The 72,089-nt window shown below is 35.0% G+C and overlaps 3 protein-coding genes and 2 pseudogenes across 6 annotated transcripts in view; all 5 read right to left on the reverse strand.

Moving 5' to 3' along the window:
- The window catches only part of LOC145029799 (receptor-like protein 15), an 8,150-nt gene extending 5,003 nt beyond the window's left edge, over positions 1-3,147 (reverse strand). Inside the window, exons 1-4 of one of the 2 annotated variants that reach the window (XM_078978261.1) lie at positions 2,855-3,147; positions 1,235-2,043; positions 743-901; positions 573-647 (exon numbers count right to left, since the gene is read on the reverse strand). In XM_078978261.1, the coding sequence (XP_078834387.1) occupies positions 573-647; positions 743-901; positions 1,235-1,826 (826 nt within the window). In that variant the 5' untranslated portion in view covers positions 1,827-2,043; positions 2,855-3,147. Of the gene's footprint in view, positions 1-572; positions 648-742; positions 902-1,234; positions 2,044-2,774 lie in introns of both variants that reach the window. The other variant, XM_078978259.1, reaches the window with a different exon arrangement.
- Positions 3,148-8,422: 5,275 nt separating this feature from the next.
- LOC145029805 (receptor-like protein 15) lies at positions 8,423-14,074 on the reverse strand (annotated as a pseudogene). The gene is made up of 7 exons (XR_013676580.1): positions 12,806-14,074; positions 12,326-12,484; positions 12,157-12,222; positions 11,507-11,581; positions 11,081-11,431; positions 10,816-10,962; positions 8,423-10,661 (listed from the first exon to the last, which is right to left on the reverse strand). The product of XR_013676580.1 is annotated as a receptor-like protein 15 (transcript).
- Positions 14,075-20,064: 5,990 nt separating this feature from the next.
- Positions 20,065-29,176, reverse strand: LOC145029807 (receptor-like protein 1). Its single transcript, XM_078978265.1, has 12 exons — positions 28,773-29,176; positions 27,277-28,041; positions 26,786-26,944; positions 26,617-26,691; positions 25,709-25,864; positions 24,228-24,302; positions 23,825-23,980; positions 23,457-23,531; positions 23,133-23,291; positions 22,954-23,028; positions 22,583-22,729; positions 20,065-22,381 (listed from the first exon to the last, which is right to left on the reverse strand). The coding sequence occupies exons 2-12, from the start codon at positions 27,857-27,859 to the stop codon at positions 20,160-20,162; spliced, it is 3,882 nt and encodes a 1,293-aa protein (XP_078834391.1). The 5' UTR covers positions 27,860-28,041; positions 28,773-29,176; the 3' UTR covers positions 20,065-20,159.
- A 6,912-nt stretch (positions 29,177-36,088) lies between these two features.
- On the reverse strand, positions 36,089-42,347 carry LOC145003983 (receptor-like protein 15; annotated as a pseudogene). Its single transcript, XR_013662228.1, has 6 exons — positions 41,871-42,347; positions 41,452-41,610; positions 39,316-39,390; positions 38,839-39,204; positions 38,484-38,630; positions 36,089-38,319 (listed from the first exon to the last, which is right to left on the reverse strand). The product of XR_013662228.1 is annotated as a receptor-like protein 15 (transcript).
- A 7,911-nt stretch (positions 42,348-50,258) lies between these two features.
- On the reverse strand, positions 50,259-56,457 carry LOC145029810 (receptor like protein 21-like). Its single transcript, XM_078978269.1, has 8 exons — positions 55,351-56,457; positions 54,867-55,025; positions 54,699-54,773; positions 54,114-54,269; positions 53,207-53,365; positions 53,031-53,105; positions 52,812-52,958; positions 50,259-52,652 (listed from the first exon to the last, which is right to left on the reverse strand). The coding sequence occupies exons 1-8, from the start codon at positions 55,865-55,867 to the stop codon at positions 50,431-50,433; spliced, it is 3,510 nt and encodes a 1,169-aa protein (XP_078834395.1). The 5' UTR covers positions 55,868-56,457; the 3' UTR covers positions 50,259-50,430.
- Between the last annotated feature and the right edge of the window lie 15,632 nt (positions 56,458-72,089).

Consider the following 72,089-nt stretch of genomic DNA (forward strand, 5'->3'; position numbering starts at 1 on the left):
TGGTTGTTTGTTATGTTGGGAGCACTAACTTTGTCCCAGGTCTGTTTTAGGGGACCACTCCCCTGAGTCATGTCTAGTTTAAACTTTAAATATATACCCCTGCAGGTTTTTGTTTAGGTAGCTAAGAATTAATTTGTAAAATGAACTTTGTTCTTCTTCGAGAGTCCATTCCTCTCAAATGAATGGGAAAACCCTAATCTATCTTATCAATTCATAGTTTCATTATCAGATTGTATGCAAGAATGAATAAGGGTCTATCAATCTCTTTTGGAGAACGTATACAAGTACATATCTATATCCGTTTTAAGCATTGTAAGGCTTCCATTAAAAGAATTGTTTATTATATCAGACCAAGTGACTTGATTGTAGTGTATTGCAGTAGTAATATCTCTACCACAGATAATCAAGTCCTTATTGCGATTTTTCTGTCCCAAGTAAAGAAAGGTCATATTTTAAATTTCACACATGGATGAGTCATTCTGTTATGGTCTTGTAATGTTGCAAAAGAGGGATTTGTGTACAAGTCCAAGGTGACTTTATTGGCATGATGTTTTTATGATGATATTGCTTACCTTGAACCTCAAAGGTACCATTGAAGCGACAATAGCTTAGATCCAACACCTCCAAGTTCTCTAAAGCACCAAATTCTGCAATTCATGTGAGAAGGATGTAAGTATCTTTAAAACAGGCATTTATGCATGTTAACCATAAAAAAGAAGAAACGAAAAAGACACAAACCTACCATTGGTAGGGAAGTTTCCATTCAAGCTAGTGTCGCTAAGATCCAAGACTTTGAGTGAAGTGAGTGTCTTTAATGATGGAAGGATGTCGTTATCGATATCACGATTCCCACTAAGGTCTAGTACCTCCAACTTCTTCAAACTCGACAGCCTTTCAAGCCCTGCAAAAGAAAGAGAATTTTTTAACACAGGCATCCTAGCCTTTTGATATTGAAAGGGCAACTTTCTAAGCACAATTGGTAAATACTAAAAAGCTGTAGCATGATTTGCAGGATCTGAAGTACACATAAAGTCTTGTGTTTGGTCTTTTATATATAGAAAAACATTATCCAACCATTAGGGTTCCTAAGAAGCGTCTTTGAGTGCATAAATTAGTTGGATGTTATGTTCACGAATTTGAATAGAGTCGACTTACTGGAATGTTTTGCTCAAAAAAATATGATGTTGGAACAAGGTGAAAGAAATACTAATTAAAGCAATTAATCATGTTGTACCTGACTTCATGAACTCTTTATCAAGAGAATTCTGTGACAAATTGAGACTTGTCAACTCTTTAAAATGAAGAAACAAGGAAACATTCAATGGCCACAGCTTGCTTTCATCCTTATACCAGTAAGCATCGAACCCTATCACCCCTCTTAAATTGTACAAAGAGAGGTCTGTCACATGCACTGTTGTTGTGCTGCAGTTGATCCTCTCCCAATCACAGCAGTTGCTGCCACCATCCCCAGGGGTACCACCACCATAATCAACCCAGGTAGGGAGAAAATTATCAATTTCAGAACCATATGACTTCATATAGGAGGTTTTGATTTCCAGTAGTGCCTTTCTCTCCTCTTCTACACAATCCCCTTGTGTATGCCCAGCCATTATTAGAATATGTATCATCATTAACATCAACAGCCAACATAGCAATGATTTATGCTTACTACAAGCCCAACACTCCATTTTAGCAGCTAATGGTGGCTTTGTAGAGACACTCACAACATTAAACTTCCTGTTAGGTTTGGTTTGCTTAGCTTTGCTTGGAAAACATTTGATATATGATGAAATGAATATGTATGAATAATAATAATTTCCACACATAAGTCATCAAGTCAATGCTCAAAATTTCCACACATAAGTCATCAAGTCAATGCTCAAAATTTCCATACATAACTCTATTCCATCTATTCCATTGTCACTTTGTCAGTGACTCCTTCAACTTCACCCTTTCCCTTTTGGAGTATGATACACTCCCAAACATTTATGACACGGCATTTGTTGACTCTTCAATTAATGAACTTCTAAGTCTCCAATTGCCCTATTAAATTTTTGGAATTACTTACAAAATCAAAAATATTTACTAACTACACACTAATATCAATTACATCATTTCCATTTAATTTTACTGAAGTAAATAAACAAACCTAAGAACAATTTGACAAAGAGAATGACTGCTGTAATTGATAGATATTTTTATTTACACGTTTAATTCAAAACAGAGATCAATACAATTTTTTTTATACATTTTGCTCTTGCTTTATGTACTTCTCATACTCCATTCTGCATTTCATGTTTATTTTTCTCAAAAAGGCTACTTAAAACTTGAGCTCTTATATTGGTACCCAACAATATTTATAAGGCCGCTACATCCTACTTCTGAGTAAAAACTGAATAACTAAGTATCATTCATTTAAAGGTAAATTATATTTTGATCCTCAAGTTTAACTTCTTTTTTAGGTTTTGATTCAAAAAAGTTGTCTTACAGATATTTTATTATTTATGTAATGTAATTTAAACCATATTAAATTCAGTTGACCCCACCTCCCCCATCCACGTCCCCTCGTTTTTGAAACACTTATGCAGATTCATGATGGTGAAATCAGATGTGAAACTGAAGAGTGAGGGTTGATCTCAATTAAATGAGCCTTTTATTGTGTTTGGCAAAAAAAAACTTATGTATTACTTATTAGCTTATAGCTTATTGGCTTATAAGCTAATAAGTTAGAGGGAGTTAACTTTTGTATACTCGTAATGACCAGACTCGCTAACCTCCTTGTGATTTCCAGGGACGGGTTCTATAAATTCCTGGTAAACAGCCAGATAAGAGCCATTGCTAGAGATCACCGTACCCGGAAATGAAACCGGCTTCGATTTTGAAATTGTAACAACCCTAACCCGATGAGTAGGCCCTTTCGCCTCCCTTCCTTTCCTCCTCGTCTTCTCTAACCAAATGATCATTTTCACCACCATTGGCCGACGACGGCGATGAAACAGCGTCTAAGCCCTCAATTTAGAGGGTTTTGTATCAGTGGTTAGAGGTTGCAGACAGGGGCGAGAATGGGTGGGAGTCATAGTAGGTTCGATAAGCAGTACACCGTCGACGCTGGACGGAAAGGGAGCGGAGGATTAACGGAAAGGTGGAAAGGGTTTTAACGGGAAAGGGAAATGGTAGAATTAGGTTTGGTGGGGTTGAAGGGCGGGGGGTAAAAATCAGGGGAATTAGGGCTTAGCTTTTCAAAACCAAAAGTCCTTTTTGGAAAAGAAAAAAAAGCAAAAGATGTTTAGCAAACTGGTTTTAAAAGTAACTTTTGAAGTTTTTACATAAGGAAAAACAACTTTTTGGAAAAGTCAGGAAATCCTGACTTTTTGTAACTTTTTCAAAAAGTACTTTTGGGGTTTGAAAAGCTAAGCCAAACACCCCTAAAGATTTTTTATCACTTAACTTTTGTGCATATTTAGTCACTTAACTATTTTTAAGTTTTGAAATAACATCAAACTTTTGCCTTTGTGCTCATTTAGTCACTTAACTTTTAGTTTGGTCACATTTAGTCACATAACTTTTAAAATTATGCTCATTTAGTCACTAAACTTTTAAATTTCTTTACAAGTTTGGTGACTAAATGAACAAAAATTTAAAAGTTAGGTGACCAAATGAGCACAAATCTAAAAGTTAAGTGGCTAAATATGACCAAACCAAAAGTTAAGTGACTAAATGAGCACAAAGTCAAAAATTTGATGACCTTTTGAAACTTAAAAATAGTTAAGTGACCAAATAAACACAAAACCAAAAGTTAAGTGATCAAAAATGACCTAAACCCTTCATTAAAACTCATAAAAAAAATTGAAGCTTTTAAATTAGACAAAATTACATAAATGGTCCTCATGGTTGACAAAATCGACCAATTATGATCCTTATGACGAATTCTTTACACAGATGGTCCCTGTGGTTTCAAAATCTTTCAAAGACGGTCCTTTTGACTAACGACGTTAACTTTTTCAGTTAAGTCCTATGTGAAATGACATATTTGCCCTTCATGCATAAGGACGCTTTATGTAATATGTTTCTACCACAAGGACCATTTATGTCATTTCACATATGACTTAACTGAAAAAGTTAACGCCGTTAATCAAAATGACCGTCTTTGCAAGATTTTGAAACCACAGGGACCATCTGTGTAAAGAATTTGTCATGAGGACCATAATTGATCGATTTTATCAACCATGAGGACCATTTATGTAATTTTGTCTTTAAATTATATTAAATTCAATAAAAATTACTTACTTTTGGTCGATGAAATCAAAAAAATTAGAGGTTTTTTAAATTCTACTAAATTTTGTGTCCAGGTGAATTTCTTTGGCCAAAAACAAAAAACAAATATTTTAGATTTTGTTTTTTATGTTTTATTATAAAGACAATGAAGTGTTTGAGACTTTTTATTTAAATTGATAAATATTTTTTAACTTATTAATTTATTAATTTATAACGGTACGAAAATAACTTATGTGGTGTCAAAACGCTATAAGTTGATTAACACTTTCTAGCGTTTGGTAAAATGACCAAAAAAATGTTTCATAAAGGTATGAGACGACTATACATTATAAGGAGTTTTGATAAGTTAAATGGAGTAACTTATTAAAAATAGTTTATCCCTGGTTTCATACCACTATAAGGAGTTTTGATAAGTTAAATGGAGTAACTTATCAAAAATAGTTTATCCCTGGTTTCATACCACTATAAGTTGTTTCTAAAAAACTCTTTATCAAATTATTCATTTTAACTTATACCGATATGAAATCTGTAATAAATTAAAAAAAAAAAAAAATCATTTTTAAGCTTAGCCAAACACCATCGATATATCTTCTCCTAGCACCTATTCATCCTAACCATTATTCATTAAATCAAAATATATTATCATCATCTCTCCCACACCCCGCCCGTCCATGTATCCACAACACACTAGGGATGAAACTGGGTTCAAACCCAGACCAAATGGACCTAGACCTGGAAAACCCAGAATCGATTAATGGAATTTTGTAGAACCGGAAATTGGACTGGTATATAGGAACCAGTTCCGGGTACGGTACCGGGTAAAATGTGTCTAGAACCGGAAAACCCAAAAACATCAAAGTGAGTAGGTTGGAACCGAATAAAGTGAGTTTAAAACCAAAAACCTAAAAAAAACCGAAATTTTTTTGGCAGTTACTTACTACTTAATGGGTTGAACTCTGAAAATTTTCATATTGATATCTCAAATTCGAGGGACTGTAAGTCATTGAATATGAAACTAAAATTGACAAAATTATAGTCTAAAATCATGTACAAACTCTAAACTACACTCCGGGAAAACCCGCATGTCAATCCGACTTGAAACGAATGAGATATGCATGTGTTAATGTTTTCACATAATACAAAGTACTAAAACAAATAGCTGAAAAGTTGAAAATTTTCAGCTTTGATATCCCGACTTCGGAGGATTGTAAGTCATTGAATATTAAACAAAAAATAATAAAATTATATTCTAAAATCATGTACAAACTCTAAACTAAAAGTTGGAAAAACTTCATGTTAATCCGGCTTCAAACAAATTAGATATGTATGTTTTAAAACTTTCACAGAACACAAAAAGTTGAAAAACAAAAAACTTATAGCTTTGATAACTCGACTTTAGGTGACTATAAATCAATGAATATAAAACTAAAAATGACAAATTTATAGTCTAAAATCATGTATAAACTCTAAACTACACATTGGAAAAAATATGTATGTCAATCCGACTTAAAACGAAGGAGATATGCGTGTTTTAAACGTTTCACAGAAACCAGATCCGACCTCTAAAAGTGGTTCTAGTTCCGGTTCTAGGACCCGACGGACCCAAACCCGGGCTACCCAAAACCCGGATAAAGCTAATTTTTAAGTCCTTAACCGAAACCGATTCTAAATATTTCGGTTCTAAGGATTCTGGTTCCGGTCCGATTCTGGTTCCGGTTTTAAATCTCATCCCTACAACACGCCCCACTGTAACACCCACACATGTACACACACCCTCTTGCCCAACCCCAAATGTTATTTAGAGGGGTGTGTCTTCAAGTTACAAACAGGGGAAATTGAGTAATCTAATTATTTGAAAAAAAAAACAATTTTTAGCAAAAATAACCATTTTGTCCGAAATAGACATTCCAGAATAAGAAAAAACACGTTTTTTGACTAATTCTGGACTACGGTTCACATTTCGGACTAAAAATTCGAATTTTAGGGGAAAACTATTATAATTTCAAGAACAAGTCTGAAAATCCGAAGAACAATTTCGGAATTTCGAGAAAAAACCGTTTTTTACTTAAATTTAACAAAATGTTAAACAAATACAGTAAATATGGCTATATATTCAACAATTATAATGGCGCTATTTTTTTTTCTTTCAAAAAAGTGACTCATAATTTTAAACGGTTTTAGAAAAAAAAAACAATTCATATTTAAATAACTATTTAAAAAAATAAGATTTTTAACTTTTTTCTTCAGAGTATTAACGTAATTTTTTACCATGAAACACAATTTCTTAATAGCTATGGGAGTGAATGACTTATTTTTTTTGTTAAAACTAAATAAGATTGGAAATTTTGATTTTTTATTTTGGAAAATACCAAACCAATTGTTTTTTATTTTGATTTTGGTTTTTCAATATTTTTTTAATATTTTATTTGGGGTTTTGTTTTGTTTTGTTTTTTTTTTATTTTTTTTTATTTATTAATTTAGTAAAACATAATACAAGAGGAAGTTTGTTCACATTTAGTCATTGAATTTTCTTTAAAGGGAAACGAACTTTCAATTTTGTTCATATTTAATCACTAAAATTTTTTACATTCTTTATTTATCACTGAACTATTGAAATTGTTCACATTTTACTCTTATGAACAAAGTCATTATCCTTATTGAAAAACAATGATATTAAACCCTTATAAATAGACATTTCAGACATAATTGATGATATTAAAAAAAAAAATGGGAAAAAACCAAAAAACAATTCCGAAATTTGAAGATCAAACTCGGATGGAGCATTTCGGAATAGATCATTCTTTGAAAAAATTGAAAAGTAGTTTGGAATGTGAACAATATTTGTAAACCAGGCGTATTTTAGGTGCAATAGAAAAACCTTAAAAAATGGTTAGATTACTCAATTTCCCTATTTTAGGTTCACTAAAGTTCTTATGGCTTTTGTAAAATGTTGATGCCGTGAAAGTATCCGTTGAGAAAGGACATGCACTTTTTGGTATCATAGACTCCTAATTAATATGGAATTTTACTAGAGGTGTTGATAACGGTGCATATATTGCTCATATCTCTAAGGAATCAGGAACCATGTGTATTAACTATAAAAGACTTAATTTGGTTAGATCAACATTGGGAACCTTTATGATTCATAAAGACATTCTACCAAAAAAAAAAATTTGTAAGAAATTCCAAGGTTATTGGTCAACTAGGAAAAGGATGGATGATTACTGGAATCCCGATTTCAAGATGGTTAGGTGATCAACATGCATCAATGTTAGCTTAACCTTTATAGGAAAGGACTGAGAAAAGGCACTTAAGGAGCAACTGTTTATATACTTTTTAACATAGGTTGGGATGTGCTTGATTTGAAACATGGTTTGTTGACCACTTCAACTTCAAAGTTTGGGAAGATGTGCCTACAAACTGTGCTCTAGAGGACCCAAATGCTATTGCTGGAGCAGTTGTTCAACTACTCAACCGTTGGTGTTTACTTGTGAGGAATGACATGACAAATAAATAATTTTCCATCCTTTTTGTACCATAAATCAATGTAAGTTTATTAAAGCGGAGAAATAGGTGTAAGTTCTAGTAACTTGTTCAATTTTGCAACCTACCATAAATCAAATTATTTTGCGTCATAAAAGAGATGTAGAAACACTTAAATCACTAGAATCTTCTAATGCATCATCTGACGTATATAATTATACTAGTTGTAAGACTCATGTATTACATGAGTTAATTTAAAGAAGAAAAAGTTAAATATAAAAGTCAAAATATTTGAGAACTTTGAATTTATAATAAAATAAAAAAAATAATGAATTATCATAATTGAAATATTTTTATATTTTAAATTTAAACAAATAATTTATATAAACAAACAAAAGAAACTAATAACCTTTAATTTGAAATTTTTGAAATTAAAAGGTAAGTTCCTTAATGAATTGATATCCATTTATTGCAATTATTACATTAAAATATTATATGAAAATTAATAAAATTAAAAAACTCATAAAATGACATGTGAAAAAAAATAATTCAAAATAACTATAAAGTGACATTTGGCAAATTGAATGAGAGCGTGACATGTGGAAAAAAAAACTTTATTTATTAGAGTAGATACAAAAACATAGAAATATGAATACATATGGAAACAAGTTTGCATTTATTCTATCACAAATTCTTAAAGAGGTCCTACCTACAGAAGATCATAGAAGGCTTCCATACTAAATCATAAAGGAAGTAATAACATGTATATATACAATCTTCAACCCAGTCTAGCCACCTTCTACGCCACCGAGGATTGGTATAAAGTATTGCAACAAATCCCAATAAGAACACAAAACATGTCGAACTAGAACTTCCATAGAAATATGTCATATCAATATCATACCATTTCTCATGGTCTTCTTCGGCTGATGGATTGGTCACTTGTGGATTTGTGGTGCATTTCTTCTCCAATGGTGGTCCACAAAGAAGTGGATTACCTTCATAACTCTCCTCCGTGAAGGTACCAAACTGTGACTTCATTTCTGGGAGTCTGCCTGAGAGACTGTTGTGAGAAACATTGAAAATAGACAAGGAGGTAAGCTTAATGAGTTCTGATGGAATTGTGTTGGTCAAACCATTTGAAGAAAGGTCCAAGCTCTCTATCTTTGCAAGATTTGAGAAGCTCACTGGAATGAGTCCAATTAGTTGATTGTGAGACAGGTTTAAAGCACGAAGTTGGGTTAAAAACCCGACTTCTTCTGGAATTTCACCTGTAAGTTTGTTATTAGATAAATCCAATCCCGTCATGTAATCAAGGATGCCACCCTTGTAGCGGAGAAAGAGACTTTTCGTTGTATACTGTACTTCGTCTTGTATTCCCAAGGCTTCACCGCCAAGGAAGATTGTACGCAACCCCCATATAATACTCTCATAATGGTAAGAGGAATCATACGAATACAATGATTTGCTTCTTTTTAAGAAAACAAGGTCACTTGGGCCGGTAATATTATGTAGGCAGCTAGGTATTGAGCCAGAAAATGAGTTAGCGGATAAGTCTATGAAACTCATATTACTTAATTGACACAACTGCCTCGGAATAAAACCGTTAAAGTTATTTTTTCTCAAAAGAAGAATCCTTAAATTGGATAGTTCGCCAAGAAATTTAGGAATCCTGCCTGACAAGTTGTTGCCGATGTCTAAAGTCAAAACATTAGTCAAATTACGAAAGAAATTGGGTATTGATCCAGTGAATCTGTTGGAACCCAAATGAAGATGCTCCATATATTGCAAATTTGAGCAGGATGGGATGGGCCCAGAAAAAGAATTTTGTGAGATATCAAGAAATGAGAAAAAAGCTGCTCCGCAAGGAAACCTGCCTTCCAAACTATTATTTCTCACCACAAGTTCAGACAAGCTACTCATGTTGGTAAGCCAATCCGGGATCAAACCTGTAAAAAAGTTATTGCTTATATCCAGAAGAGTCAGAGATTCAAATTTTTGTTTGCTTTTAATTCCAATTTGCCCTGTGAAATGGTTGCTATCTAAATAAACCCATTGGAGAGTACTCCAACTTAAATTTCCTGCGAGTATCTGGCCATGCAACTTGTTGTTTGATAGTTTTAAGAAACCCAATTTGGAGGTGTTTGTAAACAATCCCTTTGGCACTTCACCAGATAACGCATTCTCAGATAAATCTAGTACCCATAATTTACTCAATTCACCAACTGAGGAAGGGATAACACCACTTAAAGCATTCATAGACAAATTCAAAATACTTATGTTGGGAAAAAACTTTGGTATGTCATATGGAATAGTACCTATCATGTGATTTTGAGACACATCCAACCACTTCATATTAGCATTCATATGCAGTGGCATACCACCAAACAAGTTATCACGTAGAATAAGAACTTCCAGATTCGAATTGTTCCTAATTAACCAATTTGGTAATTGTCCCTCCAAGGAGTTGTGAGACATGTCTACTTGTCGTAAATTGTGTTGGTGAAGTAGAAACCCAGGAATAATACGTCCTTTAGGCATTTTCATATTACAATTAGATAGCTCAAGAATTTTCAACTGGAACATTGGAATCCAATCTATAGGCTCCTCTGTTTCCACCTCAAATATGTCATTGTCACTTCTGAATCGAACTACCTCAAGCTTTTTATGATTGGAGAATGAGCTGAAAGAGAATGAACCTTCAAAATTGTTATGACTAAAATCAATGTACTCAACAGATGTGAGATTAGCAATGAGTGATGGTGGAAGTATCCCTGAGAATTGGTTTGAAGAAATATCCAACAACTTAAGAGATGTTAGACTGTCAAAACACTGAGGCAGACTTCCATGGAGCATGTTGTTACTAAGATCCAACTCCTGGAGATTCTGTGACTCACAGAATCCTGCCAAAAAAAAAGTGGTTCACCCATTTAGGCATCTGAAAGAGTAACTATTGGAGAAAGGCCAATTTAGCCATACCGTAACAGCATTTCATTTATGCATTTGTCCGAAAAAATCCTAGACTTCTAATCGTGCAATATTCTTCAGATAACTTACCATCATCAGATAATGAGCCATTAAGACTATTTTCAGCGAATGAGAGAACTCTTAGGGAAGATAATCCCTGTATTGTTGATGGGATGCTCCCAACAAAACTGTTTTCACTCAAATCCAAGATCTCAAGATGATGGAAAGATGCAAAAGCTAGATGAAAACAAGAGAAGAGAAGGTTACTAATTAATAAAAACCCTGAAAAAGGATTTGTTATAAGTGATGATTATTGATGAATGAAGCTGGTTAAGCTGTGGGGAAAAACCGCTACCTTCCATTGGAAGTGTTCCACTGAAACCATTACGTCTCAAGAGGACTTCCAAATCACGCAAATCATTAAACTCTGAATTACATAGAAGGACGTGTTAAACAATTAGCAAGAAAGAGAAATTAATAAATAATAATGAAGATGAAATATAGTATTTTAGTTTTTTAACGATGACTCCTTTTGAGGTAAACATGCCTTGGACAGGAAAGGAAGTTCCCAGTGAAGTTGAATAGGATAGATCAAGAATCTTGAGGGATGGGAGGGCAGTTAAGCATGATATGATGCTCTTGTTGAAACTGTTACCAGAAAGATTTATACTCTCCAGCCTTTTCATTCTTGATAAGCTCTTACAGTCTGCAAAAGGGAAGGCAATTCTTAAAGAAACCATGCATGGTCTTATCAAGCATGTAACTATAAATCTTCATTTACCTTGGATATTGGGTGTGCCAAGGTACCAGGTATTACTTAAATCCAACTTCTTTAAGTTAATCAGATGAGCTAATTCTGTCATATGAAAGAAAAACATATATCACACATCATGCTTGCTATTTTCATATGTACATTTTGAAGCTAGTTTGGTGCATTATATGTTCGCTGGTATTTTTACATGATTGTAACTAGGTACCCTTATTTAACGTGCAATACCAGTTCACCACAATAGGCATTATATTTTGATAAATGTTTTTCAAGGGATGCTTATATAAGTAATTAAAAGATTATAGGTGTTTCGGTTGCGTTAATCTAATTAACAATTAGATATATGTTCACAAACACTGTATAGATATGCGTTCTCATGTATCACCGTAAATTGGAAACAATGGAAAAGCTCTTTCTGGAGAACATATATGAAGTATAAAAATACATCCACTTTTACTTCTGTTATGCATTAGTCAAAAGAATTAAGACTCCATTACATTTTTCTTTTGTCCAATAAAAGAAACAGGCCATATTTCAAATTTCAAAACCTGGAAGAGTCATTCTGTTAGGGTCGACTTGTAATGTCGCAAAAGGTAAATTTGTGTATGAATCCAATGTGATTATATATTAGCATGATGGGTTTAAGATGACAAATTGATTACCTTGAATCTCAAAGGTAATATTAAAGTAACAAAAGCTTAGAGACAACACCTCCAAGTTCTCTAAAGCTGCAAATTTTGCAATTCATGTAAAAAAGGTGTAATTAGTACCTTTAAAATATGCATTTCTGCATGATAAAAAAAGGGAATGAAAGATATGACAAGAACATGCCACTGATAGGGTAGTTTCCATTCAAGCCTGTGTGGCTTAGATCCAAGATTTTGAGTGAAGTGAGTGTACTCAATGATGGAAGAATGTCGTTATCAATATCATAATTCAAACTGAGGTCTAGTATCTCCAACTTTTTCAAACTCGACAACCTTTCAAGTCCTGCAAAAGAAAAAAAAAAGTTTTTTATCAAAGGCATCCTAGTCTTTTGATATTTTAGGGACTACTTTCCGGGCACAGATAGTAGTTATATACAGATAAGATTCGGCATGAATTGCAGCTTCTGAAGTAAAGACTTGTGTTTGGTCTATTTTTACTTAGAGCAACCGTAATTTTATTAAAATAGCTAAAGGCCAGAAAAAGAGGGAAGAAAATTACATCCCATATATTAATTGGATGTTGAGTCTATGAATTTGAAAAAAAGATGATGTTGGAACCGGATGAAAAAAAATAACTAAAGCAATTAATCACATTGTACTATACCTGTCTTCATAATCTCTAATTTATCAAGAAAATCATATGATAGATTGAGACTTGTCAACTCTCTAAAATGAAGAAACAAGGAAACATTCAATGGCCACAACTGGATCCCAAGCTCCATGTTTTCATCTACCATTCCTCTCAAATTGTACAAAGAAAGCTCTATGACATGCCCGGTGGTTGTGTTGCAGTTGACCCTCTCCCAATCACAACAATCGCTGCCACCATCCCCAGGGGTACTACTGCCATAATCAACCCAAGTAGGGAGAAAATCGTCAATTTCAGAATCATATGACTTCATATGGGAGGCCTTGATTTCGAGTAGCGCCTTTCTCTCCTCTACTATACAATCTCCTTGTGTTTGCCCGACCATTAGAATATTTATCATCATCAACATCAAGGACCGATATACCCATGATTTACTCTGACTCACAACCCAACACTCCATTTTAGTAGCTAACGATGACTTTATAGAGACACAAACTTCCGGTTTAGTTTGGTTTGGTTTTATTTGCTTGGTATATGAACAGATATGTAATGAGGCATGGAAAACAATTTATATGTGATAAAGTGAATATGTTTGAATATTAATTGCATAATTCTCCGCCATTCATCAAGTCAATGGTCGATCTCCACACATAACTCTATTCCATCTATTCCATTGTCAACCATTCCTTCAACTTGTCCCTTTTGGAGTATCAAGTATGATACAGTTACACTCCCCAAAACTTATGATTCGACATTTGTTGACTTTTCAACGAACTTACAAGTCTCCATTCACATAGCATATTTTTCAATTGCTTATATAAACAAAAATATTTATTAGCTAAACATTAATATTATCACAATCATTTCTTTTACATAATTTTCATTCAAGATTTCTAAAGTATATAAATAATCCTAAGAAGAATTTGACAAAGAGAATGACTAGTGTAATTAATAGATATTTTTATTTAAGCATTGAATTCCTGTACTCCTTTCTGCATTTCAAGCTTATTGTTACTCAAAATAACCACTTAAAACTTGAGCTCTTACACAGGTACCCAACAATATTTATAAGCTAATGGCTGGTTAATAGGTAAGCTGATTTACACCATGAATCTCATAGCAGCATGGGTCGGTTTGGGTCGGTTTTGACCTAAAACCGAACCCAACCCAATAAAATCGGTTTTCAAAAAAATAAAAACCGAACCAAGAACCCAAACCGTCGGTTCGGTTTCTCGGTTTTTAATTTCTACATGGGTCGGTTCCGGGTTTAAACCCGAACCCAATATTAACTCAAGTAAACTAATATGGGGTAGGATAGAGGTATTGATTTCTTATATTAAGGGTGAAACATGTGTAACTTTCATACATTCGTCGATGTGGGATAGACCAAGTTCCAAATTAAAATAGAAAATTTTGACAAGGAGGAAGATTCGAACCCTTCACATCAGGTTCAAGGGGAAGATTCTCAACCGCTGGGCTAAGAGGACGTTTGCATATCTAATTCGCACCTTAGCTTATATATATTCATATTATTATATATACAAAAACATGACACTAAACCGTTGAGTCGGTTTCTCGGGTTGGATGGGTCGGTTTCAATGCAAAAACCGAAACCGAACCCGATATTTCGGTTTTTAAAAATTTAAAACCCAAACCGTCGGTTTTGCTTCGGTTTCGGTTTTTTCGGTTTCGGTTTCGTCGGTTTTGGTCGGTTTTCCGGTTTCTTGGTTCGGGTTTGCTCACCCCTACTCATAGGTAATAATTTTTGAAGAACAAACAAAAGCATAAAGGGTCCGATATTAAGAGAGTTTTGTATCAATAGACACATTTGTAATAATTTACTTCGATATATTAGAAGTTATTTTCAAAGATAAAGATTGTAATTTCAAATATTATATTAGAAGGCCACAGCATCCTACTTATGAATTTAAAACGGAAGTACTGATTATCATTCATTTAGAACTATATTATATTTTGATTTTCAAGTTTAACATATTTTTTCAGTTTTGGTCCAAAAAAGTTGTCTTACAAATTTAGTCCTTAATTTGACGTTTTTATAACGATTTTGGCCATCATCTCATATATACCTTTATCTACTCTTTTTATGATATTTTACTATTATGTAAATTATTGTATACCATATTATATTAAGTTGGCCCCACCTCCCCCATTCATATCCCCTCATTTTCTAAAGCAGATTCCTGAACCCTGATGTAAAAAGTTATGTGGATCTTTACAGATGACGCACAAACACATATATGCCCACACATAACAAGAAAATAAAATCCACCTACCATACCTTTGTAGACTCGCACAGCTCCTTGCGGTTCTCATGGATCGATCATATCAATTCCTGGTAAACAGCGAATTGAGAGCCATTGCTAGAGAGCACGATAACCCGACAATGAAACCGGCGTCAGCGAATTTGAAATTGCAACAACCCTAACCCGATGAGTATGCTTAACCTTTCACCTCCTTTCCTTTCCTCCTCGTCTTCCCTAACCACATAACCATTTTCACCACAATTCACCGACGACGGCGAGGGTACAGAGTCTCGGACCTCGATTTAGAGGGGTGGTAGAGGGTGAAGGCAGCGGCGAGATGGTGTGTGTGTGTGGGTGGGTGGGGGGTGTTCATAGTGGATTCTATAAGCGTGACACCGTCGAGTCGACGGAAGAGGAAGCGGAGAACAAACGGAGGGGTGGGAAGGGTTTTAACTGGAAAGGGAAATGGAGGAGTGCGGTAAAAAACAAAGGGAAATGCATTTTCTAGGGTTTACCCGAGTCCCTTAACTAGATGATTCTTTTAGTTCATATCAACCTATACTATAATAGTCGGTTTAGTGACATTTTAGATTAAAAAAACTCATAGAGGATTCTTATAAAGCCAAAAAAATAAGTTTGGGGATCAATTCATACAAAAAAAAAAACTCTGGTTTTCTTCTAAAATCAATTCACACTTAATTAGTATTGATCCCCGAACTTATTTTTTTTTAATTTATAGGGTATACTGTGAGTTTTTTTTATCTAAAAGGTCACTGAACGGGCTATTACAGGTTGACAAAGACTAAAAGACCAGGTCATATCCTAGTTTAGGGATCTATAAAGCCCGACAAAAGCTTTAGAGACTGAACGGGTAAACCTTATAAACTTCGTAGGGCATTTGTGTTATTTTCCCAAAACAAAATAGAATAAAGACTAAACTACAAAAATGATCCCTGTATTAGTATGACTTTACAAATTTAGTCCTATTTTTCAAATTTGTCAAAATTGGTCCTTATTTTAGGTTTCGATTACACATTTCGTCCATATCTTTGTTACTTTTTTATTGAATCCGCTAACCACCCTCATGTGCCCCTCATATGAGGGGTATTTGAGTCATTTTACTACTTTCCAAACCAATGATCATCTTCTTTTATCATCGACATCCTTCACCCATCTTGAGTAATTTCTGGCAATCTTCTTCTCCCACAACCTTCATAATCCTTCACTTTTTCCAACAACCACCCTATCGTTAAATTTTGGCAACCCTCTCCCACTTCTAGTTTTTTTTCCTTGAACAAACCCAATTTAAAGCTAATTTAACGAAAGGAAACATCATCCTAAATGTTCATTTCCTTCCTTTTGTATGTTAATTGTGAAGATCATTCTTCCATTGATTTTCAAGGTAACAAGTTACACATTTTAAGGAAGTTTCTCAATGTAACAAGTTAGTAGGTTATATGCTCAAAATTGTTGTTATAACAAGTTATTCGACCTAAACCATGCAAGTGAGTGACTCTTGGGGCCATTATAACAAGCATATGCAAACTATATTGCACGTTGTAAATTTATGAAACACAATTGCATGCCATCTTTCTTTATGACGAGGGTTAAATACATGTATTTGCATGTCATTTGTCCCCTTTTATGACACGTAATGTATGTCATTAAAGACATATTTTATAGTGGTGTATAACAAACTAAATGTGAATAAATTCAAAGTTGAAGGAGTTATATGTAAAAGAAATATTCAAATATATTTGGTGTTAATGAATATTTTAACAACATATTTGGTTTATGAGAAATTAAATATCCTCCTACATTTTATTCCTACTTATCTTCTTATCCTATAAAATGTTGACATGTGGCATATTTAATGACATATATAATGAAATTGATAATATTTTAATCCACTTATCACCATTTAATATAGATAGAAGAATATTAGGAATAAAATGTAGGAGGATATTTAATTTCTCTTGGTTTATACCATTTATCAATATCATATTTGATGTAAAAAATTATGTTGCATTGATGCAAATTTACACCAAGAAAAAGTGCAAATATAGGATTTACAATTCAATTGAAAATTCCTCAAATCAAGTTATTTTTTACACTTTTTCAAAATAAAATAAAAATAAATGTAATTGATAAATGCTCCAGAAAGAAATTTAAAATATCTAAACATATAAACCTCTAATTTAATAAAGACAAAATTATGTGATGTAGTCTTGTGGTTTGTAACGTCATGATTTTCACAACTAAAATTTTCATTTTTAAATTAAGTAAAATCATTGTTTCTAAGAAAAACCAAGTCATGAAACCATAAGTATTAAAATACAATCATCCCAAAAATCAAAGTATCATAACAATACGAAATCATGAAAGATGTTGATGAGAGTGTACAATCTAGCATTCGTCTTCTCACAATCATATTAAGTACCTAAAACACATTTAAATCCACAAACAACAAGTGTGAAGCTTAGTAAGTTACCCTAAATATCACATACAACACAACATAATAAACAATTATGGGCTATCAGCAACTCGAGGACTATCAGCAGTCCTATGGGCTCTCAACAACCATATGGGTTATCAACAACGACTATCAGTAGTCCTGGAGTTATTAACAACTCAAATAACACACATAACAAAAATCAACAAATAAGACTTAGTTAGTCTAACATGCACCCCATTATGACATAGGTAATATGGTGAGAATACTCACCTTGTATATAGCAGCTTGACATAACACAACATTACTCAAATGGTGAAGACCGACCCTAAGAATCACCTAACTAACAATATAAAAATTTCACTCTTAGTCTACACTCTATAACCCCCAGGTTGACCAAAAGTTAACATGGTCACGAAGTCAATGGTCAAAGTTAGCGGTTAAAGCTAGCCCCGGCCAACCCCTATATCGTAGATACCATTTGGCCACACTATGGCAGCATTAGGATAAAATCAGTCGCAGGAGTGTCCATCACCACATCATGGTGGTCAATCCACCACGTCATAGGAACATCTCTAGACAGCTTAATGCATTAAGCTCTTAATCTTTCAAGCTATACACTCAAACTTTCTAAAAGGCTTTATTCACCCCAAAGCATCATAAAAATCGCTTTATAGACATGCATGTCTTGATCTCAAGTTATATCAATATGGATAAAAAAGAGATCGAGATCTCATGTATGAACCCAAAATTCAACAACTCTCCAGATATGGGAAACTAGACCACGAAGGAACTTTAAGAACCCATAAAACTGCCAACTTTATGGAGTATATACGAGTAACCCACCCCAAACATGGAAGAAATTGGATAAAAACCTAGATCTAGCATTCTTGACACATAAAGGTAGGAGCTTGAGGACTTACAAGAGTCTGAAAACAACACGGGATGTAAAAAAAAATATTATATAACATTATAAGTAACAAATATTATATATAGAAATTTATTATACAAATAATAACCTACATGCGATCCATTTGTAAAAAAAAAAAAATTGGAGCAGATTTACCCAGCAAAATAATGCAAAAAAGAATAATTTAGATTTCGGGTTTGTGACGCCCTTAACAAGTTTTTTTTTTTATTTTTATTATTATTATTATTATTATTATTATTATTATTATTTTACATATTTTTAATAATAAAATAAAGACAAAAATTAAATGATAGAACTATATATCTAAAGAGAATAAACCTTAAATTTAGTTAATATAATAAACATATTTTTAATGTAATAAAAGGTTGTTGGTTTATTGATGGGCCTGAGCCAAATTCTTTTAAGTTTTTTTTCCCTTTTGCTTGGCTCTTGGGTTCTTCACACAAAGAAATCGATTTTGGTTTTGTAAAAGGACGATTAGGCAGAAGAAAATCACGAATGAACGATAAAATAAAAAATTACAAGGAGGTCGATTCAGTGCAAAACCTTTTACAAATGTGGTTAGGTTCTTATACTTCTGATTCACTCACAGGGTAGTTTGTAAATTGGATTTGTGAACTTCGTTTATTGGTAAATTTTGAGCAATTTTGTATAGAAGCGTTGCCGAACTGCTAGGGTTGACACCAAATCTAGGGATTTTTCCAAAATCGTTCTAATATTTTGCATATCTTTTCTTAATCATTTAATTGGATACATAAATATTAGTATGTATTTGGAGCAGATGATGTTAAATATTAATAATTTTTTCAATGTTTAGATGTTTTTCCTGTGATTAGCTAGTTTGTTTCATTATTAACATCGATTTAGATCTTTATATGTTTATGTGTAATCTACTGCTGATAATGAGATTGATAATTACCACTCTGTTTTATGTTCTCACAAAATTGAAGTATATGGCTGGAGAACTTAACAACCACTCCAAGTTATTGAATATTCTTTACAGATTTAAGCATTAGGTTCTGGTAGGACTAATTAAGACAAACTGTAAACCATCAGCATTGCATCGACGGTCATTAAATCAGGATTTCTGCTCATTGGTAACATGGAATAATAGTGGTTTGTTTATTTAGAATCGTTGATATTTGTATTAAACAACCATCAAAATATTACATCAACACCAACACCCAATACTGCTTTGTCTTTTATTGGATTTCACAAGTAGTTAATGCATTACATGTGATTACGAAGTTATATCATTAAAATTGTAACGTAACATTTTGAATAAGCAACTTAGTACATTTGGGTTACCTTTTACCTAGTGTTAGTCGATCTTTAAATTCTTTATTTTATCAGGGGATAAACCCATCTTGTAAAATCCTGTGGTTTGCCTACAGACATATTTTAGTTAATTCGGATTTTTACTCATATCTTTAATGCATCAAGAACCATGCTTCTGAGTTTTAAAACACCTGATTGGGAGGAATCAACATTGCAAACATCAGAGATCCCTAAAGCTATTTGAAAGCAAGGCCCAGGTTATTGATCTGGAATCCTGATTTCCGGATGTTTAGGAGATCAACATGTAATGTTGGGTCAACATTGTAGGAAAAGTGATCAGGAGGCGATTCATTTGAAAAAAAAAATTAGTAGAATCTTTTTTTATACATCATCATACATATGAATACACATACAAACAAGTTTGCATTTATTTTATCACGCATTCTAATGGAGGTCCTGCTTATGAATGGTCAGGGAAGGCTTCCTTGCCAGATCAGAAAGGGAGTAATAAAATGTAAACATACAATCTTCAACCCAGTCTAGCCACCTTCTACGCCACCAAGGATTGGTGTAAAGAATTGCAACAAATCCCGATAAGAAGACAAAACATGTGGAACTAGAACTTCCGTAGAAGCATGCCATATCGATATCATACCATTTCTCATTTTCTTCTTCTCCATCTGATGGATTGGTCAGCTGTGAATTAGTAGTTGTGCATTTCTTCACGAGTGGTGGTCCACAAAGAAGTGGATTCCCTTCATAGCTTGCCTCTGTGAAGGTACCAAATTGTGCTTGCATTTCTGGGAGTCTGCCAGAGAGATTGTTACGAGAAACATTGAAAGTAGATAGAGAGGTAAGTTTAGTGAGTTGTGAAGGAACTTTTCCGGTCAAACCATTTGAAGAAAGGTCCAAGCTCTCTATTTTTGCAAGATTTGAGAAGCTCACAGGAATGGGTCCAGTCAGCTGATTGTGAGACAGGTTTAAAGCACGAAGTTGGGTTAATAATCCAAGTTGTTGTGGGATTTCACCTGTTAGCTTGTTACAGGAAAAATCCAATCCCGCCATGTAATCAAGTATGTGTCCCTTGTAGCTGAGAAAGAGCCTTTTTGTTGTATACTCAACTTCATCATCTGTTTTGAATGCATAGAACATGGAGTTGCTAGAAAACGACCACCGTAGAATCCTCCCATAATTGAAATAGTGACCAAAGGAAAACCCTATCATGACAGTTTTTAGGAAAGCAAGGTCGGTTGGGCCGGTAATATTTTGAAGGCAGCTAGGTACTGAACCAGAAAGTGAGTTACCAGATAAGTCTAACAAACTCACTTTACTTAATTGACACAACTGCTTCGGAATAGAGCCACTCAAGTTATTTTTTCTTAAAAGAAGAATCCTTAAAGTGGATAGTTCACCAAGAAATTCCGGAATCCTGCCTGACAAGTAGTTGTTGCCAATGTCCAAAGTCAAAACCTGAGTCAAATTACGAAAGGATTTGGGTATTGATCCAATGAATTTGTTGGAACCCAAAAGAAGATGCTCCATGTCTTGCAAATTCAAACAGGACGGGATGGGTCCGGAGAAAGAATTATGGGAGATATCAAGAAATGAAAATGGAGCTGCTCCACAAGGAAATGGGCCTTGGAAACTATTATTTCTCACAAGAAGTTCAGACAAGCTACTCATGTTGCCTATCCAATCAGGGATGATGCCTGTAAACAAGTTATTGCTAATATCCAGAACTCTCAGATATTCATGAGTTTCCTTGCTGCTATTAATTCCAATCTTCCCTGTGAAATGATTGCTGTCTAAGTAAACAAATTGGAGTCGAGCCCAGCTTAAGCTTCCTGAGAGTACCTCGCCATGCAATTTGTTGTTTGATAGTTTTAAGAAATCCAACCCAGAGACATTTGTAAACAACCCCTTTGGTACTTCTCCAGATAACTCATTATCAGATAGACCCAATATCCATAATTTACTCAATTCACCGACTGAGGATGGGATAACACCACTTAAACTATTCATGGACAAATTCAAATACTGTATGTTAGGAAAGAACTTTGGTATATCGTCAGGAATAGTACCTATCATTCCATTTCCAGACATATCCAACCCCTTCATATTAGCATTCCTATACAAAGGCATGCCGACAAACAAGTTGTTCCTTAGAACAAGACGTTCCAGATACGTGTTGTTTTTAACCAACCAATTTGGGAAGTGTCCCTCCAAGGAGTTCTGTGACATGTCTAGTTGCTGTAACTTGTGCTGGTGAACTAGAAACCCAGGAATGACATGTCCTTTAGGCATTTTCATATTACAATTAGATAGCTCAAGAATTTCCAACTGAAACATTGGAATCCAACCTATAGGCTCTTCTGTTTCCACCTCAAACTTGTCATTGTCGCTTGTGAATCGAACGAATTGAAGCTTTATATGATTGGAGAAGGAGCTGAAGGAGAATGAACCTTCAAATACGTTATGACTAAAATCAATGTACTCTAGAGATGTAAGATTAGCAATGAGTGATGACGCAAGTATTCCCGTGAATCGATTTGAAGAAATATCCAAAAACTTAAGAGATGACAGATTTTTCAAACAATCAGGCAGAGTTCCATGGAGCATGTTGTTGCTAAGATCCAACTCATGGAGGTTCTTCAACTCACACAACCCTGTCAAACGACCAAAAAAAAAAAAAAAAAGGTTATGCGTAAGCCATGAAACTCAAAAGGTAAGTTACAAAATATTAACCTTCAAGAAATATATGACTTGCATTTGCATGGTCATACGGCTTCAAAAAGATTAAACATCGAGGAAAGGTAATGTTACAAAATAATCACAAGACAGACACGTGCATGCTTTAGCTAACCTACCATGATCCGGTAATGAGCCGTTGAGCTTATTGCGAGCAAATGAGAGAGCTCTTAGGGAAGATAATGCCTGTATTGCTGATGGGACGCTCCCAACAAAACTGTTCCAACTCAAATCTAAGACCTCCAGATGGTGAAAAGATGCAAAAGCTGGATGATCGATAAGAAGAGAGGATTGGATAAGTAGGTTACTAAACAAAAACCCTGAAAAAGGATTTGTTACAACTACAAGTCATGTATGATTGATGGTTGAAGCTAGATAATGTGGTGAGCCACCTACCCACCCGCCTCTGTAATCTTTCATCTAAATTTGGCTGAGTTGTTTAGCCAATAATAATAATGTCATTAATTAAGTCGCGACGGATGAACTTTACCTTCAATTGGTATTGTTCCATTGAAACCATTACCGCTCAAGAGGAGGACCTCCAAATCAGACAAATTAAGGAATTCTGATTAAGGCATAGAGTCGTGTCAATCATTTTGATAAAACAATTAGCAAAAATCGAAATGAATAAATAATATTTGTATTATATTTCTTTTAAGATAAACATGCCTTGGACAGGAAAGGAAGTTCCCAGTGAAGTTGAAAAGGATAGATCAAGAATCTTGAGGGATGGGAGGGCAGTTAGGCATGATATGATGCTCTTGTTGAAATTGTTATATGATAGATTTATACTCTTCAGCCTTTTCAATCTCGATAAGGTCTTACAATCTGTAAAAATAAAGGAAGGTAAATCTTAGAGAAACCATGCATGGTCTTGTAAAGTTTGTAATTATGGAAGAATTTAAGATTCATTAGCATTCAGGAACTTCATCACTATTAACAAGTTAACATACCATGGTTCGGTTACGCTCTTATAAAAGAGAATTCATTTACCTTGGATATTTGGTGTGCCATTGAGATGGGTAGAACTTAAATCCAGCTCCTCCAGGTTAGTGAGATGTGATAATTCTGTAATGCGAAAGAAAAACACATATATATCATGTAGTATGCATGTTATTTTCAGATGTACAATTTTGAAGCTAGTTAATTTGGAGCATTATATGTTCATTAATCTTTCTCATCATTATAACCAGGCAGCCTTAGTTAGAGTATAATATCGGCCCAACAAAATATGCCCACTCTCTTATTTAGGTATATCTCTCTTGTTCCTCAAAACCTTAATCAAAACCCTAAATCCCTACACCAGAAATCAAAAAGCAAATCCTGTACTAAATCAAATAATCTATAGTCATAGCACGTACCTTGAGCTGGAAATGGTCCTGACATCGGATTGTCGCTAAGATCCAAGTTTGTAAGCGAAGAGAGGGTACTTAAAGATCTTATGATGCTTTCATTAAATATGTTGGATCCAAGATTTAAAGTTTTCAACTTCCTCAAAATGGAAACCATCTCAGAACCTACATTAAGCAACCTAATTTATAAGCTCTAGTTTTATACAACAACAAAGCCGTTTAGAATATACACAATTACATATTTATATCCAATTTTAATAATGTTTAAGAAAAGAAAAGGGTCATATTTCAAACTTCAACACATGAAAGTCATTCTGCTACATATGGTCCTTTGATGTTGCAAAAGGGAGATTTGTGTATAAATCCAAGGCGACTATATTGGCATGATGTTTTTATGATGATATTGATTTACCTTGAACCTCAAAGGTACCAATGAAGCCACAATAGCTTAGATCCAACCTCTCCAAGTTCTCTAAAGCAGTAAATTCTGCAATTCATTTGAAAAGGGTGCAAGTATCTTTAAAACAAGTATTTGTGCATGAAAAGACGAAAACACGCCACTGCTAGGGAGGGAACTATCATTCAGGCTGGTGTGACTAATTACCAATATCTCCAACTCTTTTACAAATTGTATCTAGTTAGAAATTTACAAATTTACACCAACAATTTACATTTAAATAAGATTAATATACACCAAGTCCAGCATGATATTAGACTAACAACCCCAGATTAACATGTTTCGGACCTTGCAAAAAAGTCCTTTTGGGTCCCAATATTTGGAACCAGTCCAATCCTCAGTGAGATCGGTTTGGGTCTGGACTGGCTCCAACCCCTACTTTAGCACAACCTCTTAGGATTTCTACGTAGCTTACATTTTCATATTTTTCCAATTGCATATATATATATATATATATATATATATATATATATATATATATATATATATATATATATATGTGTGTGTGTGTGTGTGTGTTTATATTTTTCACTTAGATGCGGTTAGAAATAACTATTATATATATATATGAATCTGAATACATTTTCTGTCGTTAAGTTTAAAATGTGACTGAATTTCTAGAACTATGCATTTTCAAGACGTGCCTTCCTTTTGTGATGTCAATTTTGTAATGAATGTGATTTCCACATACCAAATCTTTTTCATGCAACTATTTTTGTGATGCCAAGTTATAAAAAGTAACTGCTTATTTGACATCATAAAGATAAAACATTATATTTTATTTTACAAATTCCATAAAGCATATACAACTGAAAAGCTATAAAGATACATATATGTAATTATTAAAAAAAAAAAAAGGTACAAGTATAAGATGCAGGAATGATTTTACTATCAAGTTGCACATTCAATATGTTTAGTCAACATTCACTTTAGTGTTTTAAATGTAAATTTAATGCATAAAAGAACTAATGAAATCAATATACTATAAATATCTACCCATGACCATGAAAAAATATTTTATATGTATCAAATATTTAAAGATAATATTTCTGTCTTCTGTAGATAATAAATGATAACTACAATTACATAGAAATTCAGACATGTATACCAAGTTTCTTGGACTTTGTGTCCCTCATTCTGCAGGAAATTTCATATCGGCACCACTAGTTTGAAACATAAACAAAAGCCCCCCTCAATGTCACCTATCGCGTCTCTCTATTAACCAAATCAATGCAACCGAAACACTTATACATCTCAATGTGTGAAGATCACACATAGACCATAGACATGACACAACATCCCACAAACACTCTATAAATATAGGTTCTCATGCATCATACCAAATTGAAAACAAGATAAAATCAATCAAGTTCATATGGTCTAAAAATGATACTCAAACAACTATGGAAATAAGTATATACAGTCATAGGAGGTACCTTGAGCTGGAAATGGTCCCGACATTGGATTTCTGCTAAGATCCAAGTTTATAAGTGATGAAAGGATACTTAGAGATGTTATAACGCTTTCATTAAACCAGTTGCCCGCAAGATTTAAACTTTTCAATTTCCTCAATATGGAAACCCTCTCAGAACCTACATTTAGGAATCCAATCGAATTTATAAGCTCTAGCCAGTTTCATACAGCCACAGAGCTCTGATAAGCCCCAACTTAGCATGGATTGCTTTTAGTTGAATTGCTTTATTATAGTTATTTTATTGTCTGTTTTGGGTCCAGGGGTAGTTTGGTCTTTTTTAGTATTATGTCTGTTATTGGCTGTTTGTTATGTTGGGAGCACTAACTTTGTCCCAGGTCTGTTTTAGGGGACCACTCCCCTGAGTCACGTCTAGTTTAAACTTTAAATATATATCCCTGCAGGTTTTTGTTTAGGTAGCTAAGAATTAATTTGTAAAATGAACTTTGTTCTTCTTCGAGAGTCCATTCCTCTCGAATGAATGGGAAAACCCTAATCTATCTTATCAATTCATAGTTTCATTATCAGATTGTATGCAAGAATGAATAAGGGTCTATCAATCTCTTTTGGAGAACATATACAAGTACATATCTATATCCATTTTAAGCATTGTAATATGCTTCCATTAAAAGAATTGTTTATTATATCAGACCAAGTGACTTGATTGTAGTGTATTGCAGTAGTAATATCTCTACCACAGATAATCAAGTCCTTATTGCGATTTTTCTGTCCCAAGTAAAGAAAGGTCATATTTTAAATTTCACACATGGATGAGTCATTCTGTTATGGTCTTGTAATGTTGCAAAAGAGGGATTTGTGTACAAGTCCAAGGTGACTTTATTGGCATGATGCTTTTATGATGATATTGCTTACCTTGAACCTCAAAGGTACCAGTGAAGCCACAATAGCTTAGATCCAACACCTCCAAGTTCTCTAAAGCAGCAAATTCTGCAATTCATGTGAGAAGGATGTAAGTATCTTTAAAACAGGCATTTATGCATGTTAACCTTAAAAAGAAGAAACGAAAAAGACACAAACCTACCATTGGTAGGGAAGTTTCCATTCAAGCTAGTGTCGCTAAGATCCAAGACTTTGAGTGAAGTGAGTGTCTTTAATGATGGAAGGATGCCGTTGTCAATATCATAATTCCAACTGAGGTCTAGTACCTCCAACTTCTTCAAACTCGACAGCCTTTCAAGCCCTGCAAAAGAAAGAATTTTTTAACACAGGCATCCTAGTCTTTTGATATTGAAAGGGCAACTTTCTAAGCACAATTGGTAAATACTAAAAAGCTGTAGCATGATTTGCAGGATCTGAAGTACACATAAAGTCTTGTGTTTGGTCTTTTATATATAGAAAAACATTATCCAACCATTAGGGTTCCTAAGAAGCGTCTTTGAGTGCATAAATTAGTTGGATGTTATGTTCACGAATTTGAATAGAGTTGACTTACTGGAATGTTTTGCTCAAAAAAAATATGATGTTGGAACAAGGTGAAAGAAATACTAATTAAAGCAATTAATCATGTTGTACCTGACTTCATGAACTCTTTATCAAGAGAATTATGTGACAAATTGAGACTTGTCAACTCTTTAAAATGAAGAAACAAGGAAACATTCAATGGCCACAACTTGCTCTCATTATCCATGTAAACATCTTCCACCCCTATTAAATTGTACAAAGAGAGTTCTGTCACATGACCCGTTGTTGTGCTGCAGTTGATCCTCTCCCAATCACAGCAGTTGCTGCCACCATCCCCAGGGGTACCACCGCCATAATCAACCCAGGTAGGGAGAAAATTGTCAATTTCAGAACCATATGACTTCATATAGGAGGTTTTGATTTCCAGTAGTGCCTTTCTCTCCTCTTCTACACAATCCCCTTGTGTATGCTCAGCCATTATTAGAATATGTATCATCATTAACATCAACAGCCAACATAGAAATGATTTATGCTTACTACAAGCCCAACACTCCATTTTAGCAGCTAATGGTGGCTTTGTAGAGACACTCACAACATTAAACTTCCTGTTAGGTTTGGTTTGCTTAGCTTTGCTTGGAAAACATTTGATATATGATGAAATGAATATGTATGAACGCTCAAAATTTCCACACATAAGTCATCAAGTCAATGCTCAAAATTTCCATACATAACTCTATTCCATCTATTCCATTGTCACTTTGTCAGTGACTCCTTCAACTTCACCCTTTCCCTTTTGGAGTATGATACACTCCCAAACATTTATGACACGACATTTGTTGACTCTTCAATTAATGAACTTCCAAGTCTCCAATTGCCCTATTAAATTTTTGGAATTACTTACAAAATCAAAAATATTTACTAACTACACACTAATATCAATTCCATCATTTCCGTTTAATTTTACTGAAGTAAATAAACAAACCTAAGAACAATTTGACAAAGAGAATGACTGCTGTAATTGATAGATATTTTTATTTACACGTTTAATTCAAAACAGAGATCAATACAATTTTTTTTATACATTTTGCTCTTGCTTTATGTACTTCTCATACTCCATTCTGCATTTCATGTTTATTTTTCTCAAAAAAGCCACTTAAAACTTGAGTTCTTATATTGGTACCCAACAATATTTATAAGGCCGCTACATCCTACTTTTGAGTAAAAACTGAATAACTAAGTATCATTCATTTAAAGGTAAATTATATTTTGATCCTCAAGTTTAACTTCTTTTTTAGGTTTTGATTCAAAAAAGTTGTCTTACAGATATTTTATTATTTATGTATTGTAATTTAAACCATATTAAATTCAGTTGACCCCACCTCCCCCATCCACGTCCCCTCGTTTTTGAAACACTTATGCAGATTCATGATGGTGAAATCAGATGTGAAACTGAAGAGTGAGGGTTGATCTCAATTAAATGAGCCTTTTATTGTGTTTGGCAAAAAAAAACTTATGTATTACTTATTAGCTTATAGCTTATTGGCTTATAAGCTAATAAGTTAGAGGGAGTTAACTTTTGTATACTCGTAATGACCAGACTCGCTAACCTCCTTGTGATTTCCAGGGACGGGTTCTATAAATTCCTGGTAAACAGCCAGATGAGAGCCATTGCTAGAGATCACCGTACCCGGAAATGAAACCGGCTTCGATTTTGAAATTGTAACAACCCTAACCCGATGAGTAGGCCCTTTCGCCTCCCTTCCTTTCCTCCTCGTCTTCTCTAACCAAATGATCATTTTCACCACCATTCGCCGACGACGGCGATGAAACAGCGTCTAAGCCCTCAATTTAGAGGGGTTTGTATCAGTGGTTAGAGGTTGCAGACAGGGGCGAGAATGGGTGGGAGTCATAGTAGGTTCGATAAGCAGTACACCGTCGACGCTGGACGGAAAGGGGGCGGAGGATTAACGGAAAGGTGGAAAGGGTTTTAACGGGAAAGGGAAATGGGAGAATTAGGTTTGGTGGGGTTGAAGGGCCGGGGGTAAAAAACAGGGGAATTAGATATTTTTTATCCCTTAACTTTTGGTTTTGTGCTTATTTAGTTACTTAACTCTTTTTAAGTTTTAAAATGTCATCAAACTTTTGCTTTTGTGCTCATTTAATCACTTAACTTTTAGTTTAGTCACATTTAGGTAGTGTTTGTTTTTTGTCTGCAGATCTGCGAGATGTCTTCTGTCTGCGCCGCGCAGACCACGCGCAGACATTAGTCTTCGCAGACTGTTTATTTTTTTGAAGACTGCAGACCTAAAAATGTCTGCGCGCCCTTTTCTTAGTGCAGATGTGGACCAGAGTCTTCTAACATCTTCAGACATATTCTAGCTTAAAAAAACATATATATCTTTATTTTTTTTAAGTTTTTTTTTTAATTTATATTTTTTCCAACTTTATTAATGATAAACAATATGAAAAATAAATTACAAAACTTAAAAAAAAAAACATTTGACGATACAAACATGATATTTTTAACAAATTTATATATATATAAATTTATTATAATAATAGTCGTTGAAGTTGTTTATATAAATATCAAAAAAAAAATCATAATATATTCTTATATTTTTTTGCCAAAATTTTGTAAAACTTTATTTAATAGAGTATCATCAATTTCTCGAGAAAATATTTATCGTACGTTTTTAATAGATTTATTTGAAAAAATCGAAGTTTATTTCCATCTATTTATGTATCAAATTCTTTGATCACTAATTATAATGTTTAGTTATAACTTTGCAATCAAAGTTGTTGGTTTTTATCAAATATGTATATGAATTAATACCATTTTTATTTTTATTTTTTATATAATAATACATAAAAGTTGATCTAGATTCGTTATATATTTATAATAAAGTCGTAAAGATATATAAAAAATTCGCTTTGAAGTTTTAAAAAATCAGTTTATTTAGATTTCAGTTTATTTTAATAGCCCGCAGATGTTAAAAAAACAAACAATCTTCTTTTTTCAGACTGCAGACGTTTAATCCACCTCTTCTACTGCAGAGGTCTACAGATGTGGTCCGCAGACTGCAGACATTTTGCTTTAGAAAAAACAAACAGCACCTTAGTCACATAACTTTTAAAATTGTGTTCATTTAGTCACTAAACTTTTAAATTTCTTTACAAGTTTGGTGACTAAATGAACAAAAATTTAAAAGTTAGGTGACCAAATGAGCACAAATCTAAAAGTTAAGTAACTAAATATGAATAAACCAAAAGTTAAGTGATTAAATGAGCACAAAGCCAAAAATTTGATGACCTTTTGAAACTTAAAAATAGTTAAGTGACCAAATAAGCACAAAACCAAAAGTTAAATGATCAAAAATGACCTAAACCCTTCATTAAAACCCATAAAAAAATTGAAGCTTTTAAATTAGACAAAATTACATAAATGGTCCTCATGGTTGACAAAATCGACCAATTATCATCCTTATGACGAATTCTTTACACAGATGGTCACTGTGGTTTCAAAATCTTTCAAAGACGGTCCTTTTAACTAACGAAGTTAACTTTTTCAGTTAAGTCCTATGTGAAATGACATATTTGCCCTTCATGCATAAGGACGCTTTATGTAATATGTTTCTACCACAGGGACCATTTATGCCATTTCACATAGGACTTAACTGAAAAAGTTAACGCCGTTAATCAAAAGGACCGTCTTCGCAAGATTTTGAAACCACAGGGACCATCTGTGTAAAGAATTTGTCATAAGGACTATAATTGGTCGATTTTGTCAACCATGAGGACCATTTATGTAATTTTGTCTTTAAATTATATTAAATTCAATAAAAATTACTTACTTTTGGTCGATGAAATCAAAAAATTATAGGTTTTTTAAATTCTACTAAATTTTGTGTCCAGGTGAATTTCTTTGGCCAAAAACAAAAAACAAATATTTTAGATTTTGTTTTTTATGTTTTATTATAAAGACAATGAAGTGTTTGAGACTTTTTATTTAAATTGATAAATATTTTTTAACTTATTAATTTATTAATTTATAACGGTACGAAAATAACTTATGTGGTGTCGCTATAAGTTGATTAACACTTTCTAGCGTTTGGTAAAATGACCAAAAAAATGTTTCATAAAGGTATGAGACGACTATACATTATAAGGAGTTTTGATAAGTTAAATGGAGTAACTTATCAAAAATAGTTTATCCCTGGTTTCATACCACTATAAGGAGTTTTGATAAGTTAAATGGAGTAACTTATCAAAAATAGTTTATCCCCGGTTTCATACCACTATAAGTTGTTTCTAAAAAACTCTTTATCAAATTATTCATTTTAACTTATACCGATATGAAATCTATAATAAATTAAAAAAATCATTTTTAAGCTTAGCCAAACACCCTCGATATATCTTCTCCTAGCACCTATTCATCCTAACCATTATTCATTAAATCAAAATATATTATCATCATCTCTCCCACACCCCGCCCGTCCATGTGTCCACAACACACTAGGGATGAAACTGAGTTCAAACCCAGACCAAATGGACCTAGACCTGGAAAACCCAGAATCGATTAATGGAATTTTGTAAAACCGGAAATTAGACTGGTATATAGGAACCAGTTCCGGGTACGGTACGGGGTAAAATGTGTTTAGAACCGGAAAACCCAAAAACATCAAAATGGGTAGGTTGGAACCGAATAAAGTGAGTTTAAAACCAAAAACCTAAAAAAAAAACCGAATTTTTTTTGGCGGTTACTTACTACTTAATGGGTTGAACTCTGAAATTTTTCATATTGATATCTCAAATTCGAGGGACTGTAAGTCATTGAATATGAAACTAAAATTAACAAAATTATAGTCTAAAATCATGTACAAACTCTAAACTACACTCCTGAAAAACCCGCATGTCAATCCGACTTGAAACGAATGAGATATGTATGTGTTAATGTTTTCACATAATACAAAGTACTAAAACAAATAGCTGAAAAGTTGAAAATTTTCAGCTTTGATATCCCGACTTCGGAGGATTGTAAGTCATGGAATATTAAACAAAAAATAACAAAATTATATTCTAAAATCATGTACAAACTCTAAACTAAAAGTTGGAAAAAACTTCATGTTAATCCGGCTTCGAACAAATTAGATATGTATGTTTTAAAACTTTCACAGAACACAAAAAGCTGAAAAACAAAAAACTTATAGCTTTGATATCTCGACTTTAGGTGACTATAAATCAATGAATATAAAACTAAAAATGACAAATTTATAGTCTAAAATCATGTATAAACTCTAAAATACACATTGGAAAAAATATGTATGTCAATTCGACTTAAAACGAAGGAGATATGCGTGTTTTAAACGTTTCACAGAAACCAGATCCGACCTCTAAAAGTGGTTCCGGTTCCGGTTCTAGGACCCGACGGACCCAAACTCGGGATACCCGAAACCCGGATAAAGCTAATTTTTAAGCCCGTAACCGAAACCGATTCTAAATATTTCGGTTCTAAGGATTCTGGTTCCGGTCCGATTATGGTTCCGGTTTTAAATCTCATCCCTACAACACGCCCCACTGTAACACCCACACATGTACACACACCCTCTCGCCCAACCCCAAATGTTATTTAGAAGGGTGTGTCTTCAAGTTACAAACAGGGGAAATTGAGTAATCTAATTATTTGAAAAAAAAAACAATTTTTAGCAAAAATAACCATTTTGTCCGAAATAGACATTCCAGAATAAGAAAAAACACGTTTTTTGACTAATTTTGGACTACCGTTCACATTTCGGACTAAAAATTCGAATTTTAGGGGAAAACTATTATAATTTCAAGAACAAGTCTGAAAATCCGAAGAACAATTTCGGAATTTCGAGAAAAAACCGTTTTTTACTTAAATTTAACAAAATGTTAAACAAATACAGTAAATATGAATTACATACGATATTAATGCATAAAATCATACATTTTATTGAAAAGGGATAATGACTTGAAAGGGTAACAAACTTTCGATTTTGTTCACATTTAGTCACTAATTTTTTTTTCATTCTCTATTTGCCACTGAACTATTGAAATTGTTCACATTTTACCCTTATGACCGGTAACAGCCGGTCATAAGGGTAAAATGTAAGCAGTTTCAATAGTTTAGTGGCAAATAAATAATGAAAAAAAAAAATTAGTGACTAAATGTGAACAAAGTTGAAAGTTCGTTTCCCTCTCAAAAAAGTTCAGTAACTAAATGTGAACAAACTTTCTTATTGTATGATGGTTTAGCAAATTATGTATTTTTGTTAAATTTTAACAACATTTGTTGATGAAGAAATCTTTTAAAAAGAAAAACAAACAAACAAAAACCCAAAAAAGGTATAAAAAATGAAACCAACATTATATGTATAAGTTTTATGTTATAAAACTATGCAATATTATATGTATAAAAATTGTCCAAATATGTATGAATTTTGTGTTATAAAATTATGCAATATATAAATTAACATACATTAAACCATATATATTGTTTATAAAAAATACATATGTACATTGATACATTATATATATTGTTATACTATATGTATTGACATACATCATATTAGTATATTTACTATTAAAAGGATATCGAAAATGAAAGTCAAGATGTTTAGAATTTAGACATTTTTAATTTACCCGGACAACTGATTTATATTTGAGATTGTATTTTTTTTTTAAAGTTTGAATAATTATTGAATTTATAATTATTTAACTAGACATATAGAATTAAGAAAAACCGTTAACATGTTTTATGAAGTGTTGTGCCCAAACCACCTCATCCATATTAACTCTACAAAAATATATATATTTAGAAAAAATAGCTATATATTCAACAATTATAATGGTGCTATTTTTTTTTTCTTTCAAAAAAGTCACTCATAATTTTAAAAGGTTTTAGAAAAAAAAAACAATTCATATTTAAATAACTATTTAAAAAAAAAAAGATTTTTAACTTTTTTCTTCAGAGTATAACGTAATTTTTTACCATGAAACACAATTTCTTAATAGCTATGGGAGTGAATGACTTATTTTTTTGTTAAAACAAAATAAGACTGGAAATTTTGATTTTTGATTTTGGAAAATACCAAACCAATTGTTTTTTATTTTGATTTTGGTTTTTCATTTTTTTTAATATTTTATTTGGGTTTTTTTTTTTTAATATTTATTTCATAGATTTATTCATCAACAAATGTTGCTAGAATTTAACAAAAATAAATAATTTAGTAAAACATAATACAAGAGGAAGTTTGTTCACATTTAGTCATTGAATTTTCTTTAAAGGGAAACGAACTTTTGACTTTGTTCATATTTAGTCACTAAAATTTTTTACATTCTTTATTTATCACTGAACTATTGAAACTGTTCACATTTTACTCTTATGAACAAAGTCATTATCCTTATTGAAAAACAATGATATTAAACCCTTAGAAATAGACATTTCAGACATAATTGATGATATTCAAAAAAAAAATGGGAAAAAACCAAAAAACAATTCCGAAATTTGAAGATCAAACTCGGGATGGAGCATTTCGGAATAGATCATTCTTTGAAAAAATTGAAAAGTAGTTTGGAATGTGAACAATATTTGTAAACCAGGCGTATTTTAGGTGCAATAAAAAAACCTAAAAAAATGGTTAGATTACTCAATTTCCCTATTTTAGGTTCACTAAAGCTCTTATGGCTTTTGTAAAATGTTGATGCCGTGAAAGTATCCGTTGAGAAAGGACATGCACTTTTTGGTACCATAGACTCCTAATTAATATGGAATTTTACTAGAGGTGTTGATAACGGTGCATATATTGCTCATATCTCTAAGGAATCAGGAACCATGTGTATTAACTATAAAAGACTTAATTTGGTTAGATCAACGTTGGAAAGCTTTATGATTCATAAAGCCATTCTACAAAAAAAAAAATTGTAAGAAATTCCAAGGTTATTGGTCAACTAGGAAAAGGATGGATGATTACTGGAATCCCGATTTCAAGATGGTTAGGTGATCAACATGCATCAATGTTAGGTTAACCTTTATAGGAAAGGAGTGACAAAAGGCACTTAAGGAGCAGCTGTATATATACTTTTTAACATAGGTTGGGATGTGATTGATTTGAAACATGGTTTGTTGACTAGTTCAACTTCAAAGTTTGGGAAGATGTGCCTACAAACTGTGCTCTAGAGGGCCCAAATGCTATTGCTGGAGCAGTTGTTCAACTACTCAACCGTTGGTGTTTACTTGTGAGGAATGACATGACAAATAAATAATTTTCCTTTCTTTTTCTACCATAAATCAATGTAAGTTTATTAAAGCGGAGAAATAGGTGTAAGTTCTAGTAGATTGTTCAATTTTGCAACCTACCATAAATCAAATTATTTTGCGTCATAAAAAAGATGTAGAAACACTTAAATTACTAGAATCTTCTAATGCATCATCTGACGTATATAATTATACTAATTGTAAGACTCATGTATTACATTGGTTAATTTAAAGAAGAAAAAGTTAAATATAAAAGTCAAAATATTTGAAAACTTTGAATTTATAATAAAATAAAAAAAATAATGATTTATCATAATTGAAATATTTTTATATTTTAAATTTAAACAAATAATTTATATAAACAAACAAAAGAAACTAATAACCTTTAATTTGAAAATTTTGAAATTAAAAGGTAAGTCCTTAATGAATTGATATCCATTTATTGCAATTATTACATTAAAATATTATATAAAAATTAATAAAATAGAAAAACTCATAAAATGACATGTGAAAAAAAAAAATTCAAAATAACTATAAAGTGACATTTGACAAATTGAATGAGAGCGTGACATGTGGAAAAAAAACCTTTATTTATTAGAGTAGATACAAAAACATAGAAATATGAATACATATGGAAACAAGTTTGCATTTATTCTATCACAAATTCTTAAAGAGGTCCTACCTACAGAAGATCATAGAAGGCTTCCATACTAAATCATAAAGGAAGTAATAACATGTATATATACAATCTTCAACCCAGTCTAGCCACCTTCTACGCCACCGAGGATTGGTATAAAGTATTGCAACAAATCCCAATAAGAACACAAAACATGTCGAACTAGAACTTCCATAGAAATATGTCATATCAATATCATACCATTTCTCATGGTCTTCTTCGGCTGATGGATTGGTCACGTGTGGATTTGTGTTGCATTTCTTCTCCAATGGTGGTCCACAAAGAAGTGGATTACCTTCATAACTCTCCTCCGTGAAGGTACCAAACTGTGACTTCATTTCTGGGAGTCTGCCTGAGAGACTGTTGTGAGAAACATTGAAAATAGACAAGGAGGTAAGCTTAATGAGTTCTGATGGAATTGTGCCGGTCAAACCATTTGAAGAAAGGTCCAAGCTCTCTATCTTTGCAAGATTTGAGAAGCTCACTGGAATGAGTCCAATTAGTTGATTGTGAGACAGGTTTAAAGCACGAAGTTGGGTTAAAAACCCGACTTCTTCTGGAATTTCACCTGTAAGTTTGTTACTAGATAAATCCAATCCCGTCATGTAATCAAGGATGCCACCCTTGTAGCGGAGAAAGAGACTTTTCGTTGTATACTGTACTTCGTCTTGTATTCCCAAGGCTTCACCGCCAAGGAAGATTGAACGCAACCCCCATATAATACTCTCATAATGGTAAGAGGAATCATACGAATACAATGATTTGCTTCTTTTTAAGAAAACAAGGTCACTTGGGCCGGTAATATTATGTAGGCAGCTAGGTATTGAGCCAGAAAATGAGTTAGCGGATAAGTCTATGAAACTCATATTACTTAATTGACACAACTGCCTCGGAATCAAACCGCTAAAGTTATTTTTTCTCAAAAGAAGAATCCTTAAATTGGATAGTTCGCCAAGAAATTTAGGAATCCTGCCTGACAAGTTGTTGTTGCCGATGTCTAAAGTCAAAACATTAGTCAAATTACGAAAGAAATTGGGTATTGATCCAGTGAATCTGTTGGAACCCAAATGAAGATGCTCCATATATTGCAAATTTGAGCAGGATGGGATGGGCCCAGAAAAAGAATTTTGTGAGATATCAAGAAATGAGAAAAAAGCTGCTCCGCAAGGAAACCTGCCTTCCAAACTATTATTTCTCACCACAAGTTCAGACAAGCTACTCATGTTGGTAAGCCAATCCGGGATCAAACCTGTAAAAAAGTTATTGCTTATATCCAGAAGAGTCAGAGATTCAAATTTTTGTTTGCTTTTAATTCCAATTTGCCCTGTGAAATGGTTGCTATCTAAATAAACCCATTGGAGAGTACTCCAACTTAAATTTCCTGAGAGTATCTGGCCATGCAACTTGTTGTTTGATAGTTTTAAGAAACCCAATTTGGAGGTGTTTGTAAACAATCCCTTTGGCACTTCACCAGATAACGCATTCTCAGATAAATCTAGTACCCATAATTTACTCAATTCACCAACTGAGGAAGGGATAACACCACTTAAAGCATTCATAGACAAATTCAAGATACTTATGTTGGGAAAAAACTTTGGTATGTCATATGGAATAGTACCTATCATGTGATTTTGAGACACATCCAACCACTTCATATTAGCATTCATATGCAGTGGCATACCACCAAACAAGTTATCACGTAGAATAAGAACTTCCAGATTCGAATTGTTCCTAATTAACCAATTTGGTAATTGTCCCTCCAAGGAGTTGTGAGACATGTCTACTTGTCGTAAATTGTGTTGGTGAAGTAGAAACCCAGGAATAATACGTCCTTTAGGCATTTTCATATTACAATTAGATAGCTCAAGAATTTTCAACTGGAACATCGGAATCCAATCTATAGGCTCCTCTGTTTCCACCTCAAATATGTCATTGTCACTTCTGAATCGAACTACCTCAAGCTTTTTATGATTGGAGAATGAGCTGAAAGAGAATGAACCTTCAAAATTGTTATGACTAAAATCAATGTACTCAAGAGATGTGAGATTAGCAATGAATGATGGCACACGTTTCCCTGTGAATCGATTTGAAGATATATCAAGTAACCTAAGAGATGATAGACTGTTGAAACATTGAGGCAGAATTCCATCTAGCATGTTGTGACTAAGATCTAATTCATGGAGGTTGTTCAACTCACAGAAACCTGCCAAAAGATAAAAAATGTGGTTCACCTTATAAGAAATAAAATGACTTCATTTGCATGGTTACTCGGAAAGGTAATGTTACAATCTTAGTACAAGGACATTACATTTATATATTTCTTTTAACAATCCCAACACTTACTTGTGCATACTTTAGATAACTTACCATGCTCAGGTAATGAGCCGTTGAGTTCATTGTTAGCGAATGAGAGAGCTCTTAATGAAGATAATGCCTGTATTGATGAAGGGATGCTCCCAACAAAACTGTTGTGACTCAAATCTAAGACCTCCAAACGGTGGAAAGATGCAAAACCTGGATGCCAACAAGAGAGGGTTACATACATAGGTTACTAAACAAAAGCCCTAAGAAAGTATTTGTTACAATTTATGTATTATCGATGGTTGAAGCTTGATAAGTTGTGGGGACTTTCATCTATGTGATGATCAGTTGGTAAGTACTTGGCGATTTTTCTTAAACCAATAATAATGTTGTAAATTAAGGAATGAAGAAAAAATGCTACCTTCCATTGGTAGTGTACCGCTGAAACCATTAAATCTCAAGAGGAGAACTTCCAAATCAAACAAATCATGAAATTCTGTATTAAATAGAGAGATGTGTAGAAAAAATATTTAAAAAATAGTAAAAAATGGAAACAAATAAAAATAATGAAGTTGGAATTTAATGTTTTAGTTTGTTTAATGAAAACTCGTTTTTGAAATGAACATGCCTTGGACAGGAAAGGAACTTCCCAGTGAAGGAGAATTTGAAAGATGAAGAATCTTGAGGGACGGGAGGGCAGTTAGGCATGATATGATGCTCTTGTTGAATTTGTTGCCTGAAAGGTCTATACTCTCCAGCCTCTTCAATCTCGATAAGCTCTTACAAGCTGTAAAAGGAAGGTAATTTTTAAAGACACCATCTGCAAAGTTTGTAACTACTTTGTCTTTATCACTATTCACAAGTTACCATGGCTAGGTGAAGCTAAATCTTCATTTACCTTGGCTATTTGGTGTCTCATTGAGCTCAGTATTCTTTAGTTCCAGCTCCTCGAGGTTAGTCAGATGTGATAATTCTGGCATATGAAAGAAAAACATATCACGTATTATGCATGATATTTTCAGATGTACATTTTGAAGCTACTTTTGGAACATATTTTTACTAGTCTTTATCTATCATTATACCGAGGTAGCCTTATTTAAAGTCTAATATTGGTCCAACACAAAATGGAAATTTGTTACACTTCTTGGTAATGTTGAGGATATATTAGTTCTTTCAGTTGTGGCCATTCTATGGCGTAAGTGGAGATAGTGAGGTGGTAGGGCAATAAGGTCTTTTAGCCAGTTAGGTTAGGTCGGTGCTGTTAGCCTTTAAATAGGAGATGTCCGGGTTGGTTAGCATCTTTGAACAAAATCACTAGAGTAAGGTCTCCCGAATACCCGTTAGTTGTAGTAATCATTCGATTTCCAGTTCAATCTTTCATTTCTAAATACAAGTATACACGTATACAATCGAATGGCATCAGAGAGTGTTCAATCCACCATCTTGAATCAATTTCGGAACAGAACATCAAGAATCGATGAGATGGATGATAGATAATAACTTGTTTTATTATAATGAGGATTTAACCTCATATAAATAGGAATCCAAATTGGGATTTTGGCCTAACATAAACCTTAATGGGTATTAGCCTAACCCGAATCGCTAACATCCACCACGGTTTGAATGGGAGTATACGATTAAACTGGAGAAATAAACAAAGAACAAAACCTAAAAAACATAGATGAAGATAGCGGCATCAGAGGCTCTTATGAAGACGGCTAACAATGACCGTTAGTTGAGAAGAAACGACGAACAAAGGTGGTTCCGTTGTAGAAGAAGAGGGGAGCGGCGACGAAGATGATCATGGAGTCGGTGGCAGAGGAGTCCAAGAAAGGAAAGGAGAAAGAAAGAGGGACTGACCTGTAGCGGACGGAGCCAATTCCGGAGAGAGAGAGAGAGAGAGAGAGAGAGAGAGAGAGAGAGAGAGAGAGAGAGAGAGAGAGAGAGAGAGAGAGAGAGAGAGAGAGAGAGCAGTGGCATCGGAAGAGGTTGACTCGACAAAGGAATTTGGAGAAGAAAAGGTCGGCCGAGGAGGAAGTATAAGCAGACGAAGTAGTAGAAGGAACCGATAATGAGCTCTGGTGTCGGCGGCTATATTATCATTTAAGAGGAGAAAGAAGAAAGGGAACATTATTGAGCACAATGAAGCCACCTTTGACAAATATTAGAGAAGGTTGTCAAAGATAGAGGGTGGCCGTTGTGGGTTGTGGTCAAAAGTAGGATTTTGCTTTGATACCATGATAGATAATAACGTGTTATTATAATGAGAATTTAACATCATATAAATAGAAATACAAAATGGCTTTTCTACTAACCTAAACCTTAATGGGTATTAACCTAACCTTAATCATTAACAATGGAGGAAATCATTAGTTCAAAATGACATGGGAACTGTTCGATCAGATATTGGAGCGTTATAAAAAGATTTTCAAAAAGTTATGAATCAATTGGATGTTATGATCAGCAGATTAAACAAATCTCTATGAAATTAAATAGTCCATCAAAAAGAGAAGAATAAAGAAGATGAATCAAAAGATAAATCAGTGTTCAAAGATGACATGGTTGAGCGAGGTTATAATCGTTTCTATGTGATCAAGAGCAACGAGGATGAAAAAGATGGGAAAGGTTTTGATTTAGAGAATGGGGCAGCAAATCTGGTGTCAAGAGAGGCATGGATAGTAATTAAGTTTTGGAAGCATTTTATTTTATTTTATTAATATATTATCTTGCTGTTTCTTTTTCTTAAAATCGTTGGTCTTTATGTGGCCAATATTCTATTGCCAATTTTATATGTTTACTAGACTATAAGTATTTCTTGAAGCCTACGTTTGAAAGGGGAGATTTTTTTTGATAAAAGTAATATTTGTTTGAGCAGAGTTGCTGTGTATCAAAATTGCATCCTTGAATCGTCTTTTCTTTCCTGTTTGGAATGTGTTGTTAATTGTAGTTGCATCAAAATCAATTAGGAAAAAGAAAAACGAGAAAGATGCATTTATAACCTTAAAAAGAAGAAACGAAAAAGACACAAACCTACCATTGGTAGGGAAGTTTCCATTCAAGCTAGTGTCGCTAAGATCCAAGACTTTGAGTGAAGCGAGTGTCTTTAATGATGGAAGGATGTCGTTATCGATATCACGATTCCCACTAAGGTCTAGTACCTCCAACTTCTTCAAACTCGACAACCTTTCAAGTTCTGCAAAAAAGAAAAGCTTTTAACAAGTTGTGGCATAAATTGCAGGATCTCAAGTAGACATAAAGTCTTGTGTTTGTTCATTTATATATGGAAAAAAACTATCCAACTACTAAGTTATCTAAAAAGCATCTTTTACTGCATAAATCAGTTGGATGTTATGTCCATGAATTTGAAAAAATCAATCTACTTAAATTCCTTGCTCAAAAATATTATGTTGGAACTAGGTGAAAGAAATACTAAAGCAATTAATCATGCTGCACCTGTCTTCATAATCTCTTCATCAAGATAATCATATGACAAATTTAGACTTCTCAACTCTTTAAAATGAAGAAACAAGGAAACATTCAATGGCCACAGCTTGCTCCCAAACTCCATGTTATCACCTATCATCCCTCTCAAATAGTAAAAAGAGAGGTCTGTCACATGCCCAGTGGTTGCGTTGCAATTTACCCTCTCCCACTCACAACAGTCACCGCCACCATCCCCTAGGATACCACTGCCATAATCAACCCAGGTGGGGAGAAAATTGTCCATTTTGGAATTGTATAACTTGATAAAGGAATCTTTGATTTCCAGTAGTGCCTTTCTCTCCTCTTCTATACAATCCCCTTGTATTCTCCAGACCACCATATGCGTATGTATCATCAACAACCAATATAACCATGGTTTGCGCTTACTCAAACACCAACACTCCATTTTAGTAAGCTAATGAAGGCTTTTTTGAAACACTCGCAATATTAAATTTAAACTTCCGGTTTGATTTACTTTGCTTGGTATATGAACATATATGAAATGATCAGGCGAGTAAAACATGTGATATATTGAAACAAATATTTAATTGCATAATTCTCTCGTCAGGTCAATGGTTAAGTTTCAAACGTAAGTGATCAAGTGAATGGTCAAAGCTTCCACACATTTCTATATTCAATCTACCCACTCCTTCCAGCATATCCCTTTGAAATTATGATAATTGCTACACTCACAAAAGCTTATGACAAGACATTTGTTGACTTTTGTACAAACTTCCAGGTTTTCATTTGCATAGAATATATTTTCCCTATTGACTTTTTTTTTTCAGTTAATTGCACAATCATAACAATTGCCTAATTTTCATTCAAATTTACTTTTTTTTTAACTGTAACAATTTCATGGAGACAGACTACTCTCGCAAGAAGCAGAGCAAACACGGAATTCCTAGTAGATATACACTTGAACGAACTGGAAAGCATACTATTGAAGTGGTCCCCAGCTTTGGGTTCAGAAATGCTAAATACACACTTATTCCTAAGAGTCCAAATGGCCCAACAATTTCACAAAGATAATGACCTGTGTAACTAATATAATTTTCTATCTACGCACAGAATTCAAAAAAGTAACCCGTACCAAAAAGATTATACATTTCGCTTTTGCGTTAATTTTCATACTTCATTTCAAGTTTATTTTCTAAAAAATGTCACCTACAGTTTGATCTCTTACATTGGTACCCCAACAATATTTACAAGTTAAAGGCCAATTCATAGGTAAACTGATTTAAACCATAAATCTAATAGGTACTGATATTTTAATTTTTGAAGAATATACAAAAGCAAGTGGTTTAGACTATTTACTTTTAATGGGTGATAATATTTTACTTAAACTACCCTTCATCTAAACAGAATCACCTAAATATACTTCTTAGCATTATCCCCTGTACCACCTGTGTTTGATGCAGAAACTATTACCTGTCTAATAGGTAATGATTACCAAATACATGTCTGTGTAAAAACTGCTCATCAGCCCTTGTTCTTCATCTAACAACACTTTTAATTTCTTTTGAGGACTTTAATCAAACTGTTGGTGTGCAACATGAAACTCCAACCATTTTACATACCGAAACAAATCCAAAACATAGGCAACTCAAATGAGCAAAAAACAAGTTGGACTTGCCTTTAATCACCAGAGTTGAATTTTGATGAAGCCATAGAACCAGTTATGCTTTGATTAAGTGTGGAATGTGGAGGATATCCACATGCCAAATTAGTTTTTCTCTCGCATCTTGCTTCCATTCCATTCGTTTCACAACACATGGAAACCCATCTTTCCCAACCTATTCAATTTTCTTTTTAAAAATAAATACAAAGTAATAAACAAAAATATTGAAAACATACGAAACTAATTCACAAGCTAATTAAAAAAATACAAAACTATTTTGGTACACGTATTTTTTTAAATAAATACAAACTAATGAAAGTCATATTTTCTCCTCATGTCTTCTTACCCAATACACAACGCCCCCTTAATGAAAGATTAAGAATCAGCAGTCAAAAGTGCTGATCAATCAAAAAGAAGGAAAAAGCAGTTCAAACGCAGCCAAAATGGTGGGAGGACTTGAAATTTGGTGTTGGTTTCATCTTTTACACCTTAAACACCAACCAACATACGATTTCAGGTTGACAGAACTTTGATGCAACAGAAAACAGAAAAGAGTCCTGAAATTGAAATATTCTTCGTTATTCAAAGACCATCAGGGTTTTAGTTTTAATGATTTATCTGAAAAAAAGTCCCAGTAATCGTGAACCATTTCTATTTCAGATTAACAGAATTTTATGCTTGCCAAAACACTTTCCAAAATATTCTTCCTAATGTTTCTTTTCCACGGATTAGGAAACTCACACCTACAACCGTATCTTTTCTCCCCAGGGCTAGATGAAGTGTCTGATACAGCTGTGTGTCTTGTCCCCTAAATTGATGTGCTATTATTTATACACGGCTTGAGGTTTTCCAGATATCTGGTCGTGTATATAATGATCATCAGCCACTATTCTTGATCAAAACACACAATTGAGTTCTTTGAGGACTTTAATCAAACACTTGGTCTGCCACAATGATCACTTCACCTCTATACAGAAGCAGTTCGTAGTAAAATGTAGGCAATTTAAAGGAGATTTTTTTTTTTTTTTTTTGACTTGTCTGTAATCGCCCAATTGAATTTCGAAGAAGCCATAGAAATCGCACACTGTACTTGAGTTTCTGCAGCCTTCTTGGAGGGAGAGAGAGAGAGAGAGAGGGGGAGAGAGAGAGAGAGAGAGAGAGAGAGAGAGAGAGAGAGAGAGTTGCACAAGTTGACTTCACCCGTGCTGTGAAAGCAGCTGTTGAGAAAGGCGATGTATACATCTTGGAACCATTACCTCCTGCAGGTTCTCGAATTTAAGTGGTTGTATGATAAGGGTTTACATGTCACCAATATATATCTCTAATGCATCAAAAACCATGTTTATGAATTTGAAAAAACTTAATTAATTGGGATGAATCAAACATTAGAAACATTAATTAAAGATTCTACAAAATCCATTCTACTAGAAATTGTAAGCAGTTTCAAGGTTAGTGGTCACGTAAGAAATTAAAGGATGGCTAATTCCTGGAATCCCAATTTCCCAACGTTTAGGGGCTGAACATGCAGCAATGTTGGGTCAATCTTGTTCAAAATGAGAGGCGAAAAACACTTACAAACAAGTGCTTATATACTTCTCAAACAGGTGAAGAAATAATTCAGTTAAAACAAACACTTTAGCTTTTAAGCTCGGGAAAGATTCCCTGCAAAGTGCAATGGCACAGGGAGAGTCTTGGAATCATTCGTTCCTCCAGTTAAATCGATGAGTTGGTTGCACAAGTTAACTCCACCTACGCTGTTTACTTGTTCCTGATCCTGTGTTCTTGGTTATCTAATTTGTCATTAGTTTTTGTAGAGCTTAATTATGTGCTTAAGTGAAGTTGCAGGCAGACTTATTGGGTAACCCGGTGGTGAGACCGGCAGACAACAACACTAGGTACAGTACAAACCAGCTGCTTATGAATTCCGTTTGACTTGAATGATCTGTCACTTTAAATTATGAATTCCGTTTCTAAAATTCACTTTCTTGATTCTTTGTAACCTTGCTTATGATGTTCTTAGTTCAAGAAACATACAAAGAATTGAAAGCAGAATGCTTAATTTTATAGGTGTTTGGATTGTAATTGTTATAGTAATGAATATGTATCTTAAATATTTTTCGACTCATGGAAATAAAACCAAGTTAAAGCTATTAGCATATTGTAGAACTAAGGATGGGTAGTAACCTCTTAATCATTCAGACACTTAATCGACATTTCGTTATTACAGATCTTCCAAAATCATCGACATCAACAGAAAAAATTCTGCCCTCCGCTATCAATAATACAAGACTTCGTTAGCAAGCTTGTTCCATCGACTTTAAGAAAACCTCGCTTTGCGTCAACATCAACTTAACATCAGCAAATCGTTTCCTCAAAATCAATCCATCAATTCCAAATACATCGAAATCAAAATCATCCACATCTTCATTATCAATAGCATCAACTCCTTTTTCCTCAAATCGAATTTCTTCAACTGGTGTGCATCAATCGTCGACCATCGAAATCTTCGACTATCGACATCCAAGCAACCACAAAATCAAATGCAATATCACTGACTTCGCTTCTTAGAAATAATCAACCAAATCATAATCAACAGCAACTTCGTTTTTCATCAACAATGACTCGATATCAAACCCTCAATTTATTAGTCTCAGGTCGTACCCAACTATCTATCATCGCTACTCAAATAAACTCATTTCGTTTTCCAGTTCATCAATATGAAACCAAACTATCGATGCTCCCATTTTGAATCGTCGATCGACAACATCCATCTCGAGTTTGACTTCAAAATCAAGTAAACATACATCCATTTTACTCCCTATAAACACCGTCCACTTCCAATGCTTCATTAGTCGAAGTCAGTTTTGACTCCAACATCACAAACATTCGATTCCAAACAACTAACAGAGATTGATTTAAAAATCAGTCGAACTCCTTGAATCCCAACATTTGTTCTTGATGTAAACAACATCGATCAAAATTAAGTACCCAGATGCTAGAGACCAACATTCGAAATACCAATACTTAACTCAATTTCAACCAATATTCATTAACCAGTCAAAATTGAGTAACCATTAGACATCGAAATTTAACCTTCGTTCTGTGTCAAAATCGAGTAACCATTAGACATCAAAATTTAACATTCGTTCCTAAAGCAGATCAAGTATTAAATCCGATTACTCTTCAAACGTCAAGAACGAATCCTCTTGAATCAACTCCAAAGAAAAACAACTTTTGATTTCACTATCGATTCAGTCACAACGTTTCAATCAAAAGTTAATTTTGACTTTCAGTGTTTGACTCTTAGAAATCGACTGAAATAGAGAATAAAAAACATAGGAATTAAATTTGAATCCAACTCCAAATCATCAACTTAACTCGGATAGAACACCTTAGCCGAAATCAAGAGGCTCATTCTTCAAATTCAATTTTATACCACTCGTGAGTCGGCCTTCGTTCCGGTTATCAACATTCATCCCGATTTCGAACAGTTGAATATATGATTTGGGCTCAAAATAAAAAGATGAACAATATCTGACAAAAGTTGGGCTTGATGATAAATCAGATGAACAACAACATGTATTCAACATAATGGGCTTATAATGAACAATTAAAATTGAGATGATAGAAAATAATTTTGATTTTGTGATTTGATCAAAACAAAAATAATTGGATCACACAATGGGGTTGAAACGGATTTGATCCAATGAGGCAAGTCAATCAAAAATGAAAAATGCAACATTTGAATTAAAATCATGTGTGTTTTGGAATCCGTTTGAGAATTTGAGATACCTTTTTGACAAATCGAGTTCCATTTGCAACGAACTAAACAAATTTAGAAGATCTTGGTTCTTTTTTTAGAATGAGAAAATCTCCAATTTAAACATTGTACCACCCACTATGCGTGATGTACAACTCGTTCTTCGTGTTCTTCAACGATCCAAGAACATCTTGTTTCATGGATTTCGGATTCACAACAACATTTGAAGATTTTTTTGAATAAATCCGCTTGTTCTTCCATTTAATCTTCTTCTTCTTTTTCTTTCTCATCTTTTGCATCTTGAAGACTTGATTTCATGAACAAAACCACTTCCCACAACTTCAACTTTATAAGTTTGAATCAAATCTTTTGGAGTTTGATACTTATGAATTTCTTGGATCACCGGCTTCCGATAAGGAATCATTCCATCAAACGAATCACAAGAACATAAAATATCATCGGTTTGAACTCCAATCGAGCAAAAAACTTTTGCATCTTCATAAGAATCAACTTGAATCTTCTTGTCATGAACTTCAAGAACATCAAGAACATCACATTGAACTCCATAGTCTTGAACTTCAACAAACTTAAGAGCACGAAGGTCATTTGGGTTTTCAATTAGAGAAATATATTTCTTATTAAAAAAATCTCTTTCTTCTCCTTCCTTGTGATTTCTACTACAGACTAATATGGACAATGCAATTTTATTCAACCATATAATCTTACAAAGTGATTGAAATATCAAGCTTCCATTATCATCCTTCAAATCTCCAAAAGAAACCATATTACCCATTGAAATCAATTTGCTTAACATCAACCCATAAAATTGATCTTCATTGAATTTGTATTTGATATCTTCAATGATCACAATCCAAGAATCATATGACAAATCCACCATGATCATAAGAACTTGAAAATTTCTAGAGAGAGAAAGTGATTTTGAATGAGTTTTCTAGAGAGAGAAAGCAAAAAGCACTTGAATTCTAGTGAAGAAAATCAAATTATGAATAGAATCAATGATGAATTCGATTTCTAGAATCTAAACTCTCAATAACACGAAGATCAAAACACAATGAAGAATCACCAAATCAAGAATGCCACCATGGATCAATTCTTGATCAAACCAAGAACACCCGCTATGATACCAATTGTAGTGTTGTTGATTATGATGGCATGTGCAGAATTAGAAAAGATCTAGTGAATCATCATACAAAATCAAGAACACATTAAGTAAATAAATCTGGGTTTAGCTCTCATTAGTATTGACAGAAAGAGTAAAAATGGGTCTTGCAATTTCTCTCTATAAACTAATGCTCTTAAAGTGTTCATTACATAAATGAGTGTCACTCACTTCCTATTTATAGGAAAGACAACTCATTACACAATACAAGTGGATAAAACACAAATAAATCCAAGCGTGACTTTGCACCCTAACAGTATCATAAATCATGTAGCACATAAAAGTAATTTAGGCATCATTCCTAAAATAAGCTAGTGCTTGTGCCTATGTATAGCAGACACTTATCTCACAATCATCGCTTATCATTCTAAATTTAAGTCTAGAAATCCTACAAGTTCCTAATTTGCTTAAATTAATGCTCTGATACCAACTGTGACATCCCTAATTTCACAGTCAGGGAAGACCGATTTGTTTATGCTTTATTTAAAATCAGAGTATCCTTTGAAAAATAATGTTACGGAATTTGTTCTAAAAAACATGATAAAGATTTTATCAAAGCATTTCCGAAGAAAGGTATTATAATTATATTAAAAATATTGGGTGTCATCGTCAATACAATACATACGCATAAACATAAATAGTACAGACCTTACAAACATCTATTCTAATGGCCTATAATCAATATCTCTCATCTGATCATCACACATGTGCACTTTTGCCACTAGATGTAATATAATAAACTGAATGGGTTAAGCTTGGGAACCTGATGAGCACATATGATTTTTTCAACCCACAATAATTAAGTTTTTTAATTTCATCAAATTATTCAACCCGGTTACCCGTTCTCATTATCCTCACTTTTTGTCCATAAAGTATCTAATTTAAGGGACCTATCCTAAGGATCATCATCGGGAAAACAATGTTGCTTAGGGAATTCCTTAGCAATATATGTCAGTAAGGTAACCATGACGGGGATGAAGTACACCGGGTGAACACATCGTTCATAAACACATACAGGTTGCGATCCTGCTAGCATTCCACTAAACTGTCTAGAATAATCCATGGATTACACAAAGAGGTATAGAAATTAACCTTGTCTCTCTATGGATTGCTCATGCTTGCCTTGTATTACTTTTCAGTACATTAAACATTGTATTTGGATTCTAAGAAACTCAACAATACGTAACTGAGAAAGCTGCCGGGGAATAGAAGCATTTTCCTCAAAAGAAGAATCCTTAAATAAGATAGATCACCAAAAAATTTATGAATCCCACCCGACAAGTTGGTACCTATGTTCATAATCAAAACCTTTGTTAAATTACAAGTTGTTACCTATGTCCATGAAGTTGATCAACAAGGAAACCGGCCTTCAAAAGTGTTATTTCTCACAAATTCAGACAACCAACTCAACCAAATGATTTTGCTTATCCAACCAACGACGGGTGACGAAACCTATAAAGAAGTTATTGCTAATATAAAAAAGGCTTAAATGTTCAAGCTTTTCCTCACCGCTCTTAATTCGAATTTTCCCTATGAAATGGTTGTTGTCTGAGTAAACTCCTTTCAATTTGCCCCAACTAAAATCTTCTTTGAGAACTTCACTCACATCTCAACAAAGCAACCATTGCATACTACAATAATGTTAGTGCAGTTTAATTATCAAATCGTACAACACCAACGCATGAACCATATAGAGATTGACCTTCATTTTGTACGAGATTAGTGTATGTATTTTATATAGCCCATTACTTTGTATAGTCTAGTTAGTCGATGTAACCCTTGTAGCCTAATATTGTAATATGTATATATTGTACTGTGAATGCAATGTCACATTTTCCTGGGAAAATAACACTTTCAATAATCATTAGGGTCTTCTTGTGCATCATTATACATATATCAAAGCAGAAAAATATAAATAGATATGAAAAGCATGCTCGTGTTTATTTCATCACATCTTCGTCAATGGGACTTAGTTATGGAAGATCATACAAGGCTTCCTTACCGAATCATAAAGGAAGTAATAGCATATATACATACATTCTCCAACCATGTCTAGCCACCTTCTGCGCCAGTAAGGATTGACGTAAAGAAGCCCGACAAATCCCAACAAGAACACAACACATGTTGCACTAGAACTTCCATAGAAACACACCATATCAATATCATACCATTTCTCAGAGCTCTCTTCTTTAAGAGATGGATCGGTTACCTGTGGCTCTATCGTGCATTTATTCTCCAGCGGTGGTCCGCAAAGAAGTGGATTGCCTTCATAGCTAGCCTTTGTAAAGGTCCCAAACTGTGCTTTCATTTCTGGGAGTCTACCCGATAGATTGTTGTGAGAAACATTAAGAACTTCTAGAAAAGTCAGCTGAACCAGTTGTGATGGAATTATGCTGGTCAATCCATTTGAAGAAAGGTCCAGGCTCTCAATATTCGCAAGATTTGAGAAGTTCACTGGGATTGGTCCAGTCAGCTGATTGTGAGACAGGTTCAAAGCCCGAATCTGGCTCAACAACCCAAGTTCTTGTGGAATTTCACCTGTAAGTTTGTTACTAGATAGATCCAATCCTGTCATGTAATCAAGGATGTCACCCTTGTAGTGGAGAAAGAGCGTTTTTGTTGTGAACTCAACTTCGTTTTGTGTTTCCACTGTTTCAGTAGTGGGGATCGACGGACGAAACCCAAAATTAGTACTCTCATAATGGTAAGAGGATTCAATGGAAAATCCAAATCCCCATCTGCCTCTTTTTATGAAAGCAAGGTCATGCCCCCCGGTAATGTTTTGAAGGCAGCTAGGTATTGAACCAGAAAGATGGTTATTCGATAGATCTAACAAACTCACATCACGTAATTTGCACAACTGCTTTGGAATAGAACCACTAAATTTATTTTTTCTCAAAAGAAGAATCCTTAAAGTGGATAGTTTGCCAAGAAATTTAGGAATCCTGCCTGACAAATCATTGTTGCTGATGTCCAAAGTCAAAATAATAGTCAAACTACGAAAGAATTTAGGTACCGATCCAGTAAATCTGTTGGAACCCATATGAAGATGCTGCATATTTGAAATTTGAAATTTTAATAAGCAGGATGGGATGGGCCCAGAGAAATAATTTTGTGAGATATCAAGAACAGAGAATTGTGCTATTCCACAAGGAAACCTGCCTTTGAAACTATTATTTCTCACCACAAGTTGAGTTAATCCCATGATGTTGGTTATCCAATCAGGGATCACACCTGTAAAAAGGTTATTGCTAATATCCATAGAAATCAGAGTTTCCAGATTTCCCTGGCTAACAGTTCCAATTTTCCCTGTGAAATGGTTGCTGTCTAGGTAAAGCCCTCGGAGGTAATTACCCCAGCTTAAATTTCCTGAAAGTACCTGGCCATGCAAGTTGTTCTTTGATAGTTTTAATACCTGCAATCCAGATATATTTGTGAGCATTCCCTTTGGTACTTCTCCTGATAACTTATTGCCAGATAAATCCAGCATCGATAGTTTACTCAGTTCACTAATTGAGGATGGGATAGCACCGGTTAAACCATTCATGGACAAATTCAAATGAATTATGTTGGGAAAGAACTTTGGTATATGCTCGGAAAGATTACCTATTATGTGATTTCCAGACATATCCAACCACTTCATATTAGCATTTCTATACAGCGGCATACTGCCAAAGGAGTTGTTCCTTAGGTTAAGAACATCCAGATTCGTATTATTTTTTAAAAACCAACTTGGAAAGTGTCCCTCCAAGGAATTGTGCGGCAAGTGTAGTTCCCGTAACTTGTGCTGGTGAAGTAGAAACCCAGGTACAACTTGTCCTTTAGGCATGTTCACAATGCAATTAGATAGCTCAAGAATTTGCAACTGGAACATTGGGATCCAATCTGTAGGCTCTTCTGTTTCGACCACAAATTCCTCACTATCGCTTGAAAACAGAATTACCTCAAGCTTTGAATGGTTGGAGAAGGAGCTGAACGAGAACAGACCTTCGAAATTGTTATGACTGATATCAATGTACTCGAGAGATGTGAGATTAGCAATGAGCGATGCCACAAATATCCCTGATAATTGATTTGAAGAAATATCCAACATCTTAAGAGATGACAGATTGTTCAAACATTGAGGCAGAGTTCCATGAAGCCTGTTGTGACTAAGATCCAGTTCATGGAGGTTCTTCAACTCACTGAAACCTGGAAAAAGCGAAAGAATGTGCTCACACTAAAGGAAATATAAAGACTTGCACTGCTTATGGTCATACTATAAGAACATTGCATTTGTACATTTGTTCTAACACTACAAAATTTAAGGGCAATAGCGATAATCCAGACACTTAATTTTGCATGCTTTACCATGATCCGGTAATGAGCCATTGAGATGATTGTTGGCGAGTGAGAGAGCTCTTAGGGAAGATAATGCATGTATTGCTGATGGAATGCTCCCAATAAAATTGTTGCCATTCAAATCTAAGACCTCCAGATGGCGGAAAGATGCAAAAGCTGATGGTAGAAACTCAATAAGTTCAACCAATTATAACTTTGTAAATTAAGGGAAGGAAGAAAAAATACTACCCTCTATTGGTAGTGTTCCACTGAAACCATTATCTCTCAAGAGGAGGACTTCCAAATCAGGCAAATCATGAAATTCTGAATTAAAAAAAGAGACATGTCAGACAATTAACAAAAAGAAAAATGGAAAATTATAAATGACAATGAAGATGAAAATTAGTATGTTGAGATAGACATGCCTTGGAAAGGAAAAGAACTTCCCAATGAAGTTGAATATGAAAGATCAAGAATCTTGAGAGATGGAAGGGTACTTAGGCATGATATGATGCTCTTGTTGAAATTGTGATAGGAAAGATTTATATTCTCCAACCTTTTCAATCTCGATAAGCTCTTACAAGCTGTAAAAAGAAAGGGAGTTAATAGAGAAATCGTGGTCTTGTAAGTTTGTTACAATGGAGGAGTTTATGATTCATTAGCTTTCAAGAACATTATCACTATTCACAAGTTACCATGGCTATGAGAAGTTAAATCTTCGTTTACCTTGGTTATTTGGTGTGTCACTAATCTACGGGATAAAAAGTAAATCAGGCTCCTCCAGGTTAGTCATACAAAAGAGAAACATATATATCATGTATTATGCATGCTCATTAGTCTTTACTTATCATTATAATGAGGTGGCCTCAATTTTCCCTGTTGCAACTCATTGTTAATTAAGTTAATTGCAAATGAAACACTTATAATCCTCAATGAGTGAAATCCACACATAGACATGACAGTATCCCACATACACTATCTAAAATAAAAATATAGGTCCTCATGAATCACATTAAACCAAAAACAAGATAATATTGAATATATATGTTGTAAGTAGGGGTGAGCATCAGGACTGGATTACAGCCTTTTATAGGTAATTTTTTAATACAGGTTATAACAAGTTGACATCAACGCTGATGCAATTGCAAACACTTGTACTCCTCAACGAGTGAAGCTCAGACATGACAGCATCCACAAACACTCTATAAATATAAGTTCTCATGCATCACACTAAATTGGAAACAAGATAAAATTAATTAAGTTCATATGATCTAAAAATGATACTCCAACAACTTTAGGATGAAATATATATAGTCAAGTCATAGCACGTACCTTGAGCTGGAAATGATCCCCACATTTGATTGTAGCTAAGATCCAAGTTTGTAAGTGATGAAAGGATACTTAGAGATGTTATGACGCTTTCATCAAATCTGTTGTTCCCAAGATTTAAAATTTTTAACTTCGTCAATATGGAACCCGTCTCAAAACCTACATTTAGGAATTTAAGCAGTCAGATTTATAAGCTCTAGTTTGATAGAATGACAAAGCTGTTTAGGAGAACATATACAAGTGTGTGTGTGTGTATATATATATATATATATATATATATATATATATATATATCCATGCTTTTAATATTGTTATGCCTCCCTTAAAAGTTAAAATAATTACTATTATATCTAACCAAGTGACTTGATTGTAATGTATCACTGTATTGTAGTAGTACTATCTCCAGATAATTAAGTCTTCGTTGCAATTTTTCTTTGTCCAAAGAAAAGAAAAGGTAATACTTTAAATTTCAGCACATGAAAGAGTCATTCTTCTGTATATTGTATTGTAAAGTTGCAAAAGGGGGATTTGTGTATGAATCCAAGGTGACTATATTGGCATGATGATTTTGATGATGTTATTCATTACCTTGAATCTCAAAGGTACCATTAAAGTAACAGTAGCTTAGATCCAACACCTCCAAGTTCTTCAAAGCTGCAAATTCTGCAATTCATGTAAAAGCTGGGTGTAAGTATCTTCCAAACAGGCATTTGTGCAAGATAACTTAATAGAAGACATGAAAAGACGAAAACGTGCCACTGATGGGGAAGTTTCCATTCAAGCTAGTGTCGCTAAGATCCAAGATTTTGAGTGAAGTGAGTGTCTTCAATGATGGAATGATGTCGTTATCGATATCGTGATTCCCACTAAGGTCTAGTACCTTCAACTTCTTCAAACTTGACAACCTTTCAAGTCCTGCAAAACATAAAATTCTTTAACACAAGCAACCTAGCCTTTTGATATTGAAAGGACAACTTTTTGAGCAACATTGGTAAATACTAAAAAGTTGTAGCATAAATTGCAGGATCTGAAGTACACATGAAATCTTGTGTTTAGTCTTTTATATATAGAAATATATTATCCAACTATTAAGTTACCTTACAAGCCTCTTTGAGTGCATAAATTAGTTGGATGTTGTGTTTATGAACTCAAATAGAGTCAACTTACTCGAATGTTTGCTCAAAAAATATGACATTGGAACCATGTGAAAGAAATACTGAAGCAATTAATCATGTTGTACCTATCTTCATAGTCTCTTTATCAAGAAAATCATGTGACAAATTGAGACTTGTCAACTCTTTAAAATGAAGAAACAAGGAGACATTCAATGGCCACGACTTGTTCCCGAACTCCATATTATTGTCTATCACCCATCTTAAATTGTAAAATGAAAGCTCTGTTACATGCCCGGTGGTTGTGTTGCATTTGACCCTCTCCCAATCACAGCAGTTACCACCATCATACCCCGAGGTTCTACTGCCATAATCAACCCAGGTAGGGAGAAAATGGTCAACATTGGAATCATACGACTTCATATGGGAGGCTTTGATTTGGAGTAGTGCCTTTCTCTCCTCTTCTATACAATCACCTTGTGTTTGCCCGACCATAAGAATATGTATCATCATCAACATCAACAACCAACGTAACCTTGATTTATGCTTATTCAAACCCGAATACTCCATTTTAGTAGCTAATGGTGGCTTTGTAGAGACACTCACAATATTAAACTTCCTGTTAGGTTTGGTTTTGGAAAACATTTGATTAGTGATGAAATGAATATCGATTACATAATTTTCCGCGTCCTCAAGTTAATAGTCAATTACCATACATAAGTCATCAAGTCAATGGTAAAAATTCAACACAAAACGCTATTCCATCTACTCCATTGTCGCCCACTCCTTCAACTTGACCCTTTTGGAGTATGATACACTCCCAAACATTCATGACACAACATTTGATGACTTTTCAACAAACTTAAGTCCGTATTCACATAGAATATAATTGGTTTTTTTTTTTTTTTTTTTGCAACTCTTACAAAAACAAAACACCTCAATTTCTGGTAAACAGACAAGTGAGAGCATTTGCTAGAGATCACAGTAGCCGACATTGGAACGCACTTCAGTGAATTTGAAATTTCAATAACCCTAACCTGATAAGTAGGCCCTTCCCCCATTTAACCTTTCACCTCCCTTACTCCTCGTCTTCCCTAACGAAATAATCATTTTCACCACTACTCACCGACGACGGCGATGGTACAGGTCCCGGCCCTTGATTTAGAGGGGTGTGTGGCAGGGGAGATCTGGAGGATAGACGGAGGGGTTTAACGAGAAAGGGAAATGGGAATGGGAAAGCCGGTTTTGGTGGTGCGGTAAAAAAACAAGTATTACCCTTATTTATGAAACTTAGGTGCTGTTTGTTTTTTTGAAGTCAAAATGTCTGCAGTCTGCGGACCACATCTGCAAGCCTCTGCGGCAGAAGAGGTGGACCAAATGTCTGCAGTCTGCAATAAGAAGACTGTTTGTTTTTAACATCTGCGGGCCGTTAAAATAAATTGAATTTTTAAACTTAATTTCATGTTATAAACATTAAAAATGTATTTTTAACAAAAAAATGAAAGAAAAAAAAACTGCACGGTGGCCATGTTTTTTTTTTTTTTTTGTTTAGGTTAAAATAAGGTCTGAAGACCTTTGAAGACAGTGGCCCATGTCTGCGCCAGGAAGACCTCGCGCAGACGTTTTCTGATCTGCGCACTTCCAAAAAACAAACAATCTGCGAGGGCATATGTCTGCGCGTTGTCTGCGCGGCGCAGACAAAAGTGGTTGCGCAGATCTTCACACAAAAAACAAACAGCCCCTTAAAGTATGGGTTACCAACCAAATCTTCGTATTCTAATAAATTAAGTGTAAAACTTATCTATCAACCGGATTAATTAAAAGAAGAAATTAAATATTAAAGTGTAAATAATAATTAATTATTTAAATAAAATTTTGAAATAATAAATAAAGAAATATATCAATTGCAATTTAATATCATATTTATGATATTTAATACTTTATATATATAAATATATGAATATTATGTGGTTTTTTAATTTTAAAATTTGAAAAATCTAAGAATTTGACATGTAGATATTATTTATTTTAAAAATATCATAAAATGATAAGTATTAAAATTCATGAGAGATTGACATGTGGAAAAATAGATCTTCATTTATTATAGAAGATGATGATGATAATGGTAGTTTTTTTGTCATGTGTCATCATTTTATGTCTTCTAATTAATATCATGTCACTAGTCAATCTATTGATTTTCATTTTAAATTTAAAATTTCTCATTTTAATTACATTAAATTAATAACATTAGAATAAAACATAAAAAAAATTTATACAAATTACAATAAAATAAATTTTATACAAATTGTAGGATGATATAATTTTACGTATTTATTTGAATTAACGATTATAATTTTATATATAACTAATAAAGTATATCTTAATTAATAAGTTATTTAAAATAATTAATTAATAGTTTTGAGATTTTATTTGTAATCGTGGTTCTCACGGGTTATAAACTAGTTTATTATATAAAAATGCAATAAACTTTGTTTTTTAATTTTGAAAAAATTGTAAAGTTAAATTATATGGTTTTGATCCAAAAATATTTTACAATGCAAAAATGGTCTAATTTTAGATATCTTGTGTAATTTTTATCCAAAAATGTAAACTTTAACATTTTGTCTGTTAACTTTTTTAAATCAAAATTTTAATATGCTAGATAATCGATTTATCAAACACAAGTAAAAACTAAGCAAAATAATCCACTAATATCGAAATCAACACATAGTATCAAGGATCATCTATGCTCAACAGAAGTCTGAGGTTATTAACCTATAACAAGAACAAAAAAACAACTAAAAGCGATATAAACTTCAGTAAACATGTTTAGGTAAGTAAACTGAATGATTATCGTGTTCTTTGTATCTCGATCTCTTCAATTCTTGCTCTTCAATTGATCACTAGCCTTCTTAGGGTTTCTAAGAGGTTTTTGGTCACCTTTGGTCGCAAAAAATACAACCCTCTCTCAAAATCTGACCAATAGTCGTATTTATAAGGTTGCTAAAATTACACCACCACGCCGTGGCATATGGTTTACAAGGTCATGGTGCTAATTTCTTCACGCAGCCTCCAAGTTACCATGCAAATTATCCGGGAAGCTTCTATGATTTGACACGTCACCACGTTGTGGCATGCATTTTAACACGATGTGACAAGTACGTTTTGTACGTATAATTCTCTTCAATGATTGCTTCCAATCCTTAGCTTCCAGCCTAGCATTTTAGCTCCTTTTTCCTTGAGAATATCTTTGTTGCTACAAAAACAAAATATGAACATATTAAATATTATTTATAGTAAAACAATCACTAAATGCAGCTACTAACATAAATATATTGCCTAGAATATATGACTATATATAGCAATAGTAAACCTCACACTTTCTTTTGATTGTCCTCAAGAAAAACTAATTTCTTTATAATGGTAATACATCACATCAAAACCTTGTCCACCAATATCACATAGAATAACCCAAAATTAAATTTATCAATTACGTTTTACCTCAATTTATATATTTGGGTCTAAAATCATAATTACTACACAGACTCTAAATACTCACATTCCCCATACACGTTCGTCATTCATTTTGAATAACATTCATTTCTGCATCCCTCCGAATAAATCCTCGAAAAAATTTATTAACCTCAATGTATTTTTATTAAATTTCCAAGCATACATACGAAAATAACCAAGAAATAAAAATACAACTTGACTTACTAAGCCTTTGGTTTTTGGTAATTTGTCTTATTTCTTCACTTCGCATGATATGCATACTTTTGCAAACTCGTATTCTCTCGACAACTTTTGACAATTTTTTTTCTTCTTTTCATCTTTTTCTCTTTTTTTCTTTTCAATTTTTTTCTTTTTATCTTTTCAATTTTTTTCTCTTTTTTTCATAACTCACTTTTTTTATCTCAACTAAAAATCGAAAAGAAAAACATATGCTTAAGCTTGGAAACTTAACATATAACACCGATAAAATTTAAGCCAAATTACATTTTAAAAACCAATAGTTAGTACAAATTTGTTTCCAAAATAGTCTTTATCAGGGTTTTTCCCATAATACATAACAAAACGTGATGAGCGGTACGATCACGCCTTTGCCTTGCCTCGATCCCCTGATGTACCTGAAACAATAAACTGAAACTGTAAGCCCCAAAAGCTTAGTAAGTTCCTCTAAAATACCCATACTCACAAATATACATATTATCATAAACACAATATACAATGGGTCCAATCAACCATCGGGTTGGAATACCCCAGGCCCTCAACCAACAGGTTGGAATGCCAACACACTATGAGTCCAATCATCCTCGATATGGAATACCCCAGGCCCTCAACCAATAGGTTGGAATGCCCCGGTCTATTGGCCTCCGCACGAAGCAGATCAACCTCAACCACCAAATAGACATGTGCACATCTAATAGATAATCACATAACAGTCTACAGATAATACTGATCTAACAGATCCTACCACATAGCTCATCATGTCCCCCTATCTACCAGGATACCGGTCTAACAATTCATACCGCATGTCATATAATATTATCATACCCTCTAGGATACCGATCTAGTATATCATTCCAGCATAACATAACCAGATACATTTCAAAGGGCCGGCCTTGGTGCCTTAGACCCTTGAGTATAGTGAGGATAACTCACCTTGCAATGCTGACTCGCAGGAATAAGCTCAAACTCTCGGGTCACTGACATGAACACCACCACCTATATTTATTACGAACCAAACTCGTAAATCTCCAATCTTTCCAAAAATGTCCTCAAAAGTCAATGGGTCAACTCATGGTCAAAGTCAAAGTCGTCAGTCAAGGTCAACAGTCCATGTTGACCTTAACTCGTCTAGCATCCTCAGCTGCTCGCCGAGTTTCTGTAATACTCTCCCACTCGTCGAGTCACCAGAGTGACTCGTCGAGTTCCTAAGGCTCGCGATTGAAGCTTTGAGACCACTCGTCGAGGTTTCCCGCATGCAACCCGACAAGTTTATATACATCTAACAATTTGGGGAAACCTTAACCGACTCGCCGAGCCACTCTTCAGGCTCGCGAGTCTACGACAATCTTCATCAGACTCACCGAGTTGTTCATCCAAGCCGTCGAGTCCATGACCATCTTCAAATGAGTCGCCAAGTCGACCATGCGACTCACTGAGTACCTTAAATCCTTCATCCATACATAAGCTTTCTAAGTTATGCAAAGGCTCCAAACTACATATCTAAGCTTCTAGGGCATGATTATCACGTAAAGTTGCAAATTTTACGTGCATGCAAGATGATATGACCCAAAACAAGCTAAAAGGAGTGGCTTACGGCAATGGGATAGGTCATAACTTGGAAAATACTAAACTTTATGATAAAGAGAGGCTAAAGGAGCCCATATCTGAGGTTGCAACCCCAGATCTTGACCCAACACATAGAATCACTACAAAACCCTAAAAAGGGATCTAAACCCAACCATGAGGGGTTCTAATCAAAGGGGACTCAAGGTAACAACTTGTTACCTTCAAAATGATGCCAATCCAAGGAAGAATCTGGATCTACAATAGCAACTAGCTCCAACTTCTTGAACTCCAAGCTCTTAACTCCAAAGGATCTAAAGATCGGGGCGTTACAGTTCTCCCCCACTTGAACTAGACTTCATCCTCGAATTTCGTCGAGGAAAACAATGTCGGGTAATGCTCTCGCATCTCAGCCTCCGGCTCCCACGTCCACTCGGATCCTCTCAGATGCTCCCATTGCACCTTCACCAATGGTATCTCCTTGTTTCGCAGTACTTTCCTCTTCCTTTCCAGAATGTTCACCGACCTTTCCACATAATTTAAGCGCTCATCAACCTGGATATCATCCAATGATACCACCGCCTCTTGATCCATGATGCGCTTTCGCAACTGCGAGACGTGGAAAGTGCTATGTACCCGACTGAGCTCCTACGATAGCTCTAAACTGTAAGCCACCTTGCCGACCCTGACAATGTTCCTGAATTGCCCAATGTAACGGGGACCCAATTTCCCTCTCTTAATGAAGCGGATAACACCCTTCGGGTGAGACCTTCAAGAGTACCATATCACCCACTTGAAATTCTAACTCAGAACGACGTCTGTCGGAGTAACTCTTCTGTCGGCTTTAGGCGGTCTGCAATCGCTGCCTGATCTGCTGGATTCTTTTGGTAGTTTGCAATACTACCTCCGTCCGCCCCATCACCCTGTGTCCGACCTCGCCCCAACAAACTGGAATGCGACATCTCCGCCCATACAACTAATCGAAAGGCGGGGCGCCAATGCTGGAATGATAGCTGTTGTTGTAGGCGAACTCCGCAAGAGGTAGGTGGGAATACCAACTCCCACCGAAATCAATGACACATGCCCTCAACATATCCTCGAGATTCTGGATGGTTCGTTCGTTCTGACCATCGGTCTGCGGGTGAAACGATATGCTAAAGTGTAGCCTTGTACCCAGTTCCTCGTGGAAATTCTGCCAGAGACGGGAGGTAAATCTAACATCTCGGTCCGAAACAATGGAGACCGGAACCCCATGGCGAGCGACGACCTCATGAACATACAAGTCGGCCAGCTTTTCGGCCAAAGAACTCTCCCGTATTGCCAAGAAATGGACACTCTTGGTCAGTCGATCTACAATGAACCATGTGGCATCATACCCCTTTGCCGTCTTTGGTAGTTTGGTAATGAAATCCATCGTGATCTGCTCCCATTTCCACATGGGAATCTCGAGAGGATGCAGCAAACCATGCAGCCTCTGGTGCTCGGCCTTCAGGTCAAGCACCCCTCGACATACCAAGCAATCTCTCGTTTCATACACGACCACCAATAACTCAAACTTAGGTCTTGGTACATCTTGGTGGCCCCCGGGTGTATAGAGAAATAAGACTTATGAGCCTCCTCCATAACTGTCTATCTGACCCCACCAGACATCAGAACCCAAACCCGACTGCATAGGGTCAATAATCTCCGACTATCTTTCACAAACCGGGCGTTCTCTCCTTGATCCTTTCCATCTTCCAGTTCTCCGGTCTCATGCCCTCAACTTGTGCGTCTCTGATCAATCCCACAAGCAGAGAATCCACCGCTATCCTCATACACATTGCTAGGGTGGAAGACCCAGCTGACTTGCGACTTAAAGCATCCGTAACCACATTCGTTTTACCAGGATGGTAAAGGATCTTGCAATCGTAGTCCTTAACTACATCCAGCCACCTGCGCTGCCTCATATTCAGATTCGGCTGGTCCATGATGTGTCTCAAGCTCTTGTGGTCCGTATATATGGTACATCTGACCCCATACAGGTAATGCCTACAAATTTTGAGAGCGAAAACCACCGCTCCCAACTCCAGATCATGTGTAGGGTATCTCGTCTCATGTGGCTTCAACCGCTGTGATGCATAAGCTATCACTCATCCTCTCTGCATGAGGATCGCCCCTAACCCTGTGATGGACGCATCACAGAATACCACAAAATCCTCAACTCCCTCGGGGAGCGTCAAAACTAGATCCTCGCACAAACACCGTCGAAGGGTCTCAAACGCCCTCTACTGCTCAGGGCCCCACCGAAAATCCACCCTTTTCCTCGTCAGACGAGTGAAGGGTACTGCAACCTTGGAGAAGTCTCAAATGAATCTCCGATAGTACCCTACTAACCCCAGAAAACTCCTGATATCCGAAAGGGACCTCGGAACCTCCCACTGCATAACTGCCTCGATTTTGGCCGGATCGACCAAAATCCCCTCCTGGTTAACAAGATGTTCGAGGAACTGGACCTTTCGTAACCAAAACTCACACTTCCAGAACTTGGTATACAACCGTTCTCGTCTCAGAACTCCCAACAACTCCCTAAGGTACTCCTCGTGCTGCTCCCTGGTCTTGGAATACACCAAGATATCATCTATGAAAACTATGACTGAGCGATCAAGCATTGGTCTGCAGACCCGATTCATTAGATCCATGAACACTGTCGACGCGTTGGTGAGCCCAAACGGCATCACCACGAACTCGTAATGACCATAACGAGTTCGAAACGCGGTCTTCTCCATGTCCTCATCTCTAACCCGGACCTGATGATACCCTGACCTCAAGTCAATCTTGGATAACGATTCTTTACTGTAAACTTGTTCAACTCCCTATAGTCAATGCACATCTGGTGCGATCCGTCCTTCTTCCTGACAAAGATAATCGGTGCTCCCCATGGAGAACTGATAGGTCGAATGAACTGCTTGCCTAGCAGTTCCTACAGCTGTGACGACAGCTCCTGCATCTCATGCGGTGCCAACCGGTACGGCGCCTTGGCGATAGGGGCCGCACCAGGCACCAGGTCGATCCTAAACTCGACCTGCCTCTCTGGAGGTATTCCTGGAAACTCCTCCGGAAACACGTCTACAAACTCCCTGACTACCGGAACCTCGGAAAACTTAAACCTGATCCCTGTCTCACGTATCCACCACATACGCCAGAAAACCTACACACCCGTGCTGAATATACTGTCGAGCCCTGTCAGCCGAACATAATCCCGAACCCACTCTAGTGCCTTCCCTATATACAATCAGTTCTCCCCCACTTGGGGTTCAAACTACCATCCTCTGGCCCTCGCAATCTATCATGGCACCAAAACGACTAAGCCAGTCCATCCCCATGATCACACATACTTCCCTCGTGGGAATCATAATCAAATCTATCGGGAAGGACACTCCGAAGATCTCCATCTTACATCCTCGGAAAACTGAAGAAGCAGAAACCCCGTGTTCGTTGGCGATAGAGACTCGAAACCGACACTCCAGCTCGCGTACTGGCACGCTAAACTCCCTACTAAAAGCCTGGGATACGAAAGACCGACTCGCTCCCGAGTCAAAAAGAACCAAAGAGGGCAATGAATTCACTAAGAACATACCTAACACATGTACAACAAATTAGCATAATACAGGCATGATAAATAAGGTAATGATAGAAACATACCAGCAACCACATCCGATGCTGCCTTGGCCTCTGCGATCGTAAGCTGAAATGCACGACCCTGAGCCTTTGGAGGCTCCGCCTTCACTGGCCTCCCATCTGCGATCCTCAAAGTGGTCGGCGTCAGAGTCTTCGCTGGCTTGGCGGCTAATAATGGACATTGGGCCTTCATATGGCCCACCTGCTCAAAATGGTAATAAAGCCTGACCCTGGAAGATGGTGTCTGTTGTCTGTAATCCCTGGCCAAATGGCCCTGCTTGCCACATTAGTGGCACCCACTCCCTGATCGACACACCCTGAATGAGCCTTTCCGTACTTTCCACAAGTATGGTCTGGCTGTCTTCCAAACCTGGTATTGGTGGTCTTGGACCGCTTCGGCGTCGGCTGCAATTGTGTCGGGCCTGCTGCTGCTCCTTCAACTGCGGCTTGATCTCCAACTCACGCCGCCTCGCGGCCTCCTGTAACTCCAGAAGAGTAACACATTGCTGGGTAGACACAAACTGTCAGATATCGGTCTTGAGCATGCTCAGATAACGAGTCATTTAAGCTTGCTCGGAAGCAAACTTCGGGCAGAACATTTCCCTCTCAGTAAACATGCGGGTGATCTCCATCACTGATTCTCCATCCTGTCTCAAACTCAAAAACTCCTAAGCCAATCGTTCCCTCTCGACTTGAGGAACATAACAAGCTCAGAACATATCTCTGAACTGCTCCCAAGTAACAGCAGCTCTCTAGTCATCATTGTACAACCCGTTCGACAATCTCCACCAATCCTTGGCCCTAGACCTCAGCAGGTTTAGGGCACACTTGACCTTCTGGTCAATAAGGCATGAACAAGTGAAAAAGCACCCCTCTACATCAGAAATCCACCTCATGGCCTTGATGGGGTCCTCTATCCCATCAAAAGTAGGTGACTTCGTGTTATCAAAGTCCCTGTACTGGAAACCCCGACCGGCTCCTACTCCTCCTCCTGCCGCTGATACAGCTGCCGCGGCAGCCGTCTCAGCAAGGGCTGCATATATGTCATCAAAGTACTCCATCATAGAGGACTTAATAGTCCCAAACAGTTCTGGAATCTGGCTCCAGACAATCTCGACCACCTCATCTCGAATGATCTCTCTGACCCGATCCTCTATCATCACTGTCTCTCCCTGGACGATAACCTCGGGTGCCACTGGGGCATCCTGATCACTCTCGCCCGATCCGGATCCGGATCCAGTCACGAAACACCTAGTAACCACCATACTGAAAATACAATAGGAAAATATTAGAAAATCCACGAAATGACTGGGAACCAGCTCGCTACAAAAATCCTAGGGGTTGTGACTTCCTTACTACGCGTATGGGTCTTGTGCTTTCAGTAGTACGGGCCCATACTTCCACACCTACCTATATTTGTCTCAAGTATCACCACAATGCCCTAACACTAAACATACGCATGACGGTCGCTCAACCTTACCCCTAGAGGAAGGCTAACTGTCTCATAACTGACCTACCGGTCTCACGCAATCACCCGACCATGAAACTTCCACCAACCCTGTAGCATTTATGTATGCTAGCCATACATAACACTGGACCCTATAGACTTTCGAATATCCAATCCTACCATAGGCCCTAATCACTAAGAAAAGTACATAAGGCCAAATCAAACAATCTCAGGCTATAAGATCTTAATTATATATGACTGTGATGCATACACAAGTAACTATAGTAATGATGTCAATCTCTTATAAAGAAAACCCTAGGCTAGTAGACATCATGATATCAGGCAATCCTATCATGCAATTCTTGAAGATCCCTAGCCTAGCACTAGCATGCTGTGCTAACTTATCACATAATCAAATAACCGGTATGGTATTTTGGGGTTTGCTTACTGGCTCCAGCTGAGCGTACACTCCGCCTCCTCCTTAGTTATTTTGAAAACCATCTAGAATTTTTATTTTGAAAATCTTTCCTTGATTTGAGACTGGATTCACACGAGTGTTCTCTAATTTGCTCAACCCAAGGCTCTGATACCAACTTATAACACCCATAAAATTTAAGCCAAATTTAAACTTCCCAAACATTTTAAAAACCAATAGTTACTACAAATTTGTTTCCAAAATAGTCTTTATCAGAGTTTTTCCCAGAATACATAACAAAATGTGAGGAACGGTACGATCATGCCTTTGCCTTGCCTCGATCCCCTGATGTACCTGAAACAATAAACTGAAACTATAAGCCCGAAAGCTTAATGAGTTCCCCTAAAATACCCATACTCACAAATATACATATTATCATAAACACAGTATACAATGGGTCTAGTCAACCATCGGGTTGGAATACCCCAGACCCTCAACCAGCAGGTTGGAATGCCAACACACTATGGGTCCAATCATCCTCGAAATGGAATACCCCAGGCCCTCAACCAATAGGTTGGAATGCCCCCGGTCTATTGGCCTCCGCACGAAGCAGATCAACCTCAACCAACAAATAGACATGTGCACATCTAACAGATAATCACATAACATTCTACAGATAATACTAATCTAACAGATCCTACCACATAACTCCTCATGTCCCCCTATCTACCAGGATACCGGTCTAACAATTCATACCACATGTCATATAATATTATCCTACCATCTAGGATACCGATCTAGTATATCATTCCAGCATAACATAACCAGATACATTTCAAAGGGCCGGCCTTGGTGCCTTAGACCCTTGAGTATAGTGAGGATAACTCACCTTGCAATGCTGACTCGCAGGAATAAGCTCAAACTCTCGGGTCACTGACATGAACACCACCACCTATATTTATTACGAACCAAACTCGTAAATCTCCAATCTTTCCAAAAATGTCCTCAAAAGTCAATGGGTCAACTCATGCTCAAAGTCAAAGTCTACAGTTAAGTTCAACAGTCCATGTTGACCTTAACTCGTCTAGTATCCTCAGCTGCTCGCCGAGTTTCTGTAATACTCGCCCACTCGCCGAGTCACCGGGGTGACTCGTCGAGTTCCTAAGGCTCGCGATCGAAGCTCTGAGACCACTCGCGTTCGAACTCCAAGCTCTTAACTCCAAAGGATCTGAAGATCGGGGCGTTACATAACCTCAAACTTTATTCGTTAAAGAAATTAGTCTACTAGCAAATTTTAATATTCACATCAAGTTATCTCACACAATACTAGCAAATTTTCTCTTTTTTCTTTTCATTTGTTTTTTCTTTTTAATTTTTTTCTTTTTTCATAACTTGCTTTTTTTCTCTAAACTAAAAAACAGAAAGAAAAACATATGCTTAAGCTTGGAAACTTATCCTGAAACTTTGTTGATTAAAAATATTAGTCTAGACCATTCACGTCCCCTGTGTTCAACAACCTTTCTTACCTTAAATTATAGACTAGTTAATATTTGATATGACTTTATAAATAAAAAAATAGTGCAAACACATCATATATATATATATATATATATAATGCATCCACACAAAGTCATCGACTCTAAATCCGACCTACCTGCTCTCCATATTACAAGCATACATCATACATTATGGGCCCAACCCAAAGAGTATAGCTGACCCAACCCTAACTCATATAACGGGTCCCACCCGCATATAAAACGGGCCCACCCACATACATAACGAGCCATAACCAAAGGTATAAAGATCCCGATCCTAAATCATATAAAAGGTCGAGCCCAATGTACATAACAAGTCAATGCCATGGGCCAAATCCTGGTCTTTCATACAATATAAATCGTGGTCTTTCATACAATATAAAGTCATATGTGGTCAGAGATCAGATAGAGATTCGAACAACTGGTCCACCCAAAAGCGATAAATCAAACAAGAACCATGTATTACGGTTTTTGACCAAGAGTTCTCAAGTTATCCAAATTAACCACCTACAACAATTACAAACATTTCCCTAACCAACCATGACACCTAGTAGTATCATATAGTCCACAAGCAAGACCGTAACATCCTGTTTTCAGGGCTAGAAGTTTTGACTTTTTGGATAATAATAATAATAATAATAATAATAATAATAATAATAATAATAATAATAATAATAATAATAAATAGATTCAATAATTGAAAATTTTAGAAAATGGTTAAATTAATACTATTGATTTGTGTTATGGTGTATACTTAATATAAAATGGAATTTTTGTCTGAACGAATGATTTTTTTGTTAGAATGGTAATTTATGTCAAGATTGTGAAACTTGTGTTTGACTAGGTCTTGATCAAGTGAGTGATTAGGACCAAGTTTGTATAAGTTTTTTTTTATGGAAGTACCTTATATGACTTGTTCTTATGTTGCTAGTTAGTTGAGATCCTTCTTGAAAGAATTATAGAAAATGAGGGACCATAGTTGCATAAAGGAACAAAGTTATGTTATTATAAGCCACCATCTTCCCCATTATTCTCTAGAATGAAAGCAGCCATATCCTCCCTCTCAATGATCGATTTTCTCCCATTCTCCATGGTTTTTGAAGATCTCAACTCAATTGTTGAAAGCCTTTTCATGCCTTTTCATCTACTTGCTTAGAAGGTAGTTCCTTTCCCTTTTCTTCTTTAATCTCATTTAGGGTTTAAGTGGGTTTTCCAAATCCAAGGTTCTCTTCTAGTTATAGAGTTCATGTTAGTTTTATGTTGATATTGATGGGTTTTGAGTAGAACATCAATCATATGGTGTGCATGCAAATCGGAAAGCTTTGGATCTAGTTTGTCTAATGAACATGCAATAATCATCCAAAGCTCATACACCCTAGTACTAGCATATATGAATCGATATTATCATAATAAAAGGGTTTAGATCTTACTTTCATTGTTATGTAGCAATAACAATCACAAACCTTCTTGATCTTGACTCTTGAAAGCTTAGCACCTCTAATGGAATCAAAAACACCACTAGCAACAAGATGACTTAGGAGAGGGAGGAGGAGCACCAAAAAAACGTCCAAGATCTTCTAGAGAAAGCTTAGCTACCTTTTTAGGAGCCCTAGGGGTCTTTTTATACTTGTGTGGGCTGCTAGGGTTTTAGGTGAAACCCTAATTCTCTGCTTAGGCCTTAAGTAACCCATGGAGTTCCTCTAGAAAGCCCTTGGACGAAAATCATATGGGCTTTCCATAGATTTCATCCAATTCCATTTCCATTGGGAATCCATAGCCCAATTTGCAACTATCATATAACTGTAATATCAGTCCCCATTATTTAATTAATCTCTTTTAGCCACAAAATAATTCTTGACTAATATTAATTAAACAATATGATTTATCCTTTAATATATAATTCTTATAATATATTAATAAATCATAATTAATCCTCTTTCTCCTTAATTCATCTTATCAGTTGCTATGGTAAAGGCAACCTAAAACGACCATGCTCATAATCGGGTCAAGTACATACTGAAATTGTTATGGGCTTAGACACCTAATCCAACAGTCTCCCACTTGGATAAGTCTAATAACTATTTTGCAAGTACAACTTCAGAACCTGATAACAATCGTTGCTTTCAAAAGCCGCTGTCAACTTTGGTCTTATCAGTAACCATTCCTTTAGATAAGGGATCATATATTCCTCCTTTCTAGATATTGTATGAACTGAGACATGTATTTTAATCATACTCTCTATTCATGTGTTGTTTCCCGATTTCCTATTATGACGAATGGCAACAAACTACAATTGAACACATCAACTTAGTCCCGGTTTAGCCAAGTGCTTAGGGTGTCATCACTAAATCATTGAGGGGCCTACATATATCGCTTTTATCCCACTTTAGGTAAAAGGAACGGATAAACTTCAACTCAAATGCTCGTTTGTACCTACTCATCAAATCACACACAAAAATATGTTTTATAACACCAAGTTACTGGTGCGTTTACATATTATCAATGTGCAATCGACTTGCAAAATACAACCCACATGTCTCAGTTTCAAGAATATAATATATTATCGTCTTACCAATCACTCGTGATAAAATCAATGAAGCGATCCAAGTGAGCATGGGTTTAATACAATACTCTAATCTTATAAGAGCACTCATGAACTCGACGTCAAACTTGTGTTATGTCTAAACACTTTAGACAATCTACAGACGGATTCATGACAGTCTAGCTTCAATACCTACTTACAAAGTATTTATCGACTGTGGATGGTTTGAATAATCTTATTATTCGGAAAGTCAAAACATGCAAAGTTAAACACAAGAGTAATACTTAATCTTATATAGCCACAAACTTTTGAGTATAAATAAGACACCTTTATTTAATCACCATATTGATTACTCATTATTCATTGCAAAATGTTTTGGGTAATCAACTTATTACTTGAATTATAACAACAGTTGTCCCATGCTCCAAGCATCCACATTATGTTTACCTATGGTCCTTACTTTGTGAAATAGATCAATTGAACACATTTCCAATGATACTCATTTCACAACTCCTAATCCTCATTATTAGTGTAAGAATACCAAATTCTTCCCACTATTAGAATATGTTTGATTCTAACATTTTATGCAATGACCCTTTGTAATGTCACAATACCAAAATCACAAAGACTTTGCCAATGAAATTACAAAGTGCTCTATTCGAGATTGTTACAAGAAAATTCCATAGACATGAAGTCTCACATTCAAAGTACATTCCTTTGAACATCCTTCTTGCATAAAAGTTTCTAATCTAGACATAGATTCTTGATATTCAACTCCCAATATGGAAACATTCCCATATTTTCCATATGACAAATCATTGTGAATAGGGTCTTATCTATTCATAATAATGTCAATATGGTCCGTTCATTACTATACTTTCAACTGCTCACAAGCTACCAATCCTTAGCGAACCTTAAACTGTCGTTGACAGTTGTTTAATTACTTTAGTCAATCCGGTTCTAGTCCTTTTTCTCTCTTAATGCCCTAGGCATTTGGAAAATTTAGAACGTTCGAATATTACAGCATATGCAATCGATCCTATACCCGAAGCGTATGGGACATGATTCATAATGAAAAACATGATACTTTACCAATTTAATATTGCCATATATAGAATCCTTTTAAGTTGAACCTTTTTCAACATAACATCCATATATGTCCTTTGACTAAACTTGATTAAAATTTCTCGATCCAAGCTTTTAGATTTTGAAATGAAGTATAATATTCTCTCCCTTAATTATAGCAAAACAACTTTTCAACCCTTTGCAACTTTGCAAAGTGAAACCTTTTGTTTTCTATAATTAATATTGCTAGCTTGCAATACTTAAAATAATAATCATACTCCCACTAACATGATGATTATATCCATACCAGCATAACAATTATGCTCCCACTAGCTTTGATACGTATTCAGAAAAACAGTTAGACTTCTAGAACACAATACTTATTGACTTCCAAAGTTCATATTTCTAATATGATATGCTTCGATAATCCTTTATCTAAGCTTCTCAAACTCATACACATTTCCTTAGATAGCTCAGATGTGTGTCTAAATAATTTCAGCACTTAAAGCAACAAGTCTTAAATGTTTAAACTAATTGTTAAATCTCACAATTCGAACTATGAAGAGGAATGCCGTATCATAATCAAATTTGAGAATACAAATATCACAATTGCTATCTCCTTAAAATCTCTCTTAGTGAAAGCGTTTCCTCAAAATCATTTTCATGAAACAGAGAGAAACCTTATGACACTTAGATTTTATGGTTTATGCGTTCCTATCCATGTGAATTGTCATAATCATAATCGTAAGACAAAGTTTAAGACAAATCCAAACTCATATGGACTGAACTTGTTCATTCTTAATTTCTTGTCATCAAGGGTCCCACCATTGCTTCCATGTTATTTAGCAGCTCACATATACTAGTCAATGTACTTTCACTGAACAAGGTGCTTGCCTTTATGCAGTCTATTGCGA

The sequence above is a fragment of the Lactuca saligna genome, chromosome 1, assembly GCF_052625555.1.
Source record: "Lactuca saligna cultivar CGN05327 chromosome 1, ASM5262555v1, whole genome shotgun sequence".
In the NCBI taxonomy this organism is placed as follows: domain Eukaryota; kingdom Viridiplantae; phylum Streptophyta; class Magnoliopsida; order Asterales; family Asteraceae; genus Lactuca; species Lactuca saligna.

Bases quoted from the DNA above. Each gene is read 5' to 3' on its own strand.
- LOC145029807 (XM_078978265.1), bottom strand. From the start codon at position 27,859: ATGTGTGGAAATTTTGAGCGTTCATACATATTCATTTCATCATATATC. The intron at 26,945-27,276 runs GTACAACATGAT...TTTCTTTTGCAG, and splicing joins TAAAGAGTTCATGAAGTCAG to GGCTTGAAAGGCTGTCGAGT. The intron at 22,382-22,582 runs GTAGGTTAGCTA...GTCGTTTGACAG, and splicing joins CGGCTCATTACCGGATCATG to GGTTGTGTGAGTTGAAGAAC.
- LOC145029810 (XM_078978269.1), bottom strand. From the start codon at position 55,867: ATGTTTTCCAAAACCAAACCTAACAGGAAGTTTAATATTGTGAGTGTC. The intron at 53,106-53,206 runs GCATGTCTATCT...TTTTTAATTCAG, and splicing joins AAGTTCTTTTCCTTTCCAAG to AATTTCATGATTTGCCTGAT. The intron at 52,959-53,030 runs GTAGTATTTTTT...TTCTACCATCAG, and splicing joins TGGAACACTACCAATAGAGG to CTTTTGCATCTTTCCGCCAT.